The sequence below is a fragment of the Chinchilla lanigera genome, unplaced genomic scaffold (genome assembly GCF_000276665.1).
Source record: "Chinchilla lanigera isolate Chin_1 unplaced genomic scaffold, ChiLan1.0 scaffold00004, whole genome shotgun sequence".
NCBI classification, from domain to species: Eukaryota; Metazoa; Chordata; class Mammalia; order Rodentia; family Chinchillidae; genus Chinchilla; species Chinchilla lanigera.
The window spans coordinates 7,257,881-7,329,969 of NW_004955405.1; positions in this window are offsets into that span (position 1 = coordinate 7,257,881).

Sequence of the window (72,089 nt, forward strand, 5' to 3'; positions counted from 1 at the left end):
CACCACAGATACTGCATTTAGAAGAACAAGTGAATCTGGAACCACGTAAAAGTCTATCCAAGGGGACTTCCACAGATACCAAAGGGAACACAGCACTGAAAGCCTGGGTGGAGTGAATCCTGGAGAACCAGGGCCTGCTGTTGGCTTCATGAGTGTGAGGAATGGAAAACAATGACAAGTGGTCAAAGTTCTGGCCAAAGATTCGCTGAAAAACTCTCCAAAAGATACTGAAAAATAAGCAGTAAAGTGGAACTTTACCATTATTTAGAATACAGAAGTCATGAAGAAGAAACCAAGAAACATAGAGCAGAAGTGGGCCTAGGTCTGTTTTAGGGTCCAGGTGTTCCATGGAATGTGCAACAGTTGTTCTCAGGCCTATTTTACATTTTTCACTTCCTTTTTTTTCCTGTTATTTGTCTTTCTCCAAGAGCTTTTCCAGGTAAATATCCCACAGAGTAAACTCATGACTGGACTTTTTTTTGGTACTTTCTTGACTTTCAACCCCATTGGCAAGCCAGTTCAGCTAACTGCAAAAAGGACAGTGATCTCCTCAGGGCTGCTCATGAGCAAACGTGTCTCCGCCCTGTTCTAAGGTGCATTCTGGTGGATGTTCTGGGGGTAGGGGGAGGAAGCGTAGCAGGCATTCCTTTGTTGTAAGATAAGATTTAAACACAACACTAAGGGAAATGTAAGAATGACTCCGCTGGGTCCCACAGGCACTGATAAGATTTTTCTACATTGAAAAACTTATTGAAGGGGATGTGGCCAGGCTAAAGTCCAGCTGACTATGCCAATAAAAGAGGAAAGAATTATTGAAGGCATGATTTCAGATTGAATTATCATTAGGGACTGTGACCCTGGATAAGAAAGAGAAAATTCAGTTAGAACATGGTAGATAGATTTACTACAATCATTTTAAAGGCATCTCTTACTTGTCCAGTGTGTACACAAAGGAAGTGAAACTCCTATTTTAGCCTGTAATGTGCATTTGTGCTTCATGTGACTGAAAGTCTACTATTTATACAAAAATCTTCCTGGTATACTTGATATCATGCTTATAGGATGGGCACAGACTGTCAGTGGAAACAAGACTTTGGACCTAATTATCTGTCTCTCCAAATGTGAAGGGAAATAGTTAAGAAATAAAGGTCAGATAAATACAAGAAATGTGGATTAATGCTGATGAGAAATAATTAGAATTGAGGAAAAATAGTAGGGAATAAGGCAGATGCTAACATTGGGCAGAGTTGAAGAGGGACAAGTTTCATATCCAGAGTTTAAAACAGTGAACATGATTCCTGCTGGTACATAGATAAAAATGCAAATGAACTTGGACTAACGTGTGGGTAATAGAAATACTCTAGAAGATACAGATAACGGTTTGGACAGTAATGACGATCAGAGTGATTTAGAATCAGACAGAAGCCAGCAAAGGCAGAATCTGAAATCCTCTATATTCAGACCCTCTGGAACGTTGTTATTTGACTCGATTAACATAATTTCTGAGATATAACAGAATAAGTTGTATCATGAGCTATGACTCATCCAAGCCCATGCCAATTAGTAAGGAAATGCAGTTTCGTTAAATGTAAATTAAGAGTTAATGGAATTCTGTCAACAACACTGATCATAGGAACACAACTTTCTAGTTTCTTAAAGAAAATTAATGGCTAAAATGGCACCCTGCCCTACTTGTTAAACAAGTGAAGGAGAAGACAGGGATGGTAAATTCTAATTTTAAATAATTCATCTGACATTAGCTGAGACAATTAACTTTGGTTTCCTTGGTTATAAAATAAAACAAACAATGCTCAATTACCTTATGGGAATAGTATAATGAGAAACTCAAGATGCATACTTATGAAGAACCAAAAATATAAAGTTCCAAATTACATAAAATCCAATCTTTTCAAATTCATTAACCACATGGAAATTATGTCAACAGCTTTATGCTCCATTTTTGAATTGGTAACATAAATGTATGAAAATTGTCTTTATCTTCTGAAATAGTTATCATGGAAAAAATTTAAATTGATTTAAAGAATTTTAAAGTTACAAAATTTTAGAAAGAAGGGCTTTGGTCACTGGATAGAGAAAAATGAAAAATGCAACAGAAAGAGAACCATCCATACACAGTAACTAAATTTGTCCGAAAGAGCCTCTTCAGTGCAGAAAGGAAATTGTGGTCTTCTTCAGAAGTAGCTATTAGATATAATATGGAGTAAAATATGATCAGACCAGACCCATGTCCTGAAATCTGAATTTTGGGCCCAAATATGAGATTCAAAGCAGTTCAGTTTTTTTTTTTTTTAAATGAAAATCACAGAAGACCATCTTGCCTATTGGAGTAGTCAGAAATTTTTTTCCACAGGTCCTTAAAAGAGTTAATTTGAACTAAATAGACTGGTAAATTTCACTGGTTTATTACAATTAAGAACTTCTCTTTCTCAAATGATTTCATTCAGAGAGTGAAAAGACAAAATTGATGCTTGTATTTGCAAATAGAGAGGAAACACAACATAAAATGAGCAAGGTAATTAAATAAGCATTTCATAGATACAAGTTACCTTCCGTGGGGTGAAGACTACACATGTAAAAAAGATACTCAACCTCATTAGTCACCAGTTAAATACAAATCAGAAGTACATTGGAATAATTTCCACTAGATAGCTAAATTTTAAAACTGCTATAGACTGTGTTGTGTCTTCTAAAAATTCAAACATGAAATCCCAACCCCTGACACTTTAGACTGTGGCTTTTTTTTGGAGATAGGATCTTCCAAGAGGTAAGAAAGGTTAAATTAGTTCAGTGGGATGGGTTTTTGTCCAACAAGACTGGTGTCCACATGGAAGAGATTGGGACAAAGAACATGCAGAGGGATGAATATGTAAAGGCTGAAAGAGAGGAGGTGGGTACACGCAAGCCTCTCACACAAGCTCCCAAAGAAACAAGCTACCAACCCTTTGGTCCTCGAGTCTCCAGAAGTATGAGAAAATAAACTTCTACTGTTTATGCCACACAGACTGCGGTATGTGATTGTGGCAACCCTGGCAGACTGACACAGTGACAATACAAAGTGTTGTCTGACAAGGTTGTATGAAACACTGCATCTTCATACACAGCGTCTCAGAGAATAAGTTGGTAGAATTGCTCCAGAAAATATTTTGACAATAAGCTGAAAGCATATTCCATGAGGCAACTGCCTCACAGTCTTATAAGTACAATGAGGTGAGCCAGAGGTCACATCCCATAGTATTTGTATGGGAGCTAGGTCAAAAGGCAACAACCAAACTGTTCCTCAGGGGAACAAAGCTGAAGTGAATGGTGGTATGATAGTTAACTGCTACGTCAACTTGAGTAAGAGAGCCACACTGATTGGCATAGCATAGTGGTAGGTATGAATGGATTTACTGAAGAGCAAAGACCCTCCCTGGGTACAGATGGAACAACCAACAGGCTTATAGCCTGGGTTGAACGAAAAACAGAAAGAGGGAAGATTCACTTTTCTGAGGCTCTGCAGTCTCTGGCTTTGCCTTGGAAGCCATCTCCAAACTTCTAGCTCAGAGTCCTCAGCCTTTCACATAGATTGTGCATACAGGACTCTACAGTGAGCTGCAGGCCCCCTAGGTTTTACCGGATCCTTTGGCTCTCCAGGACAGAGATGACCCTCTGCACTCCTCCACTCCTGACTCTGTGAGCAGCCACTGTAAGCCTACATTGTACATCCATCTAGTGTATATATTTGTATGTGTATAAATATGTATCTTATATTAAATCTGGTTCTCTAGTGAACACTGACTGATCTAGGTGGTATTTTTTTTTTCACTGTGCATCCTTTTGGAACAATGGGACACAACAGATATTCATTAACAAGCAAAAACATGAACAAATTCTAGAAACATAACTATGAGTAAAAGTTCAGACATAAAAATGCAAATACTGTATCATTTCATTTTCTATAAAATTCAGAAGTAGGCATCATTGCCTACAAGGAAAGAAATCAAAGCAGTGTCATCTTCAGGGAAGCGGAAGGCAGGCTGGGAGCGCCTGGGCAGCCCAAGCACTGCCTGACCCCTTCCCTCAGCTCCCTTGCTGTGGGTGACGGTGATATAACTGCACACACTGCAAAAGCCAAGCGGCAGAATTAGGTTGCATGAACTTTACTGTAGGTAATTATTCCTCAGCATAAAGTTCACTTAAAATTCAGAGTGAAACATTTTTAAAAGTGGTTTAGATTATTATAAAGTTTTTTTCTATTTTTTTAGGCTTTTCAACTTTTTTTAAGCTTTAAAAATTTAGAAAAAAAAGAAGTCAGCCTTCTCTGAAAACATTCCAAACAGCCTCTCAGAGTAAAAGCCAGAGATCCTCAGCTGATGGCACCCGTCCCACTTCTCCCTCTCCACTCCTTGGACTTCACTTCTACTCCACATATTTCCCACTTCCGCTCCGCTCTTGGCTCGCACTAGCCTGTCCTCTAAACTCTGCACCGCTGCCCCCGCTGGCACTGGGCGTAGCCTCGGGCATGCGTCCTCACTCACAGCACACTTCTGTAAAAGAAGGCCTGGCCCTCATGATGCCTTCCTTCACCTCTCTAATGCACTACCTCGCTTCCAAACAGTGCCGTCCTGTGATCTGCTTCTTGCTCATCAAGATAATTACTTATGGTGTGTTCATCAGCTATAACAGGTTCCTTCCAAGCTAAAGTATAAGCCCTTTGGAAACGTGGCTTTGTCCTTCTTCTTGGGGTCATTTACTTTTTAGTTTTTATTTATTATTAGAACAGTCCATGTCTGAGGTACAGAGTGATTATGTTCCTTGTGGGAAGTTGATGCTTGGGTAGAGCACATCCCAACTCTTTCTTTGTCCCCTCCCCTGCCTTTCTTCTGTTTTCCTCCTTCTCTTGGTCCCCTTCCTTTTTGAACCAGGTCTGTCTCACTATTTCCGGGTACCTGTTTCTATTTTACTCTTTATTTATACTGTCAATTTCTCCTGTAAGAGAAACCCTGCAATATTTAAGCCTATGTGTCTGATTTAACAATATGGTCTCAACGTGCTTCCATTTTACTACAAATGATTCAAATTTATCCTTCATTATGGGAAAGTAGTTTTTTAATATTCTCTTGACCCAGAATGCTTCCTGACATAGTAGGAATTCAGTAAATATTTGCTTGAAGAAGTAAATGAATCAGTTTTCCTCTTCATTTTAATTTGAGGGCGAGCTAAACTTTTCCAGTAAATGGATAATTGTCAAATAAAAATAAGCTGTGGTGCCGGGTGTGGTGGCGCAAGCCTGTAATTCCAGCACTTGAAAGACTGAGGCAGGAGGATCGTTGTGAGTTTGAGACCAGCCTGGACTACAAAGTGAGCTCAAGGCCAGCCTGAACTGCATAGGTAGACCCTGTCTAAAAAGACAAAAAAAGAAAAAAGAAAAAGAAAAAAAATTATGTGCTATGGATTAACTAAATCATGATTAGCTACGAGAGGAAGAGTCCAAAACTGCACATTTACTACCACTACACAAGGGGTTTGACTTATCACTTGCCAGTCTAACAATCACACTAATCCCTTCAGTGTAATTTGGTAGAAGGACATCATCCCAGAGGTGATGGGAAGTAAAGCAGGTCTATGCTTGTTTCTTCTCAAAGTAATTGCCTCCATGACATAAATACAAATGACATAAGGATGCAACTTTCCCATTAAATGAAATGGTTTAAGTGATGGAATTTCTTTGGGCTAAAATTTAATATAAACAATGAGATAATTGATGAGACGAATTGGACAGAGTTTGCCTATTTTATTTCATATATGAGTAAATGGTTTTCCCGCATAGATGAACTACATTATTATTCAGCATGATTCACATACTATTTCTTCTCCACAGTCAAGTGTAAACTGATAAATAATTACCTTCTGCTCTTCTACATATTTTGTCTAAAACATCTTCTAGATCACTCTACAAATATATGTTTCACCCCATTTTAAGCAGTGTTATAAAATATGTGTTATCACAAACATGAATTCCTTATAAGTTTGATATTAGAGTTCCCCTTTTCTAAGAGTTCTATTAAAATGCTTTGGCCTAACTACTCTCTTTGTGAGTGCTAGTCCCTAAGTAATTCTCATTTATAGTTGGCTGATTTGTGTCCTCATTACAAACACTTCTCCATGAGGGCTCAGAGTGTCCTTTTCCCCTTCATCAGAATTGGTCCACGACCTGCTAGAAAGCATTTCTGTGGTGCTCAGATAAACACAGCAGGTCACCTTCCATTGATTTATTATTTTATTAGGATTTGAAATCATTATCATGGAAGAATGCTCACCAGGTTATGCTGTTAAATCAAGATCAAGATTGAACCCAGTAAGACATTTTCACCTGGATCTCAACTTGTTAAATTATATAATTTTCACTAGCTTCTTTTTAACACTTAGGCCTCTAGCTCATAAGCTACTCCCTCATTTTTCTCTGTCCTTTGAGTAACACACCCACTTTTCTTACTTCTGTGACTCTAAATTTTTGCTTCTATTGGCTTTAAGATTTGTAATTGTGACTGGTCTTTCAGGTCGAAAATTAAAAATGCTTTAGAAATGTTAGATACTTCCACACTAATTTGTCAATATATTATGAATCACAAAGCATAAAAAGGTCAAAAGATCAAGTGTCTGTGAGTTCAGGCAGTTGGTGGAAAATGGTTAGCATTTAGCTCCACCTCGGACTGATTTCAGTGTGACGAGGATCACCTCCATCATCTTCACAGTGGTATCTCAGTGCTGTCCCAGCCTCTTCATACAGGCAGTGCTCAGAAAATATTTGTAAGTGGGCTACATTTGTTTGTTCATTTTTGCTTGACACTCACACATCCAAACTCCAAATATCCTTTGCTATCCATTTACTTCTATTAACTATTAAAGTTTCTGACTCAAATAATTTCAGCTAAAATACATCCTTTGAAAATTCTCCTGAACAGATTAGGGGGCTAGAAATAATAGCATACTGCAATATTATTTCCCATTCAAATTTATTTCTTTTTGTCTAAGATATTATACAGCTAACCCCCGATTCTACAGGTTGCACATTCCAATGTTCAGAAGAACTTGGAAAAACTGTGTCTGCGGTAATTATGCACAGATTCTAATGTCATTATTCTCTAAATAATGCAACTACTTATATGACATTTACTTTGATTTTTATCTTACAAGAAATCTAGACATGATCTGAAGTCAATAGGAAGATGTGTACAGGTTAAATGCCAGCAACAGACCATTCCATATAAAGGATGTCAGTGTCTTCAGAGTTTGCTACAAACAGCTGTGCTGGAATCACTGCAGGACCCAAGCAGACACTGAGACAGAAGTACAGTTCCCAATAAACAGGAAAAAAATGTCGTTTTCTGTCCATCACTTCAGCCCTTTTATAGGAGAAATGTAGCTCTAAAGGCTTAATAGCAACCTTGGTGAAAACTATAGGTAAAAAGTAAAATCACAACTCCCTGCAAATTATTTTAACAGATGTTGACATGTAAAAAATTCATTGACAAACATAAAAGCTTGAACACAAGAAAGAGCCTCATCTTTCCTCATTCACCTATAATGAAAAGATGCTTACAAGGACAAAACTTTAATGATATGTTAAATACAACTCTATATTCTTTTGGGAAAATTGTCGTGGGATGATACTGAGGTTAAAAAAAATAGATGTGGAATTCCAATATCTTTTAAATACTCTGAAGTAGATACATAAACAATATAAAATAATTTTTCACTCTCTTGGGTAAAGTATGTTAGCATAAGAGAAATAAAGAATGCCAGAAAGTGCTGCAAAAGATTTATAGACTCTGCTTGCCCTTTTTAGTTAATTAAGTGACCTCAATAAAATGGAGGGCATTCATTTTTAAATCTCAGTATCCCAAGACATTAGATTAGATCTGAAAATCAGAACCCACATGGTCATCTAGCTATTAGGGGAAGGCGATTTCATGGGTGGATTAATTTAGGTTTTTATTTCATCTATTTCTTTCATTAACTTTTTGTCTTACCACTAGTTTCAGTATTTCTTTTAGAAAAGAGCTTGGAAAAGGCAACTTTTAATATTTAATTTTTTTTTCATTCTAATGAAAGAAGAAAAAGAAGTAGAGACAGGAGGAAAAGGCCTCAGAGAGAGGTAGGGAACAAGTATTAAACTCTTGGTTAATATTAGCTTTGGGGCTTGCTTTATATTTTGTGTCTCTATGGACTATAAGCCTATAAAATCAATTATTTCAGCATTAAAACCCTTTATTGCAATCATACATTAAGGAAGAGAAAAGATTGGAAAGTAGTTCCGGATTTTTGTTGTTTTGTTATAAAGCAGTAAAGCACATAGGCGTCCTGCCATGTAGCTCTCACAGATGGGTTCAAAGCCCTGGGTCTACCAGAAATGGTCAAGAACAGCTCCTGTGAGGAGATTTCTAGGTGGAGCCAGGGGAGAGCTTGGTCTCCAGGACCACAGCACTGTGGAGGCCGAAGAGAAAGCTTGCTGAAATCCAAGGGCCAAAGATGAAGCCAAGACGGTAGGCACCAAATAGGGATAGGAAGTGTGCAAAGGTTTGGTTTTTAAAAAACTGAATTCAAGTCATGTGCAATGGATTCAAGAACTGGAGTTTCTGCTGTGTTTGCATCTCATGCTCTTTGTGTGGATTTTCCAAGCTGGGTCCCATAGGATGTATATTCTATCATTATTGTGCAAAAAACTCTGTTGTATCTAATTGTGCTTCCACCACTCGCCTACATTTGACTTTCTTATTTTATGTTATGTAATTTAATTATAGACAGTGAGTCCAGTGGCCTGGGACCAATCCTGGCAATGGGTTTTTTCTTTCTTACTTTGAAAGAGCATTGGCACTTTACTTTGTAAGAGATGTGTTTATTTAAATAATGAAGGTATTTGTATAGCCACTCAAGAAAATAAATATTAAAGATTTCTTACATTTCTCAACTTGGTTAATTTTGAAAACTAAATTTGTTAGTAGGTTAATTTTGAACATAATTTATATAATCTATTCATTATTAAGTAGGCAATGATAGTTCTAGTATGTGTTGAGTTCTGAAAAGACAATGATTCTAATAGCTTATTTATTGGTTCACAAACAAAATGGTATTACATAGCAACCTGAAATATCTTTGAAAAGATAAATATGAAAGACCAAATTCAAATGGTTTCCTGCTTTTGATTTATACAGACAATTTCATAGCACTGCATCATATAAGTGAAACAATATTATATAAATAATGTAGCATACTTTTCTATGTTGGGAAACAAATGACTTATTAATACATTAATCACTTTTAAGGAATTTTAAAAATAAAAATGTCTTGATATATAGGTCGATAGCAAAATGTTTTGCTGTACCTGAAACATAAATCATGGTGTGCTCTTTCACAAATATCAAGTTGCTATCAGTATTCCTCAGCTCTATTCATATTCCTTTTTTGTCATGGTCTAGCCCATCACAAAAATATTATTTATTATATGGCCATTGCTATCTTCATTAGACTATTTCATTAAAACTTTCCAATACCAAAAACCTAATATGAAACAAACAACATAAATGTTAAAAGACCATGTACAAAAATTTTTGCAAAGACTCTCATACACCTGTGCTGACTGTTATTGAGGAAGGGGTTGCATTTTGGTGTGCAGACAGGGGCACAGGGATGGAGAAGAATGCAGCCCTCCACGTATGTTCTGTCCTTGGTCTCTTTCCAGGACTGCTGACTCCTGACGGTGCACCACCCCTTACTTCTGCGTGAATCTAAAATTGGTTAATGTCAGATGGACATAAGTAATATGTGAACTTGGAGTCTTTGTGGCCATAAAGTCTGGATCTTTACTGGTTTTCTTTATTAGAAGAAATCAACTGTGCATACGGAGGGACCAAGGAAAGAGTCATGTCTCACTGGCTTCCCTCCATCAGAACTGCTGGCAGGACCTCTGCCCCCTGACAGGGAAGCAGTTAGGACAGGCATTTCTGTTTCCAGCTGATCCAAATAATCTTCTAGACCAGAAAGAAACACACACTATTTTTAATGTGTTTTGTTCTTTTCTTTATTTAGTTTGAAAAATGCCTAATTTCAAAATGGAAAGGGAAATAAACGACATCCAGAAGGAAGAGGAAAAGCAGACCATTTCCATGAGGAAAGGTAGAGGACCCAGGGCAGGGCACCCCCTGAGGCATTGCCTGGGGCCTCAGGATGTCCTGGCAGCAGCAGCACGGGCAGGCCTGTGGGGTCCCCATACCCTGAGCACGGTGCTCTTGTCAGCAGCTGCCACCCCTCAACAGGAGGAACAACAGCAGATCCACAGCTCAGACTTCTTCCCCTGCCCATTTGCCCGTGAACACACCTTCCTGCACTACTGGCCAACACACTGTACCACAGTGTGTGTGCCTCTACCCTGAGTTTTTGTTTCTGCATAAAGTGAACATTGTTTGATCTGTGTACAGACTGGAATTTGCTGTCACCACCGGGAGCACCGTTAACTAAAACAGAAACTGTACTTTGAGCTGCACCTGAGAATGGGCCACTGTGTGGTGAGAATGTCCCCCCAGGTGAGCTCTCATGTGGTGGGAACACTGGAGCGCAGAGCTGCGGAAGACGACTCAGGTTCAGGCTGTGTCTCAAATGACTGGGCTCCATTTCTAGCTTGTTTCTTAGCTCATTTGTACTGAAATATGAAAGATCTGAGCACATTATTCATCCTGAGTAATTGTCAGAAAATGATCTTCAAATACTCTCATCTGAAAAAGTGGCGAGAGAACGTCAAGTCTTTCGCTCATGAGATGGCAAAACATCTGTGAGACAGACTTCACTAATCTGATTCAGTTATCAGTTCTGGCAGACAGAAATAGAGAGCTCCAATCCTAAGAGACATTTGTGAATGAGAAGAGTTAATATAAGTTTTTAAATAAATAAAAACAGGAGCCATAATATAACAACGGGGACAAAAGAAAAAAAAAGAAAGAATTGATCATCAACGAGTAATAGAATATCATATTATCATCAAAGGCAAAGGAATGTTAAGAGTATGGACCACAAAAGCAATTCTTTGTTTGGGGGCCTTAGACAACTTATATAAATTAAGGTTGAATTTTTCCATTTGTAAAAAATATTGATGCTTCTAGATTAATGAAATAAATAAATGTGAGTAGTGGATTTTTTTTCATTTAGTGGTGATTTGTTGATCATTTGCAATGTACCAGACTCCTCTATGCACTTATGAAAACCCAAATATCAGCACAGAGAACTGTTCCTCTCCTCATGGAGCCTATATGACCAATGGGGAAAAGGAAACATTTTGTGACATTTACAAGACAGTAAGTACCAAGAAGAAAAACTAAGCAGGGAAGTTGCATAAGAATATAAAGAAGGTTTAGACACAAATCAGTTACCAAGAAGGAATTATTAGGTTGGAAAAATTTGAGGGAGTTAGACATGTGTCTATCAGGAGGAAGAGTGGTATGTGCAGAAAAATAACAGGTACAAAATCCATGATAGAAAGATACACCTGAGTGTTTGAGAAGCAGCATTATCCAAGTGATTGGAGTGAAACAAAGAAGAAAGTATTGCTATGAGTTCAGAGGCGGATGGCAAAGCTGGGCTATGTGTGGCCCCGGGGTCAGTCAAAGTACTCTGTCTTCTGTGCTGGATAAGCTGGAACAGTCCTCCAAGGGTGCCTTGCAGAAAAGAATCTTGATCTCAAGCAAAATGGGTAGGGTTCCTCTGGCTGCGGTGGTGAGAATAGACTCGGGAGAGGAAAGTGAGGACATGTGGAGGACAAGAGGCACTTCCGGTGTGTGTTTCAGCACACATAAGGGTGGCTCATGCTAGATGAGAAGTGGCACTGAGAAGGACGGATTCCTAGCTGGAGACTGAAGACAGCTGAATGGTATTCACAGTGACACACAGTGACCTTCACTAGAGGAAAAGAAGAGTCAGTAGTGACTGCAGGAATTTTTTTATGTTCTTTGGCCTGTTAGTCTGGTTTTCAGTGTGTATATATGATAATTAACTTTATAATGTCATAAAATAAATGAATCTGATACAGGGAAAATAAAAGGGGAAAAGGCAAAACCAAGAACCAATTGAAATGTGCTGTGCACACACACCAATTGCATTATCAAGTGAATGAAACTGTTAGCACTGAAAACACATAATAATGAAATCTTTTAAAGAAAGATAGCTACCATTGGGTGAAATAAGAAAGTAGCTGCAGTTCTGATGTGGCTGGGAGCAGAGCTGAGGTGGAAAAGCTGAGAGGCACTTGTCTGTATTACTAAATAAGCACAGTAGGTTCACCCCTTGGTGACCACAAAGCAAAATAGCAAAACCAGAAGATAAAAAAATAAAGAAAAACTTAGCATGTGTAGCCAGTAAGATAGCACTGACTGTGACCCTGGTGTGTGCCCTGCATACAGGAAAAGGAGGTTTTACTGGAAACATTGCATTTCCACAATGGAAAGATTTGTCATCACATATCAAGGTGGGTACATTCCTGATCACGCTTCTTCATATGCCATACGTTTAAAGATGGAAGATGGGAAGATGCCCAGGTTGGGGAATTTAGCTTATAATGAGATTATAAAGGGAGAAGTTTGCCCAACATCACCTACAAGGCAGACTTGACACTGCTTTGCTATAAAGAAAGATAAGCTTGCATCATTTCTAGGAAAATGGATGCACCCTGAGACCATAATGTTAAGTGAAACAAATCACACACAAAAGTTTAAATATCACATAAGTTCTTTTACATGAGAAGTACAAAGTATGTTATTTAAAGAGCAAAATGAAAGATGGATGACAAGAAGCAGGGAGGTGAACCTTGCAAATGAGAAGGGAATCAAGAGATGGAGGGAGGGGAAAGAGGAGAAAAGTTCGGATGCATTGTGTACATGGGCCAACTCAACAAAATGAGAGTAGTCACCACGGAACACAAGCGTGAATTTTGACCGGTGGAAACTGGTGTCTTGTAATTTTCTGGGGAGGACTTTGTCTGAAGCAAAAAAGAAGCTTGAGGACATGCTAGGAAGTTAGCAGTCATTTAAAAGGGCAGCAGATTCTTTCCCTCCCCATGAAAGTCTCCGCATAGCAAGTAATACATATTGTACATGTGAGGTGTCTAACATTCAATGGTACTTAGCAACTAGTGATCACAGTTAGAAACTCGATCTCCCTCAGTCACAAGAATTATACTGTGGAGAGAGATTGCACATTATCACCCACCTAATATTTCAGTACTTTCCAATTTTACAATTTTAATTTCAAATTTTGCAATTTGTCAATGTTTAATATTTATTTGAATTTTAGATTCAAGTGTTCTAAAATATCAAAGGATATTTCTCTATATTTTTAACTGAGGATCCCAGGTCTTGGCATTCATGTCACCTCACTTTTTTTCTTTATTACATGTTTGCAATGCATTCCTTCTGTGAAGTGGGTACATGGACATAGTAGCTTTAATTCCTTTCTTCACCCCATTTCCTGCACTCCCCTCCCCTCCCTTCATCTCTTGATCTATTTCCCATTTGCAAAAGATCTGTCTCCCTATTTCTTATCATTTATCTTTTATTTTGCCCTTTATTCAAAATTTGGGTTTCTCATATAAAAGAAACCATGTGGTATGAAAGCTTGTATGTCTAATTCATTTCACTTAATAGTATAGTCACAAGGGTCATCAATTTTCCCACAAGTGACTCAAGTTTATCTTTCTTTATGGCAGACTCATACTCTATTCTGTATATATACCATATTTTCTTGTGACATTCGCCCATTGATGGGGAGACAGGCTGCTTCCAAGGCTCAGGTATTATGAATTATGCTGCTGTGAACAAGGATATATGTGTATCACTGCAATGCAATAGGGAAAATACCTAGAAGGGAGACAGCTGGGTCAAATGGAATTTCTACTTTTTGGTTATGAGGAATTTCCATGCTGATTATCATAGTGGTTGTACCAGTTCACATTCCTGCCAACAACTTAGAAAAGTACCTTTTCTCTCAAAACCTCATCAGAATTATTTTGATTTCTTGATGAGGACCATTACTGCTAGGGTAAGATGGAATCCCAGTATAGTTTTAATTTGCATTTCTGTAAAGGCCAGCAACGTTGAGCATTTCTTTATGAACTTATTGGTGATTTATAATTCTAGGAGATGTTTATTCATTTCATTTGCCCATTTTTGATTGGTTCTTCTCAAAGGGGCTTCTAATTTTTAGAGTTCTTCATATATTCTAGATATGAGTCCTCTGTTTGAGGAATAGCTGGCAAAATTTTTTCCTGTTCTTTTTTTTTTTTTTTTTTTGGTTTTGCTGGGTTGTTTTTTTGTTTTTTTTTTTTCTGTTTGTTTTGTTTTGTTTTGCTGTTTTTTTGTTTTGTTTTGTTTTTTTGCTATGCAGAAATTTTTTATTTTGAAATGGTACAATTATTTGACTCTTGGTACTATTTCCTATGCAGCTGGGGTTCTGTTCAGAGAGTCCTTGCCTATGCCTGTGGCTTCAAGAGTTTCACCTATTTTAACTTCCAGAAGGGTAAATATTTCTGTTTTAATTTTTAGTTCTTTGATCCACTTTGATTTTAATCTAGTTCATGGTGGGAGAAATGGGTCTAGATTCAAAATTCTGCATTTAGACAGTCAATTTTTGCAGTACTGTTTATCAAAGAGACTGTCTTACTTCCACTGTATGTTTTTGCCCCTTTTGTCAAAGATGAAATAGTTGAATGTGTCTGGGGTTGTTTTCCCATTGTCTTTTCTGTTCTGTTGATCCTCATGTCTGCTTCTATGCCAGTACCATGCTGTTTTTCTCACTATCGCTTTGTAATATAACTTCACATATAAGTTTTTAAATTTGCTCTTGTTATCCACAATTTTTTTGCTATTCTGCATCACTTCTAGTTCCATGTGAATTTTTAGATTGTTTTCCCCAATTCTATGAAGAATGCTATTGGTAGTTTGATTGGGATTACATTAAATCTATACATCCATTTTAGGATTATGGCCGTTTTACTACTCCAATTCTGCCTATTTAGTAGCAGGAAATATCTTTACAATGTTTCACATTGTCATCAATTTCCTTTTTCAGAATACTATAGTTTTCTTTTTTTTGTTGTTGTTTTTTTTTGTTTTGTTTTTCTCCAGTACCGGGAACCGAACTCACGACCTTGCACTTGCCAGGCAGGCACTTTTGCCGCTGAGTTAAATCCCCAGCCCCACTATAGTTTTCATTGTAGAGGTCTTTCACGTCCTTTACTTGGTTAATTCCTAAGTATTTTTCTTGGTACTATTGTGAATGGTATTTTTTCCTAATTCTTTTTCAGTGGGTTCATTATTAGTGTACAGGAATTCTATTGATTTTTGTTTGTTTATTTTGTATCCTGTTTGTTATGGTTTGTGTCTAGATGTCCCACCAAAGCCTCATGCAGTCATGGGGGTGGGCTTCTAGAGTTTTTGACTGATCCATGGTCCAATGCTCGGATTATGGATGTGAGTGGTACACCTACCCTGGGTCGGGTAGTTTGCATACAGTGTAACAGAGGGAAAGAGTCTTGCTGTTTCTGCACTTACCTTTTTGCTCTTGTTGCTTTTGCTGTTTTCCACCATAATGAACAGTTGTTCTCTGCCTTCTGCCACCTCACCTTGGAGGCAGCTGAGTATGGACTGAAATCTCCACAGACTGTGAGCTACATAAACCTTTCCTTCTTTAATCAGGTATTCTGTCTCAGCCAGGAGAGAAAAATAACCAAGACACTTATATCACTGAATTTGGTTAATTCTAACTGTGTTTTTGTGGACTTTTTTGGTCATCTATGTAGAGGATCATGTCCTCTGCAAGTAATATTTTGATTTCTTTCTTTCCTGTGCGTATCCCTTTTATTTCATTTTCTTCTGATTGTTCTTGCTAATGTTTTGCATACTGTGTTGAACAGAAATCATGATATTGGATATTATTTTCTTGGTCCTGATTTTAAAGGCAAAGTTTTGTTTCTGATGCGATGTTGGCAGTAGGTTGGTCATAAATGGCTTTTATCAGATTGAGATAATGTCCCACTGTACCTATTTTCTTCATTTTTTTTTATCATGAAATGAGGTTGGATTTTGTCAAAGGCTCTTTCTGTGTCCATTGGGACATGTTATTTTTGTCCTTGCTTCTGTTTATGTGATATTTTACATTCATAGCTTTGTGTAAATTGAACCATCCTTGCTTTCTAGGATGAGGCCTACTTTGTCATGATACATGATCCTTTTGGTGATTCGTTGCATTCTTCCATTTCTTTAGACCATTTGAAAACTATGAAGCACTAAATTAAGTTCTTTGAAATTAACAGTTTCATTAGAGCTTATTTTTATTAGTATTGGTGAATATTTGTGGCATACTTTACCATATTTTATAAACATTGTTTCTGAGCCTCATAATTTAGCTAAAAGACATGTTTAACTTTATGCATAGATTGAGGACCTGAAACTTATAGAGAATGGGAGAATCTTCCAAAATTCAAACTCTTGTCCTATGTGACTTGTGCTTTCAGGGTCGTACTGCCTCAGTTTGGAGGCACAATTTCTTATTCTACATTTGTTCTAAAAATAAACCTGATTTTCATTTTGTCTCTGTTATTTATATTTCATTTTCACAAATGTATATGCCTGACAAGACTGCTATCTTCCCAGCATTTTGTAACTAATCATGTAACATATATATAATCTTCTAATTTTATATTTGTGCTGTAAATCTACAAATAATCAATGACCTAGAAACCCTGCTGTACAAAAGAAGCTAGGATGACTCATTGCAATTTTCCAAGTGTTACATTAGTTGCTTGACAAAACTAGTGCTGAGAAGTTTTGCACAGGAATTTTTGCTTTCACTTCTTGATGTACTATTTCACTTCAACTCCTAAAGATTTGGAGAAAAGTAATGTGAACAGAACTATCCTGACATTTCAAAAATATACAATTTTCCATTCCTGACCTTTGTATATCTATCACAAATACACAACTTTCCAGTAGTTCTGTATTAATATACTATACTTTATTTTCATCCTTTCAGAATTCAAAATTGTGAATATTCACTCTTCTATGACATAGTTTGGTCAAGATTAAATTTTTCTGCCTTATAAAATGTTTTCTCTAATGTGATTTTTAATTATTGAGTTTTCTTGTTGTTTTGGAAATTCCTTAGTTTCAGACTTAAATTCCATATAGCATTTTTAGGCTGATCTAGTTTGACACAATCACTAAGTACTTTTCTTATGTAAAGAGAGATACAATACGTAGGGAAAGAAATTTTAAACAAGGGCTTAGTGCTAAAGTATCACAGAAGCTTCCCACTCAATTGTCTTGAACCATATTTTGCTTTCCCCTCTTACTCCCAGTACCCCTGCCTCTCTCTTCTCTTTTACCCTCTGCCTCTTCCTTCCGCCTCCTTATTATTCACCATGGTTTGATAGACATTTATCACGATAGGTGTGTAATACTGATAACATTCTCATGTATTAGCCTGGGGAGAAACGTATTTGTGTCTACCTGTGCACAAGAAAGTTTCTAATTCACTTTCTTCTTTGAATCTTTTCAATGTTCTTATGGCAAATTTATTTGCTCTATTGGTGACAAGTCAGTAGCATTTCTTCTGGCAGCAATATAAGTGATATTTCGGCTTGCTCACAAATGTTCAACAGTGACCTTCATGCTTAGAATATTTTTATCTTCTTCCAAAATACAACATATGTGTATATATATATGAAATCTATACTACTTGCAGTTGATGCTATTTGGTAATTCAGTTCTTACTTTACCTACTTGTACTTTATCTTACTTTATCTGTCACATACACCTAAGAACTGAAAATATAACTCTCTACTTCCTAATATTGACATGAACCATAAACTCTAAATGCTACTTAGTGTGGGAATGCAGAGGATAATAGACTTGTGCTTAATAAATGTGTTCCTATACTGAGACTCACTCATCCTTAGTTTTATTTCTAGATTTGTAATTGACATTTGTTGAAATTTTAAGTGATCCAAGAAAACAATATCAAAAGCATTTACTGATTCTTAGTGTAGAAATAATAAATACCCAACAAGTACCTACCTCACTGCAGTTTAATATAAAGTACAGCGCTTTATGCATTACATGATTTTTTGATCATGATTGGATATTCTTCTCACTAAGTCCTATTTAATTTCTTGGAGTAAAACACTGAAAGTTTTATTTAAATATCTTCAGAAAGAATAAAGAACACAGGCCCAGAATAAGCAAAACTACATCTCCTTCCTTTTCATACTTTGCTGTTGTCATATTATACCTACTATACAAAGCCCTGGACCAACTACAAGAGAATGTGGAAGGGCTGAGGCAGAACCCTACTGTATTAAACACTTTCTGATTGGGGGAACAAAATACACCATACCCACAATTTAAATGGAGAGACATTTAATTTAGTTTATGGTTTCAGAGGACTTGGTCTATGGTCATCTACTCTAAGATGGGTGTGACATGGTAGAAAAGCAAGGCAGAGGAAAGCTGCCCTGGATGTGGCAGCTAAGTGGTGTGTGTGTGTGTGTGTGTGTGTGTGTGTGTGTATGTACGTATGTAGGGAAGGAGGGAGAGAGAGACAGAAGGAAGAGGAAGAGGAGAGGACAGGTCTCTTCCTGACCAGGTCCTTATAACACATTCAACTATGCTTTCCTTCATGAATGAATCCACCAGTGAGTGTAGGGCTGCTCTGACCCATTCACCTTCTGACAGCCCAGCTGCGAATGTATGAAACTGGGGAAGCATTTTATTTATTTATTTATTTATTTATTTATTTTGGTTTTTCTCCGGTGCCAGGAACCGAATTCACGACCTTGCGCTTGCCAGACAGGCACTTTGCCACTGAGCTAAATCTCCAGTCCTGGGGAAGCATTTCAGATGTAAACCACAGCATCTGCTAATAACGTTCTTGCTTTTACATCTTCTCCCATCTTTCCTACAGTCCCAGGGCTTCCCAATGTCAGGAGCCTAAAGTTTGAATGACAACAGTCAGAATTTATTGAGTGGTTGTAATTTCCTAATTATTGTGGAATCTCTTTGTGCACACTAATCAATTACTTTTCACAATAATTCTAAGAAACCATTAATAAATTAAGTGCAGGAGATCTCAAATATTGTTTGGCCATGTCACAGATTCTAAGAGCATAACTTTAACTGAAAATTAATGTACATTTAATCTTTAGGCCTATATTTTGAGTAGAACATAATTACAAATTTAGTGTTTAAGTGTAATTTTCCAAGTACTAGGAAATAGCTTTTCTAGAGTCAAGTAGAATTTAATGTTCCATAAATTAAATGTTTAATGACCCATATTAATCTGTTCTCTCTCATAGGCTAGTTCTAATGCCAGGGACATTGTCATATTCCTTGTCAGGAAGCAGTCAAATATCATAGATGTCACTTTCATGGTCTGAATTAGTCCATTGTCTGTAAAAGGCGGCACTAGGTCTAATAAGTACTTTCTGAAAGTCACATGCTCAAGTTTCACTTCTAATATTCTGTTTCCACATCTGTACTTTGTAGTGTGAGATCCTTCCGATTCCACCAAACACATTTCTGGATCGCTGCTGAACCTGGCTGTCTGATTGATGAGTCTTGTCACTTGCCAGAATTCTTTTACACACTGCTTGAGATTATTCATAATTAAGATTTCTTAGACTTATTTAAACAATCACGTTTCTATCAAATCCCTCCGATGGGCCCTACTTCTAATACTTGTTTACATTTTCACAAATATTTTTCTGTAATATTCTAGAAACCAAGTAGATACAGAAGGTATGAGGACAAAAACTCACATTTTCAGTTCTTTTGGAAATAATAATCTAGTGATATGAAAAATAGAAATAAAGGAAATGAGAAAACAAACTGATTAAATGTTATAATAGTGTTATTAAAGAGTCCAAGGGAGTCCTCTCAGAGGGAAAGGTGAAGGCTTGGGAGATATTGATTTAGTGATACAGTCATAAAAGACTTTTGTGAGGAATTTAATTTGGAATCTGAAAATGTGTCAGACATATGTGTAGAAGTGAAGGGAAGAATACTGCAAGAAGACTCTTGTATAAGGAAGCGAAGTCAGCAAAAGAGCTCCGCATGTTCCAGAAACAGAAAGGTGGCCAGTGTGGAGAGAAAGGCAGAGCGTGAGGTCAGTCAGATCAGTGGAAGTCAGATCCAGCCTTGCAGGCTTGGGGGAGTGTGATAAGACTGTATTGTCTTTAAGCAAGATATTCATGAAAGCTGATCTTGTTTTTGTGGAAATTTATCTAGCTGATTAATAAAACAAATAGCCTGGAATGACAAGAGTAGATACAAAAGAGATATAGGAAAGTTCTTCCAGTGGCTTGGGCTCTACTAAGGATCCTGAAACTGAGGCTGTGAAAGTTCCCATACATACTTGTGTGATTAAATAATATTAAAAGTAAACTAGGATGTGGGTACAGGGAAAAATGTTACACCAAGATTTCTTTTTGACTGCCTGGGTAGATCATAATGCAATTTAATTAGATAGGAAGGGCTACAGAGGTTAGGATGGATTTAAGAAGTAAAGTCAAAAGTTCAAATTTAGACATACCCATGTTTGAAGTGCATTGAAAGTTACATCGGTGAGTCCATAGTTCTGAGGAGAGCTCTGAACTGTAAACAGAATCTGAGAATTTCATCGTATTCCTTGGGAATGAATGACAACTTTGGAAAAATAATTCAGAAACAAAGAAAGAAGACTTATCACAAAATTCTAACTAATTCCACCATCTAACACAGAGAAGTTACGAAGACTCAGAAACAGCCAGTGAAGTAGAAGCAAATCCACGATAGTGTCTCTGAAGCTAGACTTGCTGAGCAGGATTGGTCAGCATGGGTGAACGCCACCAAGGGGGAAAATGAGACAGCGATGCTGTTAGTTTTCAACTCTCACACTTTCACTGGACCACTCCTGTTTGTGTCAAAATGTACTATTTCTTTAACGTATATGAATAATCCTAATAATGTTCATGTTTCTCAGGGAATCCACCTAAAGCAGAGAGAATAACTGAGTTATACACAGTTATTAAACACAGCCATTTAATCTGTTAAGAGTTCTAAATCATGAAGTGAATCTATTTTCAAATGCATTTGTTGAGATGCTTCCTATATTGTTTTCACTTTTAAAAAATGATTAATAATCATGTTAAAATAATTGTGGCCTAAGAGATGTGTCTCCCTTATCAATTTTGGCAAGCCACCTAAATCCTGTACTCTTCACTGAGGTGTAAATGAGGGGTCTTTTGATGTATTGGCTTTTCCTTCATGCTGTATAACCATGAACAATGATTTTGTAAAAGATTTGAGGTTTGCATCATACTATAATTTACTCAACTTTGTAGCTTGCATTGCTATATTAGTGATTATCACTATATCTGATAGTCAAGGTTGTATATGATATTTAAGTAGGAAGAGATCTGCAGACATTTATCACCTTATAAAATGGACATGCTCTTAAAAATATATTAAGTGAAAGGATGTAAAACTCATTTGATATCTTCATATTACAGTTATGACCTACAATTTAAGTCACCATAGCAGAAAACATTTTGATGATTAAGGGACAGTGAAGACTGACAGCAAGGAAATCTCTTACCCTGAATAGTACATTTCTAAGTCCATTAACGTATTCAACATATTTTCTACCAGTGAACTCTGTGAAGGTAAGTACTACATTTATTACCCTCAGTCCCTGCATTATATTTTCACCTAGAAATTTCAGAAAATACTTGGGAATGAGTAAGTTAAAAATAATTGAATGCAAAAGTTAGTTTACTAATTCCAATATTTCCTTTGTAACATTATTGTATACTACTTCATACCAGCTCCTTGAAGCTAGTTGCCTCTGCTATCCTTAGAATACAAGAATTCCATTACCAGGTGTGGTGGCGCATGCCTGTAATCCCAGCACTCAGGAGGCTGAAGAAGGAGGATCATTGCAAGTTTGATACTAGCCTGGGCTACAAAGTGAGCTCAAGGCCAGCCTGAGCTGCATAGTGAGACCCTGTCTCAAAAAGAAAAAAAAAAAAAAAAAAAAAAAAAGAAAAAAAGAATTTCTCCCAGTCTTAAGATTAAATGAAATTACATTTTAAAAAACAAACAAAATCAAAATAGTTCTCTAATTTTTTGTCTCAGTGGTCAGTGGCTACCTCAAAAAGCATTTTTTGCACATCCTTCAGAATGGTAAAGATAAGAAATAGTGACGACAGCAAATGCAAGTGAGGACGTAGAGAAACTGATCACTCACAGGGCTGAGGAAGATAAAAAGACTATAAAAGGAGACTGTAAAATTTACATCACTGTGGGAAAATGGTTTGGTGATTTCTTGTAAAACTAAACATTAACCATCATATGATGCAGCAATTGTACTCTTCGGCATTTATCACAAACAAATAGAAGCACAAATTATACACATAAATGATATTGGTAGTTTTATTTGAAATAGCCCCATACTGGAAACAAAGAGATATTCTTCAGTGGGTGAAACAACCTGTAGCATATCCACACCATAAATTACTCCTCAACAATAAAGAGGAATGAATTACTGAAACATACAACAATTGGAGTAAATCTCTTTGGCGGTGTTTTCAGTGAAAAAGGACAGCTCTGAAAGTTTCCGTACTATATAATTTAGATAGATTTATAGATTCTATTTCAGTTTTATGTACTATTCTTGATATAACAAAACTCAGAAATGAAGAGTAGAGAGGGAGGTAGTAAGAAAGAAGTGGACATAGCTGCATGTTCGCAGTCAGCGGGGTCTGTGTTGATGACGTTGTTCTGCGTCGCAGGTGTGTCGGCATCAGTGCTGTGGGAATGCACAGTGGCTTTCAGGGAGGCTGTCATTCAGAGAAGGCTGAGCAGGCAGCCCACAGGATCGCTGGATGCTGTTAATCACAGCTGCAAGTGAACCTATGAGTATTTTAAAATTATTTAGTTATTTAAAATTGTTAATGAAACATCTTCCCAAGAGTTTTTTAAAAATTTTTACAAATCAACAAAAAAATCGCTATCGCTGGAATAACAGAGTAATTGATGGTGAAGATCGGTTCAAAAGTGATAAAGTCTATTGTACTCAAACAGAGTATTTGTTTTCAGTTTTTAATGTTTTATTACCATTTTCACATATTTACAGTAAAAAAAAATGACTTCATTCTGTGTAGGGAGTCGGGATGAGTAAACGACATCTCATTTCTTCTCTCATCCCCTTTGTCACCCTTCCTGACGCCCTCTACTTTCACTTGAAAATGATCTGTCTCTACTTCTATGATCTATCTTTTATTTCTCTATTTGTATGTAGTGTTTCTCATATAAGAGAAACCATGTGATATTTAAGTGTGTGTGTCTAATTTATTTCACTTAACATGAATGGTCTCGAGATCCATTTTTCTACAAACAACTCGTTTGTCTTTCTCTGTGGCAGAGCAGTCCTCTATTCTGTGTAAATATTGCATTTTCTTTACCCATTCACCCTTCTGTGGATATACAGGCTGCTTTCAAAACTTAGCTACTATAAATTGTGCTGCTGTAACATGCGTTTATATCATCACTGTAATACGATGTCTTTAACTCTTTGGGGCAGATTCCCAGCAGGGGAAGATGTGGGTCAAATGGAACTTTCAGTTTTAGTTTTTGAAGGAATCTCCACACTGATGTCCATAGTAGTTATACTAGTTTACAGTCCCACCAACAATGCAGAAGTGTCCCCTTTTCCCAGAGCCCGACCAGCATTGTCATTAAATGATTTATGTTTGATAGTCATTCCTTCTGGGGTGAAATGGAATCTCAGTTTTGTTTTAATTTGCATTTATCTAATGGTCAGAGGTATCAAATATTTTTTCATGTATATATATTGTTTAGGTGTACTTCTTCTGCAAAGTGGCAATTCAATTTCACTTTCCCAGTTTTAGATTAAGTCCTTTATTTGGAGGGAGTCTGATTTTATTGAGTTCTCTATATATTCTATATGTTAGTCCTCTATCTGAGGAATAACAAGCAAAAATCTTTTTTCTTATTCTATAGGTTTTCTTTTCATTCTTTGATTGTTACTTTTGCTTTGCAGAGATTTTTAATTTTATATGATATAATTTGTTGACTTTTGGTACTCTTTCTTGTGATATTGAGGTCCTATTTCTTTGAGTTTAACCTATTTTATCTTCCAGTAAATTAAGTGTTTGTTTTAACATTTACACCTTTGATCCATTTTGATTTTAGTTTAGTGTACAGTGAGAGATATGGGTCTAGATTCATTCTCCTACATGGAGAGAGCCAGTTTTGCAGGCATCATATGTTAAAGAGGCTATCTTTCTTCTGGTGTATTCAAACAAGATATTTTAAAAAGCAACAATAGCTGGGCGTGGTGGCTCATAATCCCAGCACTTGGGAGGCTGAGGTAGGAGGATCGCTGTGAGTTTAAGGCCCGCCTGGGCTACGAAGTGAGTTTAAGACCAGCCTGAGGTGCATAGTGAAATCTTGTCTCAAAAAGGCAAAAAAATCCAAAAAAAACAAAACAACAAAAACCCAAACAAAAAAAACACAAACTAAAAAACAACAATAAATGCCATCTCCTCTCACTGCCATTACATATAGGCAAGTTATTTAAAATCAGTTCAATGTGGAGTCCTAAACTATTCTGCATCAGTGAATGTGGGTACTACTAGTTTGTAATATTTTGTTAACTATAAAATCCAAAATTCAAAAACTATTTACCAAAGCTTAAAAATATTAAGTACAAAGCATCCTTGATCCTGTTTATGGCTTCCCTTTAATTTACAGAGATTTCTTAGCACTCTCTCCACCACTGAACTTCACCAACTCCATCAGCCCATTCTTCCTCTTTATCTTAAGTAGCAGGAGCCCTGAGCCAAGCAGAAGCAAAAAGATTTCCACAGGACGGATGATACCGTGTAAGGTCTGGGATAATAAGATGTAATGTATGAGATGATACCAAGCAAGGTATGAGCTGATACTAGTTAATGTAGAGATGAAACCAGGTAATGTTTAGGATGATAAGAGGTTATGGATGAGATGACACCATGTCTGAGAAGATACCAGGTAATTTCTAGTATGATATGAGGTAATGTCTGGGGTGATGCCAGATAAAGTCTGAGATGATACAATGCAATGCCTGAGATGATACTAGATAATATATGATAAAACACCATGGAATGTCAGTCATGACAGCATGTAATATCTGAGAGGATACTGTGTGATATCTGAGAGGATACTGTGTAATGTCTGAGAGGATACAGTGTAATGTCTAAGAAGATACAGTGTAATGTCTGAGATGATATCAGGAAATGTCTGATATGACACCAGGTAATGACTTCAATGATGTCTGTAATGTCTTAGACAATACCACAAAATGTCCGACATGATCCCATGTGAAATCTGAGATGTTACCATGTAACACCTTAGCTGAGACTAAGTAATGTCTGAAGTGATACTATTTAATGTCTGAGATGATATCAGGTAATGTCTTAGATGAATTGAAAAGTACTTTGTACAACCTTGGAAAATATCCTTAAAGGAGATCGTGTAACTTGTCAAGTCCCTGTCTTTTATCTAGCTGACCACAATGTAAGCATCATAATTGGATGTTCAAAACCAAAATGGAACATGAGTATAAAGCTACATGTTTTGTATGATAGATTGTGATAGAGTCCCAAAACAGAGTCTGCGTACAGCCATGATTTTCTTGGAGTAGCAGTTTTGGCCCTACTTTTATCAAGTAAGAATCACCTACTTGATTTAATATGAAAGTTGTGGGGCAAGTATTTAATTATGCTCAAATAACTTAGCTCCTATTTTAACATTGGTTTCCTTTATAATATCATAACAAATACTCAGATGTGTGTTAAATAGAGTCTATCAAAAGAGTATAAACACACATCAAGAAAAGAAAAATACTACAATGTGTTTCAACAGATAGTGTTACCCTCATATGAGGAACTCTAGGTGATGCTGCGTATCACAGAAAAGTCACTGACTGCTGGGCCTTGCAGAAGAAGTTGAAAATGCAAGTGCAGTGCTCTCAGTGACTATGGTTACCACATAGCAGTTCTCCATCTGAAAGCTGATGGCTGCCACTTTGAATTCCTCTTGTAATGTAGGGGCTAAAAGTAACTTGTATTAATCTCATGATTTTGCCATAAGTTTAGTATTAAAATATTTATACAAGTTTTTCTTTTCTTGAAGTGTGTATACTTTTTTGGCAGACCATTCTGCTTTAAAAAGAACTAATCAATGAATCCTAGGCCTCCAAATACAGACAGGTGTGTAACCAATGCAGGCTCAATTTAGACCATTCATTTCTTAACTGCACATTATAATAGATTAAATCACTTCCATATGGAAATCTACACTTGACAACCAGTGAGCTGTGAACTTTCTCCATGAATCACAATTACTGCAACACCTGGGCCACATGTTTTTGTGATGATGACTGCAAGAGCCCTATGACGTGTTAAATGGCTCTCAGAACCTCTCATTCCTTCCTCAAAATGTTATTTCCAGTGATGTAGCCTCAAACTGTATTTCAGAAGCTTTACAGACGTTAGTATCAGCTGCCTTAATTTTTACTCATAGAAAGACCTGCCTATACATCTGCATTTATAAATGGAGGTATCTTGTGGTTTTCTGCTTTTGTTTAGAGTATTGAATATATTCTTTCTAAAACCATATTTAGGTTATATTTGGTTTATGTGATTGTAGTATAAGAAACCTGTAGAAATTTACTTTTTCACTAAGGAAGTTTTGAAACAAAAATAATAGCAAAGACAAAAGATATAACCCTTTGAAATGATACAATTTTCTTGTATTTGTTAATCAAATAATCCAATAACTAAAATGGACACAGTGATTAATGTGTGTCAAGTACTTTTCTAAGTATTCACATATGTCAAGTTGATTAATTTCATAATAATCCTTGGAGGTGAGTATTATAATAATCCCAACTTTATATATAAAGAAACCTAAGTAACTTGCTGCCATAAATTTAGTAGTGAATGTATAATTTGAATCTAGAAGTTTAACTGCAGAGTAGGTGCTGCCAACTGTAAATTCAGGAGTATTCTAACTGATACCCTGTCACTTGGGGTATTATTGAGTTAGCCACAGACTGCCTACTAGTTTTTCTCCCTCAAGGGCCTCATTTGCCACGTCCAAAAAGATGCACAGAATCAGACTGGCAGCAGGCAGTACAGCTTCCAGAAACTAGAATATTTGGAAAATAAGCAATGCTACAAAAATAACATTGTACTTGGTTTCTCCCTTTGACTGTATTTTTTTCCCACTGACTCTCTGAGTGGATTATGAGTATCTAACTTTTTTGGGGGAGAGTGGCTTTACCTATTGGTACATTTTAGATATAATGTACCAATAACACCAGATACAACATCATCATTAGACGTAAGGATGACACTCATCATAGGGAATGTGTACCTGCACACAGTATATCTTGTTCTTTTGTTCACATGCCCCTCCATCTCCTCAGCCCCTCTTCCCCTCCTTATTTACAAAGCTTTGTTTCCACTTTTTTACTTCTATTCTCTTTTTTTCTGGTTCCTTCCTTCCTTTCCACCTCCTCCCTCCCTTATTCCCCTCCTCATTCAAAAATTTTCTTTCCAGGAAATTGGAATACAGGGTCTTATTTCAAACTAAAAGCCACCTATGACAAATCAATACTCCACACCATGCTAACTGAACAAAAACTGAAAACTTTCACTCTAAAATCAGGAACAAGACACGGATGTTCACTATTCCACTTTCATTCAATACAATTCTAGAAACATTAGCCAGAGCAATTACACAGGGTAATGAAATAAAAAGAATAAAGATAGGAATAGAAGAAATTAAATTATCATTATTTGCAGATGACATGATACTCTACATAGAATACCCCCAAAACTCCACTAAAAGAATTCTAGAATTAATAACCAAGGAACAGGATACAAAGTCAGCACTCAAAAATCAATAGCAGTACTTTACATAAGTAACAAACTAACTGAGAAACAAAGTAGGAAAACAATAGATTTTACAATTGCATCCAAAAAATGAAATACCTAGGAAACAATCTAACAAAAATTGTACAAGAACTTTATATTGAAAATTACAGTACTCTGAAAAAGGAGATCAAAGAAGATACGAGAAAATATAAAAATATCCCTTGCTTTTGGGTAGGAACAACCAATATAGTGAAAATGGCCATACTTCCAAAATTGTTATACAAATTTAATTTGTTCCCAATCAAAATAGCAGTAGCATATTTTACAGATTTAGAAGGAAAAATCTTAAAATTCATTTGGAACCAGAAGATATCTAGAACAAAAGCAATTCTGGACAACAAAAGTAAGGCACGGGGCATCACAATCCTTGGCTTGAAATTATACTACAAAACTACTGTAATAAAAACAGCATGGTACTGTCAAAACCAGACCTGAGGATCAATGGAACAGAGTAAAAGATGCAGACACAACTACAAACACACTCAGCTACCTTACCTTTGACAAAAGAGCCAAACACATTCACTGGAAGAAAGATAGCCTCTTTAATAAATGGTGCTGAGAGATCAGGCTTTCCATATGCCAAAGATTAAAACAAGACCCATATCTTTCTTCATGCACTAAACTAAAATTTAAATGGATCAAAGTCCTAAATGTTGAAACAGAAACACTAAATGTGCTTGAAGATAGAATAACTGGAACTCTTGAAGACATAAGGGTAAACAAAGCCTTTCTGAACACACCTCTCATCACATAGGAAATATCACAAAGAATCAACAACTGGGATATCATGAAATACCTTTTGTACAGCAAAAGAAACCAGCAACAGGATGAAAAGATAATCCACAAAGTGGGAAAATTTTTGCCAGCTCTTCCTCCCACAAAGAAGTAATATCTAAAGAACTAAAAAAGAAATCAGACTCCCCAAATTTAAAAACCAGTCCAAAAGTGAGCATCTGAAATGCATGGACACATCTCTGATAAAAAGTAGAAACAACAAATCAATATATGAAAAAGTGTTCACCATCACTGGCCATTTCAGAGATGTAAATTATAAGAACACTGAGATTGCATCTCACCCTAGAAAGAATGGCTATCATTGAGAAATTGACCAATAACAAATGCTGGCAGGACTGTGGGGAGAAAGGAATCCTTCTCCACTATTGGTGGGAGTGTAGACTGGTGGCACCACTGTGAAAAGTAATGTGGAGATTCCTCTAAGTGCTAAAACTAGTGCTTCCATTTGACCCAGCTGTGCCCCTTCTTAATAACTTCCAGAAGAAATTAAAAGCATCATACCACAGTGACAGGGGCACACCCATGTTTAGAGTGGCATAGTTTGTAGTAGTTAAATCTTGGAAGCAGCTCAAATGCCCACCGACTGATGAATGGACAAAGAAAATGTGTTTTTTTCTTTTAAGCAGTGGAGTATTACTCAGCCATAAAGAAGGATAAGCTTGAGACATTTCTAGGTAAATGAATGCATCTTAAGACTGTACTCTCAAGTTAAATAAGTCAGACACACATGTTTAAATACCACATTATTTCTCTGGTATGAGAAATCAAAAGTGTAAATAAGGACCAAAGTGTATAATGGATTTAGTGAAGTATCTGACTTTTGAGTGGTGGCTATGGGGACTGTGGGAGTTCTAACACAGGAGACTTGTTCAGTAGGATGCTGTAAACCTGCAATCTTGAAATATGTTTTATGAAGCAGTAGTTGCATAGAATTTAATTTTTTCCCAGTATATCTGAGTCCCTTAAATGTCTCAGAAACTATGTTAATTTTTATTGCTTTTTAAGAGGATTCAGATAGAAACTAAGTGTAGTAGGACTGATTCTTATTTCATACATGCAACTGTACAGGAAACTGCATTTTAAAAATCAAGTTAAATGTAATTTTGATCTAACCATCTTAGTACCTTAGCAGGGATTTCAGTACAGACCCTGTCAGGGTCTCTCCCCAGCTTGCCTACTCACACCTTGTGCAGGGACACACAAGTTTAGGTGGTTCCAGGGACAGGCGTGGAGAGTCCTGCTCAGGCTCCACCCACTTTGGTGCTCTGATCATGCCCTGTCCCTGATCCCTCTGACAGGCTGGTCCATGGAACTCGAGCCAAGCTTGAACCACAAGATGTTACATCTTTGATGCCTATGTCCCACCATAAAGCCACTATCTTCTGGGTTTTGTCATCTACCAAGAACTGTGTCAAGGAGTGAGTTGTGGAATTGCTGATTTTGGGTTTTATTCTCATCTGGGTAAATTTTGCATTTATATCTCTTTTAAGCTCTTTCTGTCACATTCAGAACATCATCATCAAAGAGAAAGAAAATTGAGCACCTAAGGTGTCTTTTGCTTTGGGTCAAAAGAAACAAAAAATCCCAAAAATCTGCTTGTTCACCTGAATGAAAGGAACAGAACATAGCAGCAAATTGAAAATAAATATAAAACTCAATACATTACTGTCATCAATATAAAATACATTTATTTCCTGTAGTATTTCTTAGAGTCTTAACCTATTCTTGTGGACTGGTACCTCAGTTTACAAACTTAATTTGTACTATGGTTATGGGAAAGGAGGCTGCATTTCTGTTAGTGTGGGGAAGACAGCTGTGGTCGTGTTCTTCACCTGATGTGGAGTTTGCAAACTGATGCAAAATCTTGAAGAATGATTTCATTTGTGAATCAAATTGTTTACAAACAGAAGTCTTCAAGAACCGAGGTATTACTGTATATCGTTAAAATAATCAGAGATTGTATAATGTAATGTTTCTCAAATATCTTTGTTCATGAAGACTTTTTTCCTTTCTTTGCAAAACATTTTTCATGAAGTAGTTTAGAAAATGTTGATACTGTTTAGAACCCTAGGAGTCTTGGCATTTGCTTTTAAACTTCAATTTTTTTCAACTGCCTCCTCTTGCAAAGAGTAAAATGGTAGATACCTTGTTATGTGATGCTCAGAAGGCTTATTTTTATGTAGGAGATAGAAATGTTGTAAAGAAAGTCAATGTGTGCTCTTTGTGAAGTCCTTTCAGGAGGTATAAATAATGCATTTTCATCTGAAGCCTACTCTTTTCACTGGAGTACTCTGTGTCTTTTCATTATGAACAAAGCAACAGGTGAGAGATACGCTGTTTAATGACTTAGGCCTACTTTACTTCAGGTACGATAAAACTGAATACAGCAAGCTTCCTGCACTGAATCACGGGATTCATTGAAAGTTAAACAAAAGGGAAGCTGGATGCATTTCTTTCTTCTGTACTTCAAGGAAAATAGCATTCAAAAAAGAAAGAAGAAATTATGCACAGGCAGCAAAATGAAGTCATTTGTGAGTTCTTTGTATGATATTTTATTGTGAGTTTGTGTGCCTTTTCCTAAAGATTAGGTGATGTGATGTATAGCATTATCCCCATGTATGAATAACATATTTGTATAGCCACTGACACATGTCCATTCAGGTCATTTGTCCCTTTTCAAATTGGAGTGTTTGTGTGTTTTTTTTTTTTTTTTTTTTTTTTTTTTTACCATTGAGTTATTTACATATTCTGGAAATGAATCCTTGTAGAATAAAGAGTTTAAAAGTATTTTCTTCCATTTTTTCCATTGTTTACCCTGTTGCTTCCTTTGCTGGGCAGAGAACTTTCAGTCTGATACAATCTCATTAGTCAATTTTTGCTTTTGTTACCATTGCTTCTGGTATAACAAAAACCTTTGCCAGCCAATATCCAGGAGCATTTCCCCTACAAATTCTTCTATTAGTTTCAAAATTTTGTCTCTTATACTCTTTGTGTTTCATTCATTTTGAGTTGGTTGTTGGATACAGCAAGAGAGTGTTCTCTTTATCTTCATGGATATCAGTATAGATACCCATCTTTTTCAGCATTGTTCATTGAAAAAATTTTCCTTTCTCCAGTGTGTTCTTTCTCTGTTGAAAGTCAGTTGGCTACACATGCATATATCTGCTTCTGCCTGTTCTATTGTGTTTCTTTGGTGTATGTGTCTGTTCTAATAGTCTGTGCTAATAGTCTGCGCTAATAGTCTGCTTTTGTGGATGCTATGATTTTGTACTATGTCTTGAAGGCAGGCATGAAGTGTCTTTAACTTTGTTCTTGTTCATGATGATTTTGTCTACCTGTGGTCTTTTGTGGTTGTATGTGCATTTGTTAGAGTATTTTTGTAATTCTTGTCAGAATGTCACTGACATTTTAATAATAATAGTAATGAATCTGCAGAAAACTTTGTGTTGTATGGACATTTTAACAATATTTATTATTCCAGTCCCCAAATATGGAATGTCTTTTGATATTTTTATGTCCTCTTCAGCAATATTATTTTAAATCTGGAAGAATTATATAAAGTACTTATCACTAGAGTTTGGTAAATAGGAAGGAAGGAAAGAAAGTAAGAAAGAGAGAGAGAGAGAGAAAGAAAGGAAAGAAGAAAGAGAGAAAAAGCAAGAGTGTGTGTGAGAGAGAGAGAGACTTGTCTGATGATCCATTGGATGTGAACAGTCCTTTACCATGCACTTAGCACACAGTACTGGAGAACAGATTCAAATCCTGCCTTCAAGGACCTCATGGCCTCATGTAAGGCAGAGAGGATTTCTAAAATAGAATAAATGATTCCAATTTCACAAATTCTAAAGTGGTGGTGGGGTAGAATTGGCTGAAGAAGGGATGGGTCTTATCTTAGTTTTGTATGAATAAGCTAAGATTTAGCAAAAGAAGGGAAAGCCAAAGATCAGGAGGACATGCACACTAATGGAACAGATTATGAAGAGAAAATCAGAGGGTACTCATACATCCCAAAACATACACAACACACTCATTGCTATTTCTATTAGATTAATTCAGGCAGAAAATTAAATAAAAGTAAGAGCTACCAGTCGTACAAGTTGGTGCTTTTCTTCTGGCTCATGAAATTTCTGACAGCTATCTTTATTTTACCCTCATCATTAAAGTATATGTTTTCCTTTTTCTCATACGGGAAATAAAAGCTTAAATAAAAACTAGAAATTATGGAAATAGTTTTTACAAAGCAATATTAGATTTTTCTTTTTAGTCAGTGTGGTGTTGCTTCCTTTTCTCACCCAAATCTGACCGTACAAATGGCGCTGAGCACAGGAAATGTGGCTTCTGAATAAAGCAAACAGATCTACACAGTCCTACTCCTCCTGGTGACCAACACACTTCCAGGCTCCTCCCATCTCTCTGACAGCATCCCGCCTCTGCTCCTCTCCCCACCTGCTGAACTCCTGGACACAGCTCTGGTGTTTGTGACTATCAGTACATTTCTGCAGTCTGAAAACACTTGGGCTTTCTAGTGTTTGACTAAGCAACTATTGCAAACGCTTTATGATCCAAATTTGTAAATATCAGCCAGTTTAAGAGATCTGTCTACTTTCTTTCTGTCTTCTTAGTGGCTACTGACTTTGGCCCTCGATACTAAAAGGAAGAAAAGTTATTCTTTGTCTTCTACCTTCTGACACTCATTGTCTTGGGCCTTCTGAATGAGACTGGCAAGACAGAGTGACAAGAAAAACGCAACCCAAAACTATGAATGCGTCCCTCACACATGCACAGAGTGCTCAGCACCGAAAACCAGAGGGGAGACTAGAATTTCGCACTGTACAGCCTCTCAGAGGGCAGCAACGTTGTGGAGCCGTGACAAGACAAAGGAAAGGGACTTGGAACTCCTGTGGGCCTCAGCCTGGGGGACAGCAAATACACAGACAAACTAATGGAAAATAAACTGCGGTTTTACCAGAGTTAGTTGTGTGGTTTCCTTTGGCGACGTCTCTGGACTAATAAGCAGCTAAAATTATCTCCAGTGATTGGGACTCATTCTGCCCTTCATAGTAGGGGCAGCCAGAGTTTTTCTTGTGTCTGCCATTCGCTATCATTGCTGCTAGTTGTCTTAAACTCAAAAAACCCTCATTTCAGAGTGACACATTCTGAGGTGGTGTACTCTGTACCTGTTTGGGATTTTAATTTCCCAAATTAGACCTTGGAATAGGATTTAATCTTCTCAGGAAAACCAACAAAACCCAAGCTTGTTGGCCCTGAAAACAAGTACATAAGTATTGGCAAATGTTTTTGTTCTATTCTTTCACTTATTATTGTCACAATTTTTAACTATCTTTCTTAATTGCTTGTTTATTTTGCTTTCTTCACTATAACCCAAATGTCGTAAGATCAACAACCTCATTTTGCATCTCTGAATCTGAAGTCTGGTGAAAGGTCAGTCAATGCTCCCATTTTTGTTCAACGAATTAGTGTAGTTTTGTACAAATCAATGTGTTGATAACGCTACTATAACATTGTAATACTAGTATAGTACCCTCATTAACAAATTAACAATTCAATCAATTAATGATGGATATATATATATATATATCTTAGCTTAGTATTTAGTATTAATATATATCATTAAATTTTAAGTAAATATTTCAGGTAAACTAATGACAATTATTACTATTGCTGTTAGTTGTCTTAAACTCAAGAAAACCCACATTTCAGAGTGACACATTCTGGAAATAGTTTTTACAAAGCAATATTAGATTTTTCTTTTTAGTCAGCGAGGTGTATTCACTTTAGTGTATTCACTTTTAGTCAATTTGGTGAACCAAACTGTATTCCCTTGTATTTAGTAAAAATAAAGATACATAGGAAACTTTAAAGTACTCCCAATCAATCAGTACATATAAATTTTGTTTGCTTGTACATTTTCTTTGGTCTTTTTTTTTTTTTTTTTTTTACTATTTTATTTTTCAGTACCAGGAATCAAACTCAGGGCCTCGTACTTGCTAGGCAGATGCTGCGCCATGGAGCTATACAGCCCTGTCCCTGTAGATTTTCTTAATCTTTGGTAGAACTCTATGAGTTGGAACTCAAGTAATTTTTCTCATATCATCTCTAGGCACCCCTTTCCTCTTCTCATTTCTGAGAATTCACTTAAAAACAAATAACTTGGGTCTGTAATGTAAAGAGAGCAGTCCTCTGTGTCTCAACATTTTCTACCAACTTAATTGACTCACACAGGTTCACTCTGCTCCATTTGTTCTCCCTGAAAGAGGAGTGACCATCTTTCTGTTTCTTCCTCATCCTCTGGTACCTCATGGTAGGGGCAACTTGGGGCCCCCACCTCATTGTGAAAGTTCTAAGAGCCTCATGGGTATTAGGAAAAATCTAGAGAAACTGATGTGCTTGTTCCTACCAATATTTTGGAGAGAAATAATGCCTCTGTCTGCCGAACCTCATCCATACTGAGCGAGTAGGTTTATTTGTCATCTAACAGCCCAATGCATTGCTGCTGTCAAAGCAACATGAAAGAAACATCTAAGCTGAATATGGGAAAATTCCTCCATTTCTCTTTTTCAAATGGCTACCATTTATATAGATCCTGGGACCTATGGTGCTGATTGAACAAAAATGCTCCAATATCAATTCCATACTGAAACAATATGAATTGTGTCAATGACATTGCCCACAAGAATGGGGACTCTCAACAAGGAGTATCAGTTTAGTATTTTCTTAAATTTCCTCTGACATTTAAGCTTATCATATAGGAGGTTGGCATATTTTTCCTTAATAATTTCTTGGTTTCTGGGAAAAATTGAAATATAGGGCAAAACTTATTAACTCAAATTAACAGTTATTAGAAAAAATGGGTTGAAAATTATATGAGTTTTGTCATTGATATAGGGCTTTATTCTCAAAATTAAAGCATCCTCTAATCTAAGCATACAATATTTTATGATATGTAGAATAAATAGGTCAAGATTTCCTGATCCCAGGGTCCTATATTCTTTCTAGCTGCTGGGTGTTTTCTACTGTAATCATGAAGAAACTGATCTTCTGGATCTGGCAACTGCTTATGTCAGTTTCTTGTAGGTAAAGGTCATCTACTTTTTTCTGTGTCTCACCTTGAAATTTTATAAATTATAAGAAAGATATGGGGGTTGTCCTTGGTTTTTATTGACTAGGTGCTCCTGTGCCACCAGGCCCCAAATTTTTGGAAATTTCTACCTCACCTGCCACTTTACCTATCATTTCCAACCTCTGCTTGTGGCCTTGCCTACCTCACCAGTGTCCTATTTTCTTCATCTTGGCATATCCTTTAGGAATTCATGACTACGATGGTTTAATATTTTAAGATTTTGCTGATTTGTTTTAGTTGTTTTGTAGCATAGATTATCTTGGTACATTTGTTGAAAATTCTCAATTTTATGATGTTTTCTGCTTGGTTGCTGGATATCTTTTCTGCTGGGTACCCAAACTAATGGCAAAGTTTCTTATATTAATAAGTCTTTTTGCCAGTCCTTCTGCAAACTTGAAATTACTGTCTGTTTTTGCTTAGTGATACTTCTAAATAATATCTTTGGTTTACAGTCATTGAGATGTTAAATATGTTATCATGGGGCTAAATTATCTGATATTTTGACATTTTACATCAGGATTTAAACAGTAAAAAAGTAGGCCCAAAAATTAAAATCTGTTTGTCAAGAATTTTTGATTATAAATACTTACGTTTCTCAGAAATGAAAGTTACCTAGATTTCCTATAGAGATAGTCTAGATTTTTGTAATTCTTAACTGGAAACTAGTTATTTTATACATCTGAATAAATTTGTAGTTTTAAGACAGTATGTAATCAGATGATCATAATATCTCTCTAAAGTACTTGAATAGGTTATTGGTGATAATTCACTTGAATATTTTATTTACGAGTGAAAATGGTAGCATGCCACTGCTTGTAAAATTTATTTTAAAAATGATAAATATGGAAAGCAATCTAAGTTTAAGATATCAAATTCTATCATGTTTCACTCACTGGATTTTTAGTTACATGTTGTATCATTTAGTTTTCAGGAAAGCAGGGAATTTTAACACCCCTTGCAGTAGTCACATTTCATTGCTGACACAAAAATACTTAACATATACAGTTTAAAGTAAGAAGAGTTCATTCTGGCTTGGGTGTTCAGAGTTTTCAGTCTGTGGCCCAAGGCAGACATGGCATGGCAGAGGCACAGGCAAGGGCAGCTTCTCACAGTGGCTACCAGAGCTGGAGGGGAAGGGAGAGCAGGAGAAGAAGTGGGAGGGCAGGAGAAGGGACAGCATGAGCCACCAGGAGTAGTTCCTGAGGTCACAGCCCTATGGCCTGTCTGACACATCCAGAAGTGTGCTTCCTTAACCTGCTTGGCATCTCTCTACCCAGTCAGGATGATGTTCAAGATTAACTGTCAGAAATTCTTAAGACTGAAATTTTTATTCCCTACACAGATGGAATTTCATTATTGTATTCTGAGAGAGCATTTGGCTTGTGTAAACTTAGAGAGGAGTGTAACAGTCATGGATATGGACATGGATTTCCTTATACAGTGAAGTAAAATTTCCATTTTTCTCACCATAGTCATAACCATTGGAAAAAGTTTTCTAAAATTCCTTGTTGTATAATACATTGAAAAGCCAAAAAGATAAAATTTCATACATGCTCCTAGTATGAAATATTTACTATCTGTGGAGCATCAATGACAACCATCTTGCTACCCTGTTGTTTTCATGGTAAAATCTTCCTTTAGCACTCTTTGATTGCCCTATTCAGTCCTCTGAAGCAGTAGGTTTTGCTCACGTTACTACTCAAGAGAACTTTTAAAATGATGTGTTCTCTCGTACATATTCATATTGACTTTTAAAATTTTATGTTTAAATATTACCAGTATAAAACTTCTAAGGTATGTTATATTTTGTTTAAATTCATATTTATCAAAATTTCTGCCAACCTGTGACTCACCAAAATTCTGAAAAGGCTGGGATTGCCTCCTGTGGTTCAGTTAAAATTATTGGGTATTGTAATATGCCATGACCCCACAAATTGATTGCTATATGGGGGAAGACATAAGGTGAGAAATATCTGGAATGGCCTGTTGCATCCTGCCACGTCAATAATCTAGCACTTCCATTACTGCAGACCTGTAGCTGCCATACCTGGAGGCCATCTGCACTTGTGTCTAGAAGCCCTTTAATGCAAGGGCTTAAAATGTTTTTCCTTTAAATAATCAATTCCATCTGTGAACCCAATAGGTACCAGAAGACCCCAAATTCTTGGATGTCCTTTTCTTATTTATAGATTTCTTAATTTCTACAAAGGGAACAATGACCAATTAAATATCTGAAGTGATTTGAGCAATATTCTAAGTAAATTGAATCATAGCCTTGATTTCTTTTTTGTATTTAGACTCCTGCCTCTGACTGCAGTTTTTGTTGTCACCTTAGGTCTGGGCAAAGTACTGGTAGCAGCTCAATTGACCTGCCTTACTTCCGGGGATGGACTCCATCCCTTGCGTCCCCCTCTCCCTAGAGAATACAGTGGTCACTGCCTCTGCAGCCACAGCCACCAAAATTTTTTCCTGGTTTTCCCCTTCTTTGATCTGGGCTGATGTTGCTCTCACAGCTCTTAGTGGGCTCCTATTGCTAGTATGAGTGTGGCTGGTCAATGAGTGGGCTGCAGCCTCGGTGGGGGAAGACAGAGAGTGGAGATGTGCACAGTCCTTGTCACTGTTGGCTGTCACTCCCAGTCTGGCCACTGGATGTCTCGCTGCTGCTGGGGTTCCAAGTGCAGGCACTGTAAACTTTCTGGGTCAGAAGCACACATGCAAGTAACAGGGATTTTTGCCTGGGGCATGTGCCTGCAGCTGTGGCTGGGAAGCATGCAAGGGCTTATGAGTGTCTGGGAAATCCCAGATGAGATCACTAGGACCAAAGCTCGGGGCCCTCCCTTCCCCTGGCCTGTGCCCATACTCCCCAGTGGTGCTGTGCCCTCTGAGCCAGCTGCACACAATTCAAAAGAACTTCTTTTTGTCTCCCATAGTTTCTTCCTTAGATTGAGCAAAGCTAGAGGGTTGAAACTCTGTCAGTGGTACCTTTGTTCCATCCTCTTTTTCCCCACTTGGCACTTGATTCCTAAGTAGTGCTCTGAGCCAAGTCCTTTGCAGTTGCAAAACACTCCTAACCAAAATCCAGAAAAGAAAAGTAAATACAGGAAGGAATCAAGCATGCAAAAAACACTTCTACACACATATACCTCTGTGATTCTTGAGACTCTGTTTGCCTCATTTTCTACTACTAGTAAATGAATACACCATTTTCCTTTTGGCATCTTTTAAGCTTATTCTTCCTTCACTGCTTTTCTTAAATTCATTTTATCTCTCTGGTTCTAGGTAACCCATATCTGGCCCTAGTGGACCTCTATGCCTCAAGTTTTTATACCTGATTATGCTGAACTTTGGCATTACCAATGCACTTCTCTCACCTGTTGCATGCACAGTGAGAAGCATCCCCTTGCCCACAGTTTTTCCTCACCCTTGACCATGTTAGGTGCCATTTGCTGCAAACTAGTGCAGCTCCTTATGGTTCCAGAGAAAAACAGAGAGAGGATGAAGAAATAAAGATAAGAGATGAAAACTGAGGTCAGATGAATCCCTCTCTCTCTGGATGGGAGGAAAGGAACTGCTGAACCACTATAGAGACATTTATTTAGACATTTGACAAAGTTAGCATCAAGTGACGCAGGGTTGCCTAGCAACTAATGACTGGAATTGTCTCAGACAAGGTGTTTCAGGACTGAAATAGCTCAATTACTTTAGGCACTCTCATTCTTGAACTGGCCTTGCCTGGCCCTCATATATGTGACCAATTTCAGCTTCAGCTGCTCCCTACAGGACTGTCCTGGCTGCCTCAATGTGCTGAATCCATTCAAAACATTTAATTTTCATGGTCATTTTCACTTTGGGAGAGATTCAGAAGTCACATGATGCTAGATCCTGTATACAAAGTGGACAAGAACAAAACCCTGGGTAACACCGGACAGGGATATCTACTCCATTTCTTATCCCACCTCACAGACACTCATAAAATGGACATCCAGAGCTACACCAGAAAGCAGCAAAAGCAATGGCATAATGTGCTGCAAATGAAGGAAACTATTTTTAAGAGAAAATAAGGTTTCACAATAGATATTGTCAAATGGGTAGAAATTGTTCAAAAGGAAAAAGAAACCAGAAGGATAGGAAAAGGAAAGGGAAGGAAGGGAAAAAGGAAAAACTGCAAGTTAGTTGCATTACTACTATCTCTTAGCTCACTAAAAGGGAAAGTTTGTGTTAGTATACATTGGAGAATTTTTATGCTCATTTCTTGTACTCTGAGCAACTACTTTAATGATAGCAGTATGCAATGCATTAGCTATTGTTATTCTGTCATTTTCTTATGAAAGTTTGTTCTACTTTTTTCCATAAAATAAAAAAATGACAATGAGGTTTTCACTGTAATAATATTTTAAAATTTAAATACATGCTCTGTATTTTGAACATGCTTTATGTACACATCTAACTCTAGTCATTTAACTGGCTGCTTCCTTACTAACTCCAACTGGGTACCTCTCTCTCTCTCTTGCTCTCATTAATATTCCCTCAGTTTAATTTGTGGTCTGCCATCACTGAAGGTACAGGGAGAGGAAAAGATTTTCTTCCCTCAACATAAATGGCATTATAATGGAATTATGTCTTATGTCCTTTGTGTCTGAATTTTTTGCTCAAAATTTTAATCATGTGAATAATTTATTTTCATTACTGAGTAGTATTTTTTGTATAAAATCATAACATTTAATCCATTCTGTTACTGAAAGAGTTGTAGATTGTCTCATTTATTAATTTATCAATGTACATAACATACATTTATTGAGTGCTAATTGAGGACTAGACATTGTGCTAAATAAAATATAGAGAACATAGATAAGAAAGGGATATGTCCTCATGAGACTTATACTCCAATAGTGGCAATAAAAGGTTAATAATTGTTGTTGTTGTATGGTCCTTGATGGCCTCTTCAGATGACAATTACTTGTGAAATCATCCCCTATAATGAATATAAGACTTATATTTGACTATATTCAAAGTCAAAATATTCCCAATTTAAGTTATATTCACCCAGATTTCGAATATGCCTATAACTGTTCTGATAAAATTCGATATGTGGGAAGTAAGGCAGCCCTCCCAGCCCTCCACAAATTTTAAATGAAGAAATACAGTAAGAGAAATATACTATGTCCAGCAGAACAAAAAATGAAGAAGTTTATTTTGGGCAAATTCAGACCAGATTTACTAGCCATTCTAAGAAACACTGAACATTGGATATTGCTATGAATGCTATGAATCCTATGAAATGCTTGACAGTGAAGATACAGTTATTTGCTTTTTTGGAGGAAATAAGTTGTACAATACAAATGTATTTTTGTATGTAGTATAGGGTTTTAAGACAAAACTATGTTCTTGCAAAATACAGTTATGAACAAAAATATAACTGACATTGGTGTGATGCTCATTATATGTGAAGTGGATCTTAATAAATTTTAACATTTTCCAGTGAAATATAAGCTAAAATTTTAACAATATATCCATGTATGTCTACATATACTGTATACATAGAATAAATACAGTTTATAAATATATACTTGAATATATTTCAAAAATTATAGGATGTTATTTTAGCACTGAGTGTCACTCTCAGACATGTACTAACTTTGCTTGTGTGAGTGATATGGGCACATTAGCCATGATAGTGAGTAATAAGCAAATAAAGAGAAATACTGAAAAGTAGAGATTGTCATCTTCACAAAATAATACTAAAACTTTATGTTCTATTATCTTCTGGTATTTACCTCTAGTCACTCTCAGTTTGCTTCGGATTGCAGTGGGTGAATTTAGAGTGAATAAAGTCATTTTGAAAAGCGCTCTTGCATCTAACTATTCCACACACTGTGGCAACAGTTTTTAATGGGCAACATTGCCTTGGGCACAAGTGTGTACTTCTGCTCATGTGCTGGTCTTCATGAGTGCTTCAGCCAGCCCCTCACAATGATTTATTACTTCACAGTTTATTTCACAAAGTGAATTCTTGACCTCTTATTTTACAAATCTAAAATCAGTCAGTGCACTAAAGATCTGAAAAAGAAACAGGATGACAGTATTAAGGGTTGAGCATCAGTAAAGTGAAGAAATGTTAACAAAATTTCTATTTTTTAATTTTTTCTGCTTGTGTGGAATTACTCAGACTGAAACCTGCAAGGAAAGAAGTGTTGTGTCAAACAGAATTGGCAACATTACCTTGCAAAGGGAACAAACAAGCAAGTGAGCTTTAGCATATTTGCAAGTCTAAAGTAATTTGAAAACTGTTTTGACAATTGTTGTCTGAGGTGAAGTTCACATTCAAAGTCACTCAATGGTTTTTTCATTTGAAGAGTGAAGCAGGGGAAACAAAAAGATATTAGAGAAAAAATAAAGATAAACGACACACAGGCAATGAAGCATGATGCATATATCATCTAAACTGACAGCCGTCTAAAGTGTTGGGGGTGGTGAAAATCTCTGCTGAGATTTGGGTTGACTGCAGTAACTGCTGCCTAAGTGTGAATTTAGTTGTGTGCAAAGAGCACTTGGCCACATTTTGAAACTCTCAGCACACTGCACCCATTGGGTATGTCGCCAGCCTGGAAAGAAATAGCACTCAAACCTTCTAATTCATAAGAAAATCAACATAACACAAACAGACAGACGAAACAACCCCTTTTAAAAAGAGCAATAGTTCAAAGCATGAGAATATGATGCAAATAAGTTCTAAGTTCCCATTGTAGCTACTGGATTGGCAATTAGTCTTGATATAGATGGACATTTCTGTAGGTAGATAATTTAGCAGGATACTAAGAATGCTGTGTTTTATTACGGAATGACCATAGATGTTACCCTCAGTGATTGCACTATGAGTTGTGGTTCTGAGTGATAGTAAATTGAAAGCATGGTAATAGTTTTTAACATTTCATAGCTTACTTAGAAGTGCCTATCCATATGTGTGTGCTGTGTGTGAGTGTAAGAAATGTGATAAATTGAAGAGTGACCAGAAATGCCTTTTAGTAGCTTTTACAAAGTGAAAATAACAGGAATTCTTAGAGAAGAGCTTAATTAAGATTTTTTAGAGGCGCCAAAGTTTTTGAGTAGTTGACTATGCATTATGTGAACAGTTATATATTCTTCTCACATTGCAGGTTCGTGTAGACCCAGTGCACCCCAGATAACCAGGAAGAAGGGGCAAAACTCTTCAAATGCATCCAGTTGAGAGAGCTCCCAATTTAAAAAAATGGAGTCAATTGTTAACCATGTTTTGGGCTGGTAAAATCTAGGCTTGACTTCCAATATCGCAGGAACATGCCCTGGAAATTAATGGTAAGCACCAAGGTATTCAGCAAAGTGAAGCCTGGATTTCAGAGAAGCTTTGGTGTTCCTAATTTGCACATGGTGGATGTACATCATTTTCTCTTACAACAACATCATTAAAATACAAAGAAATTGGTCACTAAAAACCAAGGTCATCTGTCAGCATATGCAAAAGCAAAGTTATTCAGCCAATTTTTGCTTTAGTTATTACAAAATAACATTATTAGAAAATATTTTGCAGAACATGAAGTGACCCCTACTATCCTAAATATCTACTTTAAGCCAAGTTTGTTCACATTGTCTTGATTCTTTCTTCCCATATCCTTTTAATCACACTTTTTTTAACCTCTGTCTTCATTACTGAATTTAACAATTCCCCTAATTATTCCTGAAAATACATGTTACATGCTTATATCTGGTAATCTGAACAACTAATTTAAAGAAAACAATATATAACATACCAATAATTGTTGAATTCCTACCATTTTGTATAGTGAAGTTCTGTACCAGTTCTAATTTTTTAAATTATTTTATTTACTCTTTAATTGTTTGATCAATTTTATATTCTTATATCTGGTGATCTGAGTAACTTCACTGAAGATAGCAATATGTAATATAACAATCATTGTTAATTTCCTATCATCTTATTTTGAAATTTTGTATCATCTTAATTGTTTTTTTTGTTTTGCTTTTGTCTTTGTTGTTGTTATTTTGTTTTTTCTCTTTAAAATAAAAAAGTTAAAAAATTTTTAAAAAATGGTTTTATTCTTATCTTCTTGACAATTTTCTCCTTCCTTGTGTTCTGTCTTGGCTTCTATAATGAGTACTATCTCGGTCTATGCTAAATATTCTTCTTATTAGGGCATGGTATGGGGTGTGTGTGTGTGTGTGTGTGTGTGTGAGTGTATGTGTGTGTACTCTGACTTGTTCCTAAAATATTTTAATATATTCTAATGGCATTAAATGTAAACTACATACTTATGTTTCCCAAGTTTAAATCAAATTCCTTATCTCAACTTGAGCCTCATATATTCAAATATCTTATCACAGTATAGTGAAGTTTCAGTCATGTATTACTAGATAATATGTTCTAAAAGAAATTCTTAACTCAACTTTTTATTCTTTGAAACATTAGTGTCCCCTAGATTTCTCCAAATTAGCAAACGGAATGGTACCACAATTAACCAAATTCTTCAACCCCTAAAGTTGAAAATCATTCTAATGCTTCTATTACTCATCTCATACAAGTAATCCAATAGTATTGATTATAACCCCAAATCCAACTTAAATACTTGGACTGCTTACCACTGGTCTCCTTTCCTCGGAGAACAAGAAGAGGAAATAAAGCTTTAGTAAACCCCCATCTTTGTTTGCTGTCTTCCTTTTTCTTACCACCCCTCTAGTGACACATCATTTAAATTGGGGATAATATATACCAACTTTATCAGTGTAATGATGAGTCCATGATAACTGTTTCTCACCTAATAAAACTGCCTTCTAACTGATCATATCTTTCCATTTTTATTCTTCTTAAAATAATATTACACATAGCAGCTAACCCAGTTAAAAATTAGAAGTTGGTTAGAATATTCTGATAATATCTTCCTGCAGGAAGAATGTCCTGTGTGATCCTCTGTGGTCTGGTGACGCCCTCTCCTACCTTCTTCCGATCTCCCTGTTTTTGCTCTCTATGCCTCAAATACTTCTTCTCTTCTGTTTCAAAGTTATCAAGTCTCCCTAGTGCCTGGGTCTGTGCACTGTGAGTGTGAAGCTAAAGGTACCATGGATACCTCAGAAGTCTGGAGAAGACAGAAGCATGGATCAACTGAGGAAACACCTGCAATAAGGGAGCGAAGTTTTTGGTTTTGGTTACGTATTTTTCCCACATGCTATTGTTCCTGCTATTAACATGCTTACCAATTAATATTTTTGTTGATTTGTTAAAATTGAATGGAAAAATAAGCATTTTAAGTGAGTTACTGTTCTATTTAGATAACCTTGAAACTACCTACACATTTTATTTTAAGCGATATTTGGCAGATATCTCAAGGGAGAAAACAAATTTCACTACACCGTGCAGAAGAAATATTTCTCCCTATTGCTATACAAATTATGTGGGCTGAGAATGTGACCATCAGGACCTTGAAAGAGTGATGAACATAACAAACAAAAGACTATCAGTGATTTTATGCCCCTACTCGGTACAAAGACAAATGTGCAAAGAAAAACCACACAAGTCACGGCTATCCTTTGAAAAGGTTGCTGTCTGTCCGGGTTATAGAAAACTGCTTACCACTGGTCTCCTTTCCTCGGAGAACAAGAAGAGGAAATAAAGCTTTAGTAAACCCCCATCTTTGTTTGCTGTCTTCCTTTTTCTTACCACCCCTCTAGTGACACATCATTTAAATTGGGGATAATATATATTAATGTGTAATTCAAAATATTCACAGAATTTCAAGAGAAGAAAAAATGTTTTTCATGGTTGAATTATCAGAGGTAGCAGGAAAGTTGCGCAAAGGGTCTCTTTATCACAAACAAATTCGCACACACACTGCCCATCATGCTGCCTCCCAAAGGCTCTTGCACATCCCTTATGTAAAAGGCATTTCGCCCATCTCTAACAGTTGCCAAAGTTCTAGCACTTTCAGCATTGTTGAAAAGTCCAAGTCTCCTCTGAGATGTAAGTCAAAGTCTTGGCAGGAAGCCCCTGTGAAAATGAAAAGTCATACATTTCCAACATTCAGTGGCACAAGATAAACATTTTAATTTCAAAAGTTACAAACAGGGAGATACAAAGGAATGGGAACAAAGCAAGTCCACAATCCAGCAGGGCAAACATTAAGTCCTATACTTTCATTTGGAACATCTGAGGCAATCTGTGACAAGTTGTGAACTCCAAAGGGCACAGGTGATTCTGCCCCTGTGGCTTTTCCTGGGGTTGTAACTCCCACGGCTTCTCTCTTGGGTTCACTTTGTTCCCTTCTTGCAGGTGTTTCCTCAGATGATTCATGTTCCTGTCTTCTCCAGACTTCTGGGGTATCCACGGTACCTTCAGCTTCACCCACATGCCTTTACATTTTGTGTTCTCAGGAGCACACAGCCTGGCCCCTCAGGCTTTCTTCTGAAATCTGGGGAAGTCTTTTTAACCCCCTAACTCTTACACTCTGCATACACCTAAAACCAGTACCACATGGATGATACCAAAGTCTGCCTCCTGCTGGAGCAGTAGCCAGGATTTCCTCTTAGCTGTAAGAGTTGAGTGCCTGGATCACTGGGCACTCTTAATCCAATTCTGAAGGATAAATTTTCTATGCTGGTGCCATTCTGGAACATGATACTCTGCAGCTTTCTCCTCAAAGCAAAGTCTTTCACTTTTGCAGTTTCGAGGTTGCAAAGTGGGGAGAGCTGCTGCTTCTTGTGATGCCCTCAGGCCATTTTTCATAGTTTCCTGTTTCTTCTCAGTGATTGTGATCGCCTCAGCTCTATGCTTGTAGCCCATACCTTTATTCCAGCTTCCTTTCTGGCCAAATTCACAACATTTTTAATTGTCCTGCTGGGTTCTTTGCTCTTGATTCTCAACATAGATATGGCTAAAATCCCCCAACAATAGCCATGTCATAGCCTCAACATTCAGCAACCTTAATACTTTTTCTGCCAGATTAATTAGTCTGCTACCCTTAATCTGAGTCTCAGACAAAGTTCCTGGACATAAACAAAATGCAGAAAAACTTTCTTCCAAGTCATAACACACATTGTCTAAACTCCAATCACAAATGCAGGTTTCTTCCCAGCAGAAACGTCCCAAACCTGGTCTTTACCAGCAGCATTTCTATCAGCCTTCTGGTCTTCTGAACTCAGACCAGAATCTCCCATACCAAACAGCCTAAGGTACTCCAGCTCTACTCTTTCAGGTGACATCTCTGAATCTTTCCAAATTCTTCCCATAAGCCATTTCCAAAGGTTCTTGAACCACATGGTCAGGTATGGTCACAGCAACAACCTAACTCCTGGAAACAAATTCTGTATTGGTTACTTTTCTGTAAGTGCCATGAAAAAATATGTGACACCCCAAACTAAGGAAAGAAAGGTTTATTTAGCTCACAGTTTGTGGAGGTTTCAGTCCATAATCAGTTGGTTCCAAGTCATGGCACAGGGGCAAAAATTCAAGGTGGCAGAAAACAGCAAAAGCAGCAAGAGCAAAAAAGGGCAGAAGGACAAGCCTCTTTTCCTCCCTAATACCTTAAGCAGGATACCTGCCCTGGGGCAGGTGTAGCACTCACACTATCTCAGTGCCCTCCTTTTGCACAGGCTCAAGATATTTAGAAAGTGAGGACCCTGACCCCCTGATAATTCACTTAATTAATATCATAATTATTTAGGGTAGTTTTGGTCTTCATCTTGATTCTTGCTTTTGCATAATGGCATTTGTGTATTTAAGCCATCTACAAATGGATTTACAAAATGATCTGTCACCAGCAAAGCCAATCACTTACATTTTCCTACTGAATTCCTCTGAAAAATAATGATTTTATTATTTTATAGCATAAAATGCAAACATCTTTCTACACCATAAATATAAATTTCCTCCAAAACAATCACTGATGGTTACCAAGTTGTATAAAAATATATTACATGCACAAAAATGTATATCATTTAAAATTAACCTAGAGTTTCACAAAAAACACTGAAGCATATTTCAGCCACATCAAACTTTTAACAGTGGGATTTCAAAGTCTTCAAGCACCTGACAAAAACAGCACTCTAGACATGCAGCAACTGTGGCTAATTTTCCAAATTTGAAAACTCTTGAGCCTCACAAAAGTCACAGTGCTTGCCTTGCAGGAAGAGAACTCCAAAACTTCATGCTCAACTTCTCTGAGCCCTGCCTTAGCACAAGGAATAAATGACAGCAGCAGAGACTCTTCTTCCCACCTGGCTATTACGTGTGTATTAAGTACTAATGAGAGAAAAGAGAGTCTGTGTCAGGCACGCAGCACGGGAACAGACAGCCTGGCTCTGCTGTCTGCACATGAACGAGCCCCAGCGCCCAGCTCGGGCTTTCAGCATCTTCCCTAACACACCAGCAAGAAATGGCCTCATACATGAAGGAAAAGCAGAAGAAAACTAACCCAGGCCAGTATAAGTGAAATGGTCTCTGACTAACACTGCTGCACCTCACAACTCCAGAAAGTATGGCTGCATCTTCCTTGATGGGAATAGTGGTTCCTGGAGTCCTGCAGTCCACAGCACGCCTCTCTACACCTGGCAACCCTGCCCAGAACTTCACTCTGTGCTACAAATATCACTTCCAATGGGCTCATTTTAGAAGCATGAAAACATCAAACAACTGTAGGTTGTTCTTCTCAGCTTCTGAAGCAGCTGATTTTTCAAAATAAAGAAAAATATATCACCATGAAATTGAACATTTGGGAAGCATGCTACTAAGCATTGGTTCAAAAGCCTGTTTTTTTAGTAACAGTGCCTGCTGAGGGCTATGGAACCAAAGCTCTGTGAATGATTTCACCATGCTCTCCAATAAAGCTTTTAATTATGAATACTTTTTCGAGTGCATTCATTAATTAGCTATCTCCTCAGCAGGCCACTTCCCAGGGCTCCTTCCATTTCTCTTGGCTGTGCTGGGACCTGGCAACCGCTGCAGTGAGAGAAAGAGTTCAGACATTTGAAAATAGAATTCCAAGGTCCTTTGCCAGAGTGAAGAAGTAGATGTGAGCAAGAGTGCATGGCTCTACCAAACATGATTTCCTTTTCCAAACACAGAGGGAAGGCAGAAAGCAAGAAATTTCATCAGGCTGCTCCTTGGGCTTAAAATAGAGGTTTAAAAGGCAGCTCCAATTTTTTTCAACCTGACATCTTTACTCTAATATTATTCGGATAGGAAACTGATGCAACTCAATTAGCCTTAACTGAATTCTGGGCATTTTAGTCACGCAAACAGGAAAGAAAGAGTGGAGAAGCATAAAAGTTATTAGTGCTGAGGCAGAGACAGAATGTTCCATCCACCCAGCTGCCCAGTAGTTCCATTACTTCTCCCACAATTAAGTTCTGTCTACAATTCTGTGCTCTTCCCAGAAACACATAATCTGACTTTGGAAATTATCTTTCAAAAGCTACAACATCTCAGGACAACCTCACGTTACCAGGATCTGTACTGAAAATGTTCAGTCTTTCTCCCCCAACTGTCTCCTCCACTAAGATTTCAACCCCAAATTTAAGGGCTAATAGCATTCGTTTGAAAATATTTTTCAACAATGTCCTCCTTATGATGCACTAATCTCAATGTGTTAGGAGAAATTTGACTACAAAAAAACCACAGGAACCTGGAACCAGGGAAGGCAGGACAACACTAGGACCCCAGTTCTGTATCAGTTTGCAGAACTCAGGAAAGCAAAGTCCAGCACCTACCTGGTCTAGGTCCTGCAGCCTTCCCCATCACTGTCAAGTGTTTTCTTTTGTCTTTTCCCATCTGTACTCTGCCTAGGGAGGCCCATTCTAACAGGGGTCCACAGTACAACTATTTCTTCCAAGATGTAGATTCCTATTCTGTGGTTTTGTTTGTAGCATTGTGTCAAGCAACTCTTTTTTGTATAACAGCAGCTAACCAGGTCTTGAATGTTGGAGCACAGTACCACATATGAGCCATGGCATCGTATACAGATGGGCACAGCTCAGAATAGCACCCGGGAAGAGTTTTCAGGACTTTAAAAAAGTATGTGTTATTGAACAGGGTCAGGAGGAATAAATGCATATTGACTATTTACAGTTTTGCCAAATCCTTTCAGTTTGCATCATGTGCCCACACTGGTGATGGTGATTCTGGACCAAATGCATTCAGTTTGTGATTCTTGTTGGTACCTTGAAGTTCAGACACAGACTGTGTACATGGTCCTGAGCTTCATAGAAATAGAGGAGGCAAAAGACTATGATTTCCTAGAAGGCTTCCCTAGACTAGGCCTTGTGCTTATGGGACACCAGCAAAGGAAAGCTGGCTGAAACCCCATGATCAACATATGCTGCTGTTGGTACTCACAGCCCTTAAATAAGGACTAATACTTTTTACTCTGAAAGTCCACACTGTCTTACCCTGAACAGATTTAAATTAAAACAATATTCCAACTGCAGCTGCTCAATGCTCATCTTCTATTTCAGTAAGAGTACCACAGATGCTGGGGCAACCTTTTGATTACGTGGAATTGTTTAATTACCCTGCGATTTCTCTTTCTCTGAGCTTTCTCCTTGTGATTTTATCAATGCTCAATATAGTAGACTCCAAGATTTGTGTCTGCAGAGCTCATTTTCTTGCTGCCCATTATTTTCTCTTACTTATTGTTCATTAATTTACTTTTAAAATATCTGTCAAGAACACTTTCTTAAGCCACTTCTACACAGAAAAATGGGACTTTCCTATGTTAAATATGAAGCAGGAGAGTCTTATGTATAAGTCATGCAATAAATTTGTAAAAGGTGGAAATACAAACTATAAAATTTTTGGTAATATTAAGTTAAAAAAGTAAAAATACTTTTTAACAATTCTGCATTACCATGAAGGATGTAAAATAAATTTTAATATTACTTTCCTGCTGATCTTAAGTGTAACGTTGAAATTAAACAGTAAACTTTGTGTTTAATAAGTGTGTTGCAGGGAATACTGACTCTAACTGCATTAGTGTAACATAGACTATTTCAAAGCCAAGTTCAATTTAATTTTTTGAGAAAATGTCAAAACAAAACAATTAATTGCATCTGGTTACAATACTACAGTATATATAAAATGCTATTCTAACTTCTAAAAACATAATTTTTTGATTCCTCTTCCTATTTTTGTTCCATGCTATCAGTTTTTCAGCGCTGCTTTTTATTTCTTCCCTAGAAGCTATCCAACTATCCCAGGTAGTGTGGACTCTTTATCTTCTATACTTGTAATTGTCTCTTAAAATTCTTGGCAAATTGGATCCTTCATTGGACCATGATCTTCTTGAAATAACAGATCTTAACTTTTCATTTTCAAGTACTTCTTATAACTTACCAAAACCCCACAATATTTCCTCTCCCTCCACAAACCCTCCCACCCTAATTTCGATGTCAAGCATAATTTCATTTGATAACTTAGTGCCCAATACAGTATGAGGTGGAGTTTTCTGTTAAGATGATGTGTCCATTTGGGATGGCTGTAAATTGAAGAAGAAATATTATTTTAAAGAGGATAGAATCCTAATAAAGTTGTAAGGTATAGTCTAATCTAAGGTGTAGAAGAACTTACCTTGGCAAGAGAATTTCAGCTCAGATTTTAACAGTAGCATCATCCTGTAGCAAAGCTCAGCCTACTTGATTTAACCTACTCTAAATTTAATAGTACATGTTGTATTTTGAAAGATAATTCTTGATTTCATGCTGAATTATTCAATATCCTCATCTGGATTTTCAGTATAGTATTACTATCCTCAAAGTTTATATGATTGTGAAAATCAAAGTATAGAATAAAATTACAAAAATTGATAATTATGTTAGTTGTTTATTGTAATATTGCTTCTTTATTTTTTAAAATTATTTTTATTGTTGCTCAAAATAATCTATGCACATCGTTTTAATGGTTAAGTAATACTAAGAGTTTTTTTTTTAGGCTACACTGGCCTCCATCCAAAAGCTGCCACTTTCATCTCTCTTTTTTAATTAATTAAGTTTATTGGTAAAATTTAGAAATATGTAATAATCACAGTCATCATAGGGAATTTATACTTGTATATGATGCATCTTAATTTCTCTTTTTTCCCCATTCTCCTCCCCTCCCTTCAACCCTCTTCTCCACCTTATTTACAAAAGCTTTGTTTCCATTTTATTCTTATCTCATTTTTTCTTTTCCCTTCCTTCCTTCACCCCCCTTCCTTAGTTCCCCTTTCCTCTTGAACGCTTTCTGGTTATCTCATAAAATCTACTACACATTAACTATTAAAATAGAAAAACTAACTCCTCTGGAAAATAGAATAGGTAGAACCCTTGAAGACATAACTGTAGGCAAAGCTTTCATGAACAAAACCTGGATTGCACAGGAACTATCAGAAAGAATCAACAACTAGGATCTCATCTTATTAAAATGCTTTTGCACAGCAAAAGAAGCCACAAACAGAGTGAAGAAACAGCCCACAGAATGGGAAAAAAATTTGCTAATTATTCCTCAGACAAAGGACGAATATCTAAAATATATACAGAACTCAAAAAACTCAGACCTCCCCCCCCAAATTTAAAGACACAATCCAAAAATGGGCATCTGAAATAAGTAGGCACTTCTTAGATGAAGTAGAAATGGCAAATAAATATATGAAAAAATGTTCAACATCACTGGTGACTTGAGAGATGCAAATTATAAAAACACTGAGATTCCATCTCACCCCAGGAAGAATTGCTATCATCAAAAAATCAATCAATAGCAAACACTGGGAGGGTTGTAGGGGAAAAGGAACACTTCTTCACTGCTAGTGGAAGTGTAGACTGGTGCAATCACTGTGGAAATTAGTGTGAAGATTCCTCAGAAAACTAGAACTAGAGGTTCCATTTGACCCAACAATTCCCTTCTTGGTATAGGCCCAAAATGATTAAAAATATCATATCACAGTGATATATGTGCACCCATGTTCATAGCAGCACAGTTTGTAAAAGCTAAATCTTGGAAACAGCCCAAATGCCCACCATCCAATGAAGGATAGAGAAGATGTGGAGTTTTTGTACAACGGAGTACTAACCTTCCATCTACAAGGATTACTTGAGACATTTCTATGTAAATGAATGCTCCTTGAGACCATACTCTTAAGTGAAATAAATCAGACACAAATGTGTAAATTTTGCATTGTTTCTCTGGTGTGAGAAACTGAAAGTATAAATAAAGATCATAGTATTTTTTATTTAAAAAACAAAAATGCAATTTGTTGACAGAAATATTTAATAAAGGTTAAAAACAGAGAGGCAAGAACACATTAAGTGACATTAATGAAGCATATTTTAGAGGTAGTTTAGAAATCAGTTAAACATATATTATTTAGAAGACAATATATTTAATCCTCAATCCAAAGATCTAATTATGAGCACATCTTAACATGGATTTTTCTTTTTCATAGGAAATTAGTGAAATAGACAATGAGGGAATTTTATTAAATTGAAGTATGCCTATTTTCCAACCAATGTAGACTTGATCTTGTAGGCATAGATTTCATTTCACGAAAGAAAAACAAGTTTCAGATTCTGTCCGGAAGTGTGGAGAGGGTGTTTCATCATTATTTGTATGGACTGCTTGAAGAAGATATTTAAAAGACGGTTTATTTATTGAGCTAATTCATATAAAATTGGACTTAAATTCATATTAGATGAAACCAACAGAAAACAGGACTAGAAACCTGACTTTAAACTTGGGTGCAATTGTAATTCTGACACATTCAAAATACTGGTTAAGTTTCCACAACATTAAATCATATTTTGTCCTTTGTTTTTTAGTATGGGTGGAGAGAAAGAGACTGTGTCAATACAAGTGCAAAGCATAAGAGTGAAGAAGGTACAACAGACAGGACTCACTTAATTGTAATAGCAGACTCAGGCTAGGTGCTGTGAAGTCTTACTTCCTGAATTATTTTTCATTTGATGTTATTTAACTTAACATGTCAGTCAGCCCTCAATTACTGTGACAAACTACCTGAGAACAACTTCCTGGGAGGAATGATTTAGTTTGGTTCATGGTTTCAGAGGTCTCAACCCATAGCTGGCTGGTCTCCTGGCTGTGGGCCTGAGACAAACCAGACTTCCAGCTCCTCACCTCAGGGCATGGCAGCTGGAAAGAGACAGAGGCAGTTGAAGAGCAGAGGTCTACAGAGAAGACCTACGAACAAGTCGCATTCCACAACCCACAACCTTTAATTGGGCCCCATCACCAAAGTTTCTCTTACCTTCCAATAATGCCTTCAAATTATTACTTTAGCACTGTATTAATTCACAAATGACGTTATGTATTCCAGCTTCCAAGACCCATCTCTGAACATATGAAACTGTTGAGGAACATTTTAGGTCTGAACCATAACATTTATAGAGTAGAACATTTTTACAACATCTTACATTTGAGTTTTCTCAGTCATAAAATGCTGCGAGGTTATGTCACATTCTTCAGAGAATTTAAGGCCAAATCAAGAGAATTTGGTTTTAATGACAGCTTTCCTTTTGTGTGCTATATAATTTTGTCTTGACTACAGCCACCCAGCTGTATCTCAGATAGCAGGCATACTCTGTCACCTACTTACAAATACACAGAATCAATAAAACACATTCAGATCTCTATAAACTTGGGTAGTATTATGACCTCAGGACACTTCTGTTCAGAAGACTTGGGTAGTATTATGACTGCAGAATCTCAGTAAGTCATAAGTTATTGCTTTTTCGATACACATGCTTATATGGCTGCACTCTTTTCATTCTGTACAGTCTTCTTTGCTTTTCTTTCACAAACACTGTGCTAATATCAACTTTATTTTCTTGTACTTTAAGCCAGGAGTGAATTATGACTTACTTCATTCCCATTACTACCCAGGTACCTACATTACATAGCACCGGTTCTGCAAAGGGCATTTCTAAATGATAGAATAAAGTAGGATTATGGGGGAATCGACTTTTCTCCCACAATGTCAGGAGCATGGTTAGTGGCTCCATCATAAAGTAAGTCTATTTTTAAAAAGTGAAACTTAGCAAGGTTAGTCTCATTTTTCTAGGGCCAAGTATTAGTGTCATATGCTTTTCCACTCTTATTGGACACAGACATATAGGTTTGTTCCTGCTGGAGGGGCAGAAGAAACACACTCCTCAGATATGGTACGTGTGTGGACCCCTGTATTCCAGAATTTTCCTCCTTCCCACTTGTGCCTTTGAGGTAGAGGGACATTTCTTACTTTAATCACACTGCTCTTTCCACTTCAAGAAAGCTAACTCAAAATTTAAAAGTGGAAAATAAAAGGCACACTGTACTATTTTAGCTAAGTTCGTGCCTTAAGTAGATCAGGAGAAGGACTGAAAGGAAATTTATAAAACCAATCTCCTTGCCACCAGCCTCCCACATTTCAGTGGAAGCATCATTTGCAGGAGCAATTGCTGTTCTTCATACACACACAGCATGCATGAGAACTTTCTTATTTACCAGACATGCAAACGTCACATTAGAGAACGTAAAGATATTTTAATTTGATCCACTGGCTGCCTATTTATTGAATTCATGTCTTTTTCCTCCATTTTAGTTATCATAGAGTAATGGTTTTTTTTATCTTTTTTTTTTTATTTTAAGGAGAGCAGTAAATGAGAAATAAACAAACAAAGAAATAGAACAGGAGCAGCATACTAGTATCACAAACATAAACAAATCAAAGCAAGAACATTCAAAGTGATATAGGGTCTTAAGTCAAAATAATACGAATAAATAGTGCCTGTTACATTGCATATCACTATCCTCAACTACATTGCTCAGATTACTAGATGTAAGAATGAAAGTTTGCTCAGACCATTAAAGGGAATAAGAAAATAATTCTTTGATCAAACAGTAGAGATAATACAGAGTTTCACTAGACAAGATGGTAGGAGTTCACTATTGTAGTTCCATTGCATATTGTTACCTTCACATCAGTTGCTCAGACCACCAGACACAAGCATGCAAAATCAATCAGAACATAAAAAATTGTAAGCATTAACTGTTCATTTCAATACAGCATTAGACATGAACAGTACCATTATTGCAGCTAGTCATATATATATTTATTTATATTTTGCATTCCTTCTTTCTTTTTTCTTCTTTCCCTCATCCCAGTCATTCCTTCCTTTGAGCAATTTCTTTCCCTTTCCTATCATCTATTGCATGTTTTGAGTTTTACCTAGTCTTTCAGGTTCCTACACGAAGGAGACAATATGATGTTTACCCATCTGGGTCCAATTTATTTCACTTATGAGTATGGTCTCTAGTTTCATCCATTTACCTACAAAAGGCTCGAGTTTATCTTTTTTTAATAGCTGAATAATACTCCATTTTATAAAAATACCACATCTTTTTTATCCATTCCTCAGTGGATGTATCATAGAGTAATTTTATCTTCCCTTTAACATTATTACTCTACTCTACTTTGCATTCTTTTTGTGGGGCTTCATAATGTTAATCACTTTGGACTTACAAGCCTCCCTGAAAGAGTCTGATCATTTTGCAACTGCGGCTGTCACTGAGCTAGATAATCCTGTGTGAAAGTACTCCAACAACCTAGGGATAGAACCTCATGCAAATTGAATATCCATAACTCAAGAACCTGAACTCTGAAATACTCTATAATATGAAAAATTTTGCACACTGACTGATGCCACAAGTAGAAAATTCTATACTTTACCTCATGTGGTAGGTCTCCATTAAAAAGTTGCTGCAATAAAATTTTGCATTGAATTACTTTTATTACATTCTGAAACATAGTGAATTTTGTGTTTAGACTTGGATCCCATCCTCAGGTATCACATATATATGCAAATATTTCAAAATTCAGAATAAGTTCAAAATCTCAAACACTGCTCCTCCCAAATATTTTGAATGGGGATAGCCAAATTAATCTACACAAGAGCACAGGCATGCTGACAGTCTGGGATAATAGAACATTTAAAATACTTGTTCAGTAAACTTCAGGAGTCTGAGGACCCTGAAAGACAAGGAGACTATAGAACTGTTATAAGCCAGGGAAAATTATGGAAAAATAAAGACTGTGTGACCTTAGATAAGATCTTGTAACCTAACAAAGGACATAGGTGGATGTATGATAGAATTCACAGGTCTATGTGTTAATAATATTTCTAATGACAAACAAAATTACCTTCTATGGAGATGAGATTTGTTTTGATTTTAAGGTTGTGTGGTGTGATCGGTGAACGCAGGGCTTTGAGGACTCTGGTGTGTGCCAGGTGGCAACGATGGAAAGCACATGGTATAGAAGAATGAAGGGCCAGATTCCTGCAATGTGCTCCCAGAGGTATTCCACGACCTCACCTCCCAATAGTGCTGCCCTGGGGGCCAATGCATGAACACATGGACCTTGTTGAGAATAATGAAGACCTAACCTGCAGCAGCATTCAAGATGTTACTAACATTATTTTCCCCATCCTCATTGTATTATGGTAATATAACAGGTTAATGTTAGGGGAAACTAGTACAGGTGAAGAATATAGGGGATTTTATTCTTTAGTTCAATTTAAAAATATAAAAATGGATCCCCATATGCAAACCAAGATCATGATCCAAAAATGTTTTTGAAGCCTCACCTTCAGGGAATATGGAGACTCTACAGAGTAGGATGATTGCATTGACCTGTGGAAAATGTTTCTTCAGGTTAGAACCACCACAGTGTCAATCAACAAGCCCTGGAGAAGCAGAAGAATAAAGGGCTAGGCTGGAAAGAACTATGACTCCCTACTGTTTTCTTTAGTGCTCTCAGGGCCAGAGCAAAGCTAGACAGCTGGAGCCAGGAGCGAGCTGTCACCGCTGTGCTGAGCGCTCCACCTACACTCCATTCACAGCTGCCGTGAGGAGCAACCCCACACGCACTGTGAAGGTGAGACAGTCTCTTCCCTGGAGAGGACTTTCGACACTTACCAAGACAGCTGCCCGCTTGGCCTCGGTTCTGTATTCACAGATTCAACCAGCCCTGCACCACTGAGTCTGATCTGGGCTGCTCTCTGTACTAAACACATACAGGTCTTTCTTTTTTGGTCATTTTTGTCATTGTGCCTTAGTGTAACAGCTATTTACATAGCATTTGCCTAGCACTTATATCAAGTATCACAAGTTAACCAAAGATCATTTAAAATGTATGCGAACATGTATGTAGAATATATACAAATCTGCCACTTTATGGAAGGAACTTGAACACTCCCCCATTTTGGTATCTCCGGGGTTCTGGCAACCTACCCTCAAGGATATGGAGGGGCAAGTGATTCACATTCATGGTGCTAAACATTGCCCCCCTTGGGGAATCCCAAAGATGACACCAAGTTCAAATATTTCCAGGAATTAACACAAATCATTTCCACAACATTGGATAGTTGCATTCTCTGTGCAGCTGCAACGGAGTTTTCCTTGAATAGAGTGGCAGCTCAAGGACATGGCAACTAACTCCTGAATCCTCCTGAATGGAAGGAGGTGGCATTTTACTCCTTCCCGATTGGCACTTAGAATTTCAGGTCTGATAATGTCAGGTTCCAGCTTTGCAAGGAGGAATCAAAATTTAATCGTGTAGAATTTTGTCAGCCAAAGGGAATTCACTTGTTACGGTCCTGATTGAAGTGTCAATGCCATTTTTTATTTATTTATTTTTATTAGTCCATGTTTTCAGTGCACAATGTGTACATCCCTTGTGCCGATTTGTTACACGTACAGAACACATCTTAATTTTTGTTTCCATCCCTTCCCCTATCTCTTGATTCTCTTCACATTTGAGAAAGATTTATCTTCCCATTAACTTTTATTTAGCTTTTTATTCATACTTTGAGTTTTTCATATAGAAGAAACCAAATAATATTTAAGCTGTGTCTGAACATTACTCAACATTATTTCACTTACTATTATAGTCTCAAAGTGCAACCATTTTCCTACAAATGTAACTTTATCTTACTTCATGACAGAGTAGGACACCACCGTGTGTAAATAGAACTATTTCTAAAAGAAGACAAAGTTGAGGCATAAAAATGCTGACTATATTATCTAATTTCTTGTGGAATATTGAAGAACATTTTAACATTACCTAAATGTTATGTAATATTTCTTAACTTTGAAAGACTGCAAAAACTTCATTTTAAAAAGCAACATGCGTGATAAACTTTGTTTATTAATCAAAATAAATCTGTGGGCCACAGGCTCAACATCTGAGTCATGTCCTATGCACAAAGTATTGATAACACTTGAAGGAGGAGGAGAGGTGGGAGGAGCACAAGAAAAGAGGAGAGAGAGGAAGGAGAAGGGGAGCCCTGGAATAATTTATCTTCCAACAGTGCCTTTTTTTTTTTTTTTTCCTCCGGTCAAGATCAAGAAAGTGCATCTGGAAAGGGTGGTGTTTTATAAAATGCTGTACAGATGTCAGAAATATTTGTTTTGTGTCTTATTTTGCTTTGTGAAAAAATGTTTGTCTTTAAATTTTTGTCCTTCACAAAATATCTTACTGTACATTACCCCAAATATCTAAAAGACTGGACACAAGTTCCAGTCACAAAGTTCATTAAGAGTCTATGGGTTCCTATAATTTTATTTACAAAATATATAAAAATAGAAATAAGAAAACAAAAAGTTTTAGTAAGCAAAACTTTTAGTAAGTTTAGTAAATTTTAGCAAAAGTTTTAGTAAGTAAAAATATTATTTTAGAAAGTAATATTTTACTCAACATTCTAGGCAATTGTCTATGGGGTCAAACTTTAGAGTCTATATAATTTACTGACACCACTTTCCCAGATGTGTGAAGATACCGGAAAACTCACGGAGAAATTTTAGTAAATGTGCATGAGATGTTGCATTTCTCCAGAAATGTGAGGGCTGGGGATATAGCTCAAGGGCACAAGTGCCTACCTGGCAAGCGCAAGGTCCTGAGTTCCATTCCCGGTACAAAAAAAACAAAAAACAAAAAACAAAACAAACAAACAAACAAAAAAACCCAACCTCTAGAAAGGTGCGAAACCGGGGTACGAAGTAGGTGTTATTCTGTAGAGAGACGCTTGACCCTGCAAGCACATCACAGCCACTCACTGCTCCTGGGCATCTCATGACGAGCCTCTCTCCCCTGCACCCTTGGCTTAAGGAGAAATCTGAAGGGAAATTTTACCGAGTGAGAGCAAGTGTCCCTTAGGTTTACTGTGCCGGAACTTCAATCCCAGTGTGACAAATTAAGAGGGGAGTTCTTTACAAGGCGATCCTGCATTAGATCCCCGCTTGTGTACAAGGGCTGGAGCCAGCGAGTCAGGCCTTCTCGCACTTCCACGATTTGCCACGTCCAGGCCCAGGAAAGAAGCCCTGATGTCACCGGAGTGTGGCACGTTGGTCTTGGACTCTGCAGTTGCGGAACTGTGAGAAAAGCTCCCCGTCTTGGGCTCTGCCGTTGCAGCACCAATACACAGATTCAGGTGATTAAGCCGCGCTTGCCCTGAAACTCTCCCCGGGGCTTCAGGACCACTGGGTAGACGCGGAGCTTTATCGTTCCCTGTGAGAGGAGGCAAATGATTGAACTTTGAGTCCAAGTTTCTTGAAATGTAATGGTTGGATACTAAAAGTACTTAACATTTTGATAGCGGATATCTAAAATTAATACATATTTATTAACAAGTTGTATTTTTGAACTCTTCATTCTCAGGAACATCGCTGCTTTTCAAAGGTAAAAAAATTCCAATCAGCACGGCTGCCACAGTCTGTGATCTTGATACATCAAGAATGTAGTCTGCTTTGATGGTACACAGGCTCCTCGATTATGATGCAACTATGTCCTCATAAATTAAGATGTATTTAACATACCTAACCTTCCAGACATCATGGCTCAGCAACGCAGCACCCCTCAGAGAAGCAGTGGTTCACTCTTGTGGTTGACGACTGACTGGGAACTGCAGTCCATTTCAACTGTCCAGTGTCAGAGGGAGTCTTCAACTACCTATCCTGGAAAAAGTTCCAAATCAAAGTCTGCTTTTCATTGAATGGATATCACTTTAACACCAATATACAGCTGAAAATTCAAGTCAAAACACTGCAAGTCTTGGACTGTCTCTATTCAAGGCAGATTTATTATTCTGTTGACTTTGTTTAGTTCTGCTATGAGTATATTCCACATATATGTATAAATTATATGTGAACAATTAAACATTAATCAACTATGTGTGTAGCCACAATCTCTTGTGATTTTTCAAAAATGCAGTGGTTACTATCCAAAAATATTCCCTACAGACCAGTTGAAGTCAGTATTAGAGATCAGCAGTTAATACTTGTTAGCAGTTATTTGAAAATTTGACAGTGTATCAAGCACTACACTACGCATTCTATAAAGTATTACATTTGTGAGACATTAAAACAGAGACTCTAGCATGGGTGACTTGAATTCACATGTTGACTCTATCATTTTCAAGCTAAAAAAACTGAAAGAAAATTATGTAACCTCTCTGCCCTGTTTTACATATTTGTAATATAGATTTCACATGTAGGATTAGCATAAAGAATAACAGCATTGAGCTCTGTGTCTCATACAGATGCAGTTACAATCGCTATTATATATTTTAATTCAAGACTTTTTCTAATTTTTAGAATTACTATTAGTGTGTTCAGTAGCAAAATTTTCAATGAGAAGGCCTGAGTTGCAATTCCATATTCCAGTTCTAGTAACTGTTGTTACCTTGGTGAAGTTGTATATCATTTGAGAGCCTTAGTGAACTCATCCACTCTTATTGTCAAATGCAATAATAATAAGAAATTCATCACAAGCTACAAGCACTTCATGAAAATATATGTATTTCTCTCTGTATCTTTTCTATATGTAAACATAGAAAGATGTGAATTGTTTTGTTTTACCTCTTGTATTATAATTCCTCTGCATTTCTTCCCTGTACCACACACAACGAAGGTTTCCAAAACCATAAGCCCCAGAACACAGTAGTTCTTGTATGTGTTCCAAGGCACATATGCACCTAAATTCTACTTAAAGTAGCAGCGTATTGAGGAAAATCAGCATGCTGAAACACACTCTTCCATGCACAGAAATCCAATAATGATATACATTTTCAGTTCACAGGGGGAGAAATAAGATTTTCTGAAACTAGAGATTTTCTCTTGTAAATATCCTCTGAAGATTTTCTTTCCTGTTACTCATTGCCTGTTAAGAAACCCAAAAGTGACAAAATGAATTGTTAAATATCAAACACACATTAATTAAAAGCCTCAGGCTCAGCCATCCTTTTTATTTGGCAGCAGGTTTTCTGATTCATACATGCATTTGTGATTTCACTCTTACATTGTGTCAGTGAAATGTTTTCATACCGTTTTACTGGTTATGGTACCAGATAGAAATATTTCAGGGTAAAGGATTTTCCAAAGAAACAATTTATGTGGTATTTTCAATGCTAAACATAAGGAATTTTCTGTAATTTGAAGGGGCTTTTCCAATTCAAGTACAGATTTATAAAAACAAATGGACAACATTTTTCAAGACAGAGAAGTTTGAAAAGAATATAAACTGAATTATGTAATAACTAAAAAATTTCCTCTAACAGTGATATGCTTATTTTTAAAACCCTGTTCATTAAATAACTTCTGGAAGTTCATAACCTATGCTTAATCATCATTTTCTATTATACTTTTGGTAGAGAAACGAATATTTGGACAATAAATAATCTATCTGAAACTTTCAGTGGAGATCTTAACTGGATAATATATTGGAATTGAATTTTTGTTGAACAATTTTAAGTCTTTTCTTTTGAAATTTTCCTGAAAAGTAGAGAAAAACATACTTAAGAAGCTATGGTATGTGTGCTGTCTCGGGCTGTTTGTTATTGAAAGATCTAAAAGTTTCACCATTACAGCTCCATGCTAACAAAACCATGCAATTTCTTTAAGTTATGTTTTACATTTATGTGAACTTTGTATTGTATTTCTTAAAATAGGTGAATCTCTTCTGAAAGAAAAGAAATATTGTTTGTTCAGTTTCACATGCTTATATCTGGCAATCTGAGCAGCTATTTTGAAGATAACCATATGCAATATAATTTCCTATTATCTTGTTTTGATTTTTTTTGATTCTTGAAAGTTTTTATTTATACTTTGGTTTTACAGATATAATTTTTAAACATGACTTTTTGGTAAGAATATAAAATACAAAAATTTTTCAAACATCAGATCTACACAAATCCTTGGAAAGATTTTTTGTGTAGCCCTCATTAATGCAAACTGTTGTTACTGTTTCATTCTTACTATAGATTTTCAATATTTCATAAAAAAAGAAGTTACAAAGTTTTACACAGTACAACTATTATAAACTATACATAATATTTCCATTAGAAAGAAAGTTGGGCAATACAAAGCTAGGAGAGGTTCTACAGAGTAGGCAATCTGATGAGGCTTGGTATATCTTATGTGCTTTGTAGTTTTCTGTGATTACTTTCAGAAGACACATTATTCCAGTACCTAAGTAATAATCTCCCTTATTAGCCAACCTAATTTAAAAATCTTGTTTTGAAATTCTGTATCTTTTTGTTTTTTCTCTTTCAAAAAAACAATAAAAATATGACATTAACACATGTAACATTCAAGACTATTCTCTGGTTTTATTGACACAGGTTTTCATATGACCATGTTAAGATTCAGATTCAGACTCAGTATCTCCAGGATACTAAGCTTCTAAATTTCTCCAAGGGCCTAAGACTCTGCATTTCTGAAGCATTCCATGTTAATATAATACTTTTGCCCTCTGTATTATATTATGAGTGGCAAGGCCTTAGGGGACATTTTTGAAAAAAACAATTCTGATGAGTATCATCCAAATTCATTACAGAAGTGTCAAATTCTGAAGTCATACAGAAATATAAATGTATGCATAAGAGTAATTTCTGAATTATAAGCAAGAAGTAAAATTCTCATTTCAATTTAAATTTACCTACTTATTTAAATAATTTCAATTACTCAAAAGCTAATTGGTGTCACCCAATTTTCACACACCCTTTAGGTTTAATTTAGTGTTATGTTTAATCAAATAAATTCCTTTATCCCATCTTCGAGTAACTGACTCTGCTCTCCCCATGGGCCCAGTCTAACTCTGTGGCTCTTGGAATAGGGGATAAAGGATAGAGTCAGAACCACAGTTTTGTAAAGCTACAGAAATAGTACATTCTGAGGCCAACACTTGAATCGATTTTGACTTCAAAATCTGGTCATATGCTCCTACAAGACATTTATTTCCTTTGCTATAAACTTTAAAATCTTACATGGCAAAGGCATTAGAAATTAGAAGTTAATAAAGGGTATTAAGCATAATTGTTTTCTTGGAGTTATCTTGAAAGCATACCTGGGCACTGATGTGTTGAACACTTTCCGGAGGATATGTTCTAAAATAAGGCATCAGAATTTTGTGACACCTGGCCAGGTAATGGATAACATACAGCTTCTGAAACTGTGGGATGATATTAACCAATGCAACCTTGAAGGTACCGTGAGAAAAGTGAAGTTTTGTCTCCACATTGTGACTGCGTGTGAAGCAGTTTTGGAAGAGTTACACTTATCATTTTGAACAGTTGTGAATATATTTATTCTGTGTCCCTCACCTGCATACTTATTGTTTTTATCAGAAATTACATATCTTCTCCTAGTACTTTTTAAATCAGTGATTTGAGGAGAAGGATACTGAGTACCTAAAAAGCCTACTACTTTTTGTAATGGGAGAAATACCTGGGAATGTAAGAAAACTTTCACACTTTTGTCCAAATCTTTAAACAGTTTCTGAGAGCTTAGTTTGTGCAATTAAATCAGTGACAGTGAAGAAGGGAGAAGTTTAAAGAGTGACTCAATCAAACCACAGAACCAAGCAAGTGGAAAATTGCATTTTGTTGCTTTGAGTTAGGTAAGTTATTACCTGAACATATATGCACATATTTATTTTCTATGTTTATTAATTTTGAGCTCCTGACCTCTCTTACAGTTTCCATAGGCCGTTATTGAAACAGGTTGATATTTTGATTTAATTTCTCAAAACTGCAGATGATAATTCTCAGAGTGAAGTGTTCCTCATCTCATTTTAATGTCAATTAGTATTTATGAAGGTATCCACTTGTGAACCCCAAGGTATTAGTTATGCTCTAAAGAAAAAATTATGTACAAGCCCTCTGGAAGCACTGAAACTAGACAGCAGTTACTCCGGTGAATACAGGATCTACATGCACAGAGCCGGACTGCAATGGCAGCGGATGATCCCACCAGAATTATTTGTGGATCTTCATGCCCAGCTGAAATATGCTATAGATGAAGGTGTCCCATTTGGAATCCACATGCCATACACTGAGTGCAGGTGTCTATAAACTCGCTGAAATTGGGTGTAAAATTCGTGCAGAGATCCACCTGCATATGTTACTGGAAAGAACTGTGTCTGTCAGGAGCTTCTCACAGATTTAAAGCTCCTACAAGAACATTAAGAATCACTGTTTTAAGCCAAGACATGTCTAGTTTGACATTCAGATGCGTGTTTGAACAGACTAACAGGAAACCACATAATGTCAGATGAATGTGGCAAGCCTGCAAACAGCCCTAAAGACCTTCAAGCGGGATGGGCTAGCACTAGCTGTGAGTCAGGGACTGCCTCGCGTGCTTTTCTGTGTCCTTTAAATCTTAATTACAATTCTGTGAGTTGATTCTCCTGTCCTCTATTTCACAGCTGAAAAATTTGAGGGTCAGGAAAATTAAACACATAGCAATTAGACCTTAGCATTTATTGAGGCAATTATCATGTACCACGATTTTTGCTCGTCACTGCTTCATGGATTATTTCATTTAATTCTCATAGCAATTCTATGAAGAAAATGTTGTTTTTGCCTTATAGATGAGTAAACTGTAATTTAGAAACCTATGTAACATATTCAAAATTACACAACTATAGGCAAAATAAAACAAAGATAAAATCAAGCAATGTAAGAAGCATAGACTATGCCCATCATTACTATTTTGTACTAAATTTCACTCAGAGTTTATAGTACTTTTATTAAAGCACAACTACTGGAAAAGCAACAGCCTTTCACATTTAAATTCTACTAAAATGACCTTAAATGCTAACAGGATTAATGAGAGGAGAGAATGAATTTCTTAAGACAACTGAAAGAATTTACCCAAAGTCTGAACATGAGTTTGAGGTTCTTATGTACTTGGAACTTGAGAGTTGAAGTCCAGCTGCCCCCAAAAGTGCATGTCCTCGGTCCTGTCTCCGTTGAGGCAGCATCCAGTCTTTGCTTAAAATTCTACACAGGTAGAAAACTCAGTGTTTCTCAAGATCAGCCATTATACCATGTAAGCTACATAGTAGTCCTACATAAAGAATCAAATTTTGTCAAATGGAAAACAATTCAAGTTGTTTGGGCAACGAAAGCCTAAAGTCATTTAGGTCAGGTCATCTCCTGCTCCTAGCTTTACTCCTCTTAAGTATCCAGCCCATTTTACTTAGGTTTAATATATCTTCTTTTATTTCAAGATTTTTTTTGAAAAAAAATATAGGCAAAAATGCAACAGATTGGTACTTGTTTCTAATGAGCAACAAGTCAATTCCTTTTTTAATACATAACTTTATAAGCCCAGCCTTTTTGATTGCTGCCCTTGTAATTATGTGTATGAAATATTTCACTTACTCATAAAAGTGTATCCACTTCCCCCTTTAAAACAAGTAGTCTGCTAATATTAGAAGATATAAAGACACATTTCTTTCCCTGAAGGAAATCAAAATCCAGTAAAAGAGAAAGACCAGTAGATCTATGTCACTGGAAATGATAGCATCCCTGGAGAGCATGTCACCACACCCAGATGTAACATTCTGGAAGATGAGCTCAGGGACTCTAAGCTTGGTTTTGCCCTTCCTAATGTTATTCTTACCATATCACACTTTGTGTGTGTTCTGTGTTTGTCCTAGATTCCATCAAATTCTTTTCATCTTTTTTCCATGTCTTCTTGCCTTTCTAAATTCCAGTTGATATGAGCACTCCTTGAGCAGTCAGGGGGCTTTCTGTGCTAGGTAACGCTTGTTCTGCTAGCACATGAGCACTCATTGATTGCAGAGCTGGAGTTATGTTTGTAATAACATTCTTATCTCTTAGAAGCCTCATGATATTCTAATTCATGATTCCGAAGTGTATTGGTTAACAAGAGGAATCTGAAAAGATGAACTCTCCCTCATTGTTCCCAGCCCTTCTCTTTCTCTAATGTGTTCCTTCTAGTAGCTGCAATAGTCTCCCCCGGGTTAGTGGTGCACTGTCATATAACAAGTTAACCTACCAAACCAAAAGGAAGCTTTGGCAAAGGATTAGAAAGAAATTAAACACAAATTGCTAACAAGAAGGTACAATTTTCCTCACTGAAGAAAATAATATAAAAGTGCAAAGCATCTACTGATGTTTAACCTATGTCTTCAACTTTTGATCATTATTGATTATGAATCTAATAATCTAGTGATAGCTTAAGCCTTGTAGCTTTTTTTAATTAATTTTAACTTGGGTAAATCAGATTTTCTCCTTTATTCCCACCACATATTTGCAGCTCAAGCTTCTAGAAAAGTCATAGTAGAAAGCTTTTACAGATCATGGCTCAATATGCCATCTAACATCCCAAAACAAAAAGGCCTATAGAGTCATATTTAACAAAGAAAATACCACTTCACCAAGAGTCTCACCATCATCTTTCACATCACATGATAGCTTTAGTTTCAGAGGAAAATCAACTTTCTCATCCAAGTAATAACAGGATATAGCAGGTTGGCTCCATCTACTTATTTTCTTCCAAGTGAAAAAGCTCTTGTGACTATTACTTCATCTCACACCCATGGATGTATAGCTTTCACTGTCATGATTTTTCTTCTGGAAATATTCTTGTGATATTCTTACTGACGTCATTTCCAAACTGGACACATGGCTCCTCTCCCATGACCAAAAATATATTTTGCTTTTCATCACTCTTTTCCTTCCAAAACACTGTTATCCATTGTCATGTTCTGCCTCACCATGCTGTTTAGGTTCTTAGACCAGAGCAAAACTTTCAAACAGTCAACTTTGAGCTCTCTGCATTCTGTATTTTGCCCACTCTCTATTTCAAGCTGTATAATGTAGCCAGGCATTATGTGACATAAGACACCATTGTTGTGATAGATTCATTCTATTAAAATTATAATAAAATATTCTCCTACACATATTTTTAAGTTTAAAAATATTAAAGTTCAGTTTTCCATACCTACATGGTCTATAAAATTTGTAGTCCTTTCTCTGTCTAATCCCTTAAGAGGACCTACCCTGGCTCTTCTATGCTCTGCATCCAGTTGGTGTCTGGGAAGAGGAAATGCCTATCCACTTCCTTCCTGAAGGAATACAGTCAGGGTGTACAGACTTCACTTTCCAAGCAAATTCTGGGGCATGTTGTCAACAAAGCCAGAAAAAGGAAGTTCTCTTCTGTTTAGAAACCTAAACTTTTCTAAATCTCATTAGAATGTGTTCTGTTTGAGAGCAGGCAAAAACGGGATAGATGATAATATAATAAGCTCTATAAGGAAGGCATTAAAACAAGCACTCGTGTTATTAACGTGAGAGCTGTCAGGAATGTAGCTTGTAATAGCAGGAAGAGAGAGTGCTTTTTTCAAAGGCTGAATTTAAAGCTCCAATGGTAAGCAGGGAAATGACATTTACATTGAGACGTAAATTGTAGTCTATGACACTGTTCCTTTATGTAAGATGGATTTATCTTGTTTTTTGGAAACATAAATTGCAACCCTGTATTTTCCCTTAAATTCACTGCACAGAAAGTAAAATGAAGCTTGTCCCTGATATATCAGGAAAATGCAAAGGACATTCCACTGCCAAAACAGGAGTACATGCAAAGATAGGCCTGCTTAAATGGAAATCTAAATTTGTGAGATTGGTTTCCATTTTCCTAAAGGTCAGCGCTGTGGAGACAACGGCAATTCTACGGTGCCCTAAAGAACCATGAAACAGGCAGACGCTTCTTCCTGATCCCCAAACAGTAAATGGGCACAGCCATGTGCCCTAGGTATCAGCGATGCACTTCTCAGACCTGCAAGACGGAAGTAGAATTTGAAGTGCCTTTTACTTTCATTTTATTTTCCCTGCACACATAGATTATGTGTTTTCTCTTCTTCATGCAAATTCCTAGATAAGATGATTTTTCAATCCCTTTGACATTACTATCATCAGGAAGTTTTGAAAACCAGCCCTAACCCTGACCACTGTATAATATGGCAACTAAAACTTTCCTCAGTGGAAATATAAAGTAGTGATCAATCATGTACTGTGACTTTGTATGTGTTCCTTTGATCCTCTGTGTAATTCTGCTGTTAGCACCATTCACATTAAACAGGTTTCCCACTGTTACCCACTGGATTGGGATCCTCAGTGTCTAAGACATAGGTACCATCCAATCAGGACAGAATGATAGGCCCTAGATTGTTAACCTATACTCTGAGGTAAATGTTTCCAACATTTCAGACATTCAAAGGCACACTTTCAACACACATACTTCCTACACACTTTCTGGAAGTTAGTAAAATTATTTACCAGTGGGACACCAATAAATATCTAGTAGCTAAGATAATAAAGCAGATAGTGAGTTGCTGGGCCATCCTTTCCCAGATACCTCAAGGGGCCATGCTCTCTTCTGCCTATAGAGCACTCTTCCAGCTGCCTTGAGTCCATGACTGGAATAGCTTAGGTGGGATTTAGTGATGTGATGCTGCTTGGCACTGAGCGCACTATCAATCAGACCCTGCACTTGTTAGAAGCCACCAGGGTTACTTTGGAATGAAGCAGTCCAGGCAACAGTCACTTCACAGTAAAACCATTCAGTGATTAGTAACAGCAGCAGTTAGAGAAGCAGAACAACATTGAAGCCGTCTTCAGAAGGCGTCTTCTTATTGCCTAAATGATCATGGCAGTTTCCCCTGAGGCCTCGCTGCTCCACCCCTGTTACTATTCCTGCCTTGGCACCCTGAGTGGCTTCAGCAAGTCTCCGTCCAGCTGCCACAGCGCACATGCACATTTTCCATAGGGATTCAGTAACATTATAAAAGAAGTGCTGTCCCTATTTCTATTCTATGAGTCAGGAAAGACAGACAGAGAAAACAAGAAGCATGTTTCCCTTAAAGAAAAAAATTTCTTTGCAAATCACTGATTCTCTTGCCTAGTCTAGATCTCTTCTTCATTTGCCCAAAGTGCCAAGACCCATTTTCCCCAGCAAGAAGGCTGGTTCAAAAAGATTCCATGCTTGGTGAGATATCAGGGCACAGAAAGCTAGAGCAAAGATGCTGAGCTCCGGCCATGGCTACTGTGCTCACGAAGCTGGAAGAAGCACCTTTTGTAGGTCCCCTTTGATGATCACAGTATTTAGTTCCTTGGCCCCAAAGTTATATTTGCTGTATCCCCACACCCCTCTGTACTGATACATTAATGCTTATACGTTACTCTCAATTTCATATGCAAAACCTTTTCACATATATATGTGTTAAGAAAAGACAAATATAATCTATAGTTGGAGAGGCTTAGTGCCATAATAAAATCTGTATAGTTTTCTACAAGTATTTGCAAGCAGTATCATAATTTAAACTATTTATTCTATGTATAAATTATTGGCATTTACTAAGTAGGTGATAAGAAATAAATATGCTTTAAACATATAAGTCAGTGGATATTGGCTATAATTAAAGGAAGAAAAAGTAAATAATGAGATATGGGCATCTATAATGTGTACATATAATAATGATTATTCCTATAACATTGAGTGCTACAGAAGTATTGTAACATTGCTACATGCATATTTAATTGTTGTCAGTAACAGTTATATTCTTTATAAAACATAGTTTGACAAAACTTTTTCAAAAACAAGACAAAAAAGGAAAAGTTCATAATCTCAGCCCTACCACCTTTCTTTCCTATCTTAAGGAAAATAAGGAAACAGTGGATAATTCTATTATAAATAAACAAATGCTGGTAATAAAGTAAATGACACAAAACAAGGAGATGAATTAATACATTGAGATACACCAACTCTCTGAAATGATTTTGGTGGAAAATAAAAGTGCTATTTTGCAAGCCTTTCTGCCATCATGGAAAAGTAGCCAGAGACAGAAATATTACAGAAGAGTAAAAGTACAAAATTTTATTAGCTTTGTAAATATTTTTCAAAAAATGGAACAAAATATGGAAAAATTAAAATAAAGTAGATTTTTTTGAGAATTATACCTTTGTGAATTATTTTTAATGTTTGATTATTATGAGATTTCAAAATAGTTTATTTTTAAAGCAGTCATTGAAGACAAGACTTACTCATGCTTTTTGAGTGTCACTAGAGTGGTGATTTGTAATTAAGATTTTGGAGCACATATAAATTACATGGTACTCTTTTTATATTTTATTTGAGTTTGTGCAAATTCTTACTTATCCCTTAGACATTTTCAACCTACATAGAATAAGTTGAAAATAGGGAACAAAACTGAATGGAAAAATTGCTAAATATCATTGATAAAACATGTAACAAGGATAAATTCCCATGAAGCTGGTTAACAAAAATATATTTTAAGTACAACTCCGTGGCTGGACATGCAGTCCATTTATGTATTTTTGAGGTTGTCCAGAAAATTTCTTGCTGCTCTGCAGAGACAGGTCTGTGGTACTGGGGTAAATGTCTCTGATAGTTCTTCACTGAGAGAAGTAGGAAGTTATTTGTACCCTTGGGTTCAGTTTTAAATTAATCTCCAAGAAGCATAAAGCTGTAGCTCTTCAAGTTGAAATATTTGTGCTTGTAAAATTATTAGTTCTTTGCAAAAAGAAGGTATTTTAAAAACAAAAATATTGATTTGAGGGGTGAGATAAGGAAGCTAATACATTTTAAATGTATCATACTTACACAGAGACACTTGTCACTCAATATTTAAGGGAAAAAACCACCTCATTGGCTTTGATAATTGAAAAAACACTGTACACATCCACTCA